This window comes from Zootoca vivipara, chromosome 12 (genome assembly GCF_963506605.1).
Source record: "Zootoca vivipara chromosome 12, rZooViv1.1, whole genome shotgun sequence".
Taxonomy (NCBI): Eukaryota; Metazoa; Chordata; class Lepidosauria; order Squamata; family Lacertidae; genus Zootoca; species Zootoca vivipara.
Genome location: NC_083287.1, coordinates 6,779,901 through 6,851,989, shown reverse-complemented (window position 1 = coordinate 6,851,989; position 72,089 = coordinate 6,779,901). Strand labels below are relative to the sequence as shown.

Below are 72,089 nucleotides of genomic sequence, written 5' to 3'. Positions count from 1 at the left end.
TTTTGTTTTCTAAACAGCTTAAGTACAGTACCGGTATGATGTTACTGTCTTATGCAAACCATATGCTATATACTACAAAGTAATTTAAAGTATGGTATATAGGATCTCTAAATACATTATCACCACGTTTAGATTCACAACTAAGGGATTACACAGTTTGTCCTATTCAACTGAAAAAGAGAGAGAGAGAAATAGATTTGCCAGTACTACACCACTACAACTACAACAAAACACCTCTTTTTCTATTTTAGACAATAAGTGTATGTGTGTGCCTCTCACGAAGATTGCATCATCGGGTCATAAACTATCAAAGCCTCTTTCTTTAGATAATTGAGGCAATGGGTGTATACTAATGCAACGCAGCAAACCCACTACAAAACAAGAGAGGTTGGGGATTTCTTCCCGTTGCAATTGTCTAGTACAAATTGTTTTGACATTTACATTAAAAAACAAACAAGCAAAGAATCACACTCTTTGGGGGTCAAAACGACCACACTAATCCATTTGGAAGCAGAACACACTGTCAGATTGTAAAAATGTCAGGCAAGCACCCATTAGGCCTGGATAACTAATGTGCCCACCAGGAGGATAACGTCATGGGTGACAATTAATGCCAGGAGCTAGCAGCCTTGGTTGTGCCAGCAGCACTAAAGACTGTGCATTCTTAATAAGACCTTTAAATCTGGATCCAATTTTGATGCTCAGCTATGATGCACTGCTGTTGTTGTTTTTAATTATGTCCCGTTTCATGTTTTAATATATGTATTTTATATATGCTGTGCATCTGATCCCAGGTGTGTTTATTCTGAAGTAAATCCCTCTGAGTTCAATGGGGCTTGCTCCCAAACAAGTGTATGCAGGAGTGCATTTTAAAAAGATTGCTAACCTGAATTTTTGAAATAATATAATATAAATAAAGCTGTGGTTAGCTGTGCATTTTTATTATGGTAATTCTGCAACTTCATGACTTGATTTCACATCCTTTCTGGAAGGCAATTTGTTTTGAGATCAGTGTACCCAGAGCACTAGCTGCTGTTTCTTAAGACTTTCACTGCGCTTTAGGAGGTATTCCTAACAGATCACACGAGATCCCTTGTCAGTGCTCAGGACAACAAAAGATGCTCAGGCCAACTACCTTAACAGTATAATATGTTGTTGTTGTTTAGTCGTTTAGTCGTGTCCGACTCTTCGTGACCCCATGGACCATAGCACAGTATAATATATATACAGTATAATATACAATCTGTGAAAGACTGTCAGGTCCAACAATATAGGCTCTTGAAGAAATCCTCAGAGAAACCTCAGAAGAAACAATGCCCCACATCGTAATTTCAAAATAAATTCATTTGTATATATTGTTAGAGGTTAAAATATAAAGCAAAGAGTCACATCTGGTGCATTGTAGAGAAGAGTCCCAAATTACATGCTGTGTTGTTCTGTTCTACAGATTCATACTTTTTGAACAATCCATACCTTTTGCACAGCAGCAAAGGGGTTACAGATGAGGGAACCCATATACATTATGTGCATTTGTTTTTTTTAAATAAAAAAGGCATTTCTACTTAAATAGTCTGAAATCAAGGTTATACAGTACTAGATTTATACTACAGTTAAGCTGGGGGGGGGTATTGATAGGCTTCTTTCAGTCCCTCCAAGTGTCCCTATTTTTCCAGGGACAGCCCCAGATTTTGAGAAAGTGTCCCAGTTTCTGATTTGATCCCAGAATGTACCCCTTTTCCTTAGGACGTCCCCATTTTCACCAGATAAATGTTGGAGCCAAGGAGATCAGTAACTCTACGACCTATAGAAGACATCTGAAAGCAGCACTGTATATCAAAACATGTTTTACTGTATTGTTTTTTCTATATGTTGGAGGCCGCCCAAAGTGGCAGGGGCCACCCACTCATATGGGTGGTATAGAAGTATTATTATCATTACTATTATGGAATAGGAGTTTTGTTGGAGAAATGTTGGAGAGTATGTTCCTTCTGGGAAGGACTAGCATATTGAAATCGCAGGGGATTGGTATGCATGGTGAAGCTGCCACAGATCATACATAAAAATTGCTTGCTCCTTGAATTTGACTTGAGATTTTTTTAAGCCCACCCTGTTTGTGTGATCTGAATCGTGCACGGGTTTGAGCGACTGCCGTAAGATTGCAAATTCCTTCCCACTACGAACCGCCGTTTGCGTTAGCCGGCGGCCGAAGCCGAAAGGGCCGCGAGGCAGATGCCTGTACGAGAATGCCTCGCCCGCCGTAGGCGAGGCGGCTCTTGCGCAGCAACTCCGACGGCCATCTTTGCTGCGGGCAAGTAGTTCCTTCAGCCTGAAGCCCTTGAAGCCCCATCCTCGTTCAGGATTGAAACAGAAGACCAACAATTGAAACATGAGGAGGGGCGGGGGGGAAGGACTTTACAAGCATATACTTGATGACATGATGGGGTGGGTGGGGAGAAAGGGGTGAATGCCCGTGACAAAAATGGCGGAAACGGAACCCCATCGACACCGAAGCGATTTGGGTGAGGAAGGGCGGGAGGACGGCGACGGCGGGCAGCATGAAAAACGGAGGGAGTAGAGGAGAAGGAATTCTCGCGAGATCTCACGCGAGGCCGGAAGAGGCTGCGGACGGGGAGCTGAGCGCAGTCCGCCCGCTCGTTCAGGCCTCCCCTCAGCCCTACGTGTGCGTAGGCGTCGTCGGGCTGCTTGGCGGCTACGCACCGGAGACGGCGTAGGGGGCTTTGGAGAATTGGTAGGGCGGCGGCAGCAGCATAGTAGTAGTAGTAGTAGCAGCAGCAGCACCGCCAGACGACGGACTGAGGGGGCGGGCAGCTCGCTCCGCGCCGCCGCGGCTGAGGGGGACGAACGCCAGCGAGAGCAGCAGCGCCGCCTCGGAGAGCAACCATGGGTGAGTCTCTAGCCCGGGCTCCTGAGGGAGCGGAGGGAAGAAGGGATGGCGGCACCGGGTGGTGCTGAGGGCGGGCGCCTGTGACAGTTGGAGGGGCGATGGCGGCGGCGGCGGGGTCTCCTGGCCCTCCCTGAGGCGCCCCCGCCTGCCTTTCTTCCGCAGCGGGGAGGAGGAGGAGGAGAAGCCGTGACATGGTGGCCGTGCCTCAAGCTTCCTGCTCGCCCTCTTGGCGGAGACGGGGAAGGTGACGCCTCGCCTCGCCTGAGCGCGTCCACACCGCCCGCCTCCCGCTCCCCCTCCGAAATCCGGTTCGTGGGCGTTTTATTTTGTTTTGTTTTTTAGGAGGGGGCCCCAAGCCCCGTGCAGCAGGGTGGGGGCGATGCCCCCTAGCCCCCAACTCCTCACGAACTCTCTCGTTTTTTAAATTTCTTTTTCAAATCTCTCTCCCTCTTTCCTCCCTTCTACGCCTGGAAGGCGCTTCTGGCTTAGCTCCCCCCCTTTTCCATTTATTTTTTACAATGCTTTCCACTCTAGCCTTATGCAGCGCTCTCTATCTTTCTCACCCTTGCAAGAAATGCTGGCTGCAACCTCATCGCGCGCTCTCTCTCTCACACACACACCATTTCCTGCGTCGTATTTTACAGCGTACAGTACTCCTTTTCTACTGCTCCCCACCCCGCGCTTTTCCTCTTATTCATTTTTTTTTAACGCAGTAAAACAAAAAACGCTTGGAGAAAGAGCTGCTTTCTCGTTCCTTGCATCATTATCCCCCCCTCGTCTCCCCAGTTTAGTCCCCAAATTTAGGATGGATGGAATTTGATGGGAGGAATCGTAGGAGCGCTGGAAATATGCATGAGCCGAGCTGGGAGGGACCGGAGAAAAAAGAAATCTCAGAACAGGAAAGAAGGAAGGGCAGGAATGAAGGTGTATTAGTCAGAAGTGAATGGGGCTGGACACAGTAATAGCCTGATGCTCCCGGTTTTTGTTAAATAAAAGCAGCTGCAGTGTTGAAAGATGCTTCTTTGGGAGGGAAGCACGTTTTTTTAAAGACGGAAAGCATGATTTTTGAGCCTGTTCTCTGGTCCCACCCTGAAAAAGCAGCTGCACATGAAGAAGCAGTGTGCATATATCATTATGTCCATGGGTATATGTGGCCATTTGAATCTGCTGAAAGTGTGGTAAACTAAGACCTCAGTACTGACACTCTTACTTGGGTGTAAGTTCCTTTGAATTCAACTGCTATACAACTTCTGTATAGATGTGATTAGGATTGAACGGGTGAAAATGTTTGCTTCATTTTGCCATCCTAAATATGGTTGTTTTTAAAGGAAAAGCAGCTGTGTATTGTAGGACTGAAAAATACTGTTTCCATATTCAAACAGTTGTTTCATGGTACAGCGACTAAGCACTTAATTTTCCTAAACCTAAAGGTGTAATATTTTTAGAGGTCTACATCTTTGCTTTAGACACATTTTTTACTGAGATTTCATCTTTGAGATATTTGTGGGGTATTTATAAATAGTTATATCCCAGACCTGTACTTTCAGTAGAAAAACACAATTATACCTTCACAAAATTGCTGCCGTTGATGCTATTTGTACAGGTGATGCTTGAGAGATTGTGTCTATCATATCAGCAGTTATGCTACTTCTAAGCACCTAAACAGAAGTGGAATGTGAAATTATGCTTGTTTGGAAGTATTACAGAGTTAAAAGGTGTTTACTCCAAAGTGGATAAGGATTGTACTCTGAAGTAACTAAAATTTGTACAGGGTTGTAGCATGTGCCTTTATGACAGAATTTTCCATGTAGGCCATGGGAATATAATTGGGGGCTGGGTGGGAGTGGAATGCTTTGAAGGCTATGCAGTTATGACGTGGTAAATTGCTTCATGTTTTCTTGTTATCTAACTGCATTTTGAGCTACTAAAAGTTAAGCTATGGGAAAGGATTCTCCATGATTGGCTTCAGAAAAACATAATTTCAAGAGTAACTTTCTGTTACCTGACTTTTAGGGTTGATCCTATCTGTAGAAATCACATTTCTTAGTTTGTAATAAATTTAGAGATGAGATGTTTTCAATGCCTGTTCTTTAGCTTGAAGCTTTGCCTTCAGTGTTGCAAAAGCTGAAAATGATTCTTAACTTTGTAGACTCAAGATCAGTTACAAAGCAGCTCATGTTAACTGCATGGTTTCTAACAAAGCAAGTTTCCCTGCTGAACTCAGTTAAAAATTAAAACGCAAGCATTGCTTATTATCAGTCAGCTCTGAAAAATAACTGTAGATATGCTTCATCATTTCAACAAGTTAGCAGGAAATATACAGACAGGAAAGCCCTGGGGAATGCCTTGGTATTCTGAAGAATTGGTCATTAATGGCATAGCATCACATCTGCTTTCACACGGCAGCTTTTAAAATCTGGCATACAACTTCATTTGTTCTCAGTTTTCAGTTTGTGTGCATACACTTTTTCTAGTTGGAAAAACATGCACAGATATTCCTTAGTGTTATATATACATTGGGCAGAGTGACCACAAAAAGCCTTATTGTAAAGGATCGCTAACTACAATGGCGTTGACCTAATATCTAGCATTCAAATGAGAACATTCCTCAGTTGTCCTGCTGATCCTGCCCTACTCAATCCATGCCAAGTCTGGTTAAACCAGACTTTGGTAATTTATTACTGGTTGTTCAGTTGGGTTACATTTTCAAATGTGAGTTAAGCTTGCAACTCACTTTCTTGTGGTTGCTGTACATATGATTGTCAGACCCTAAATTAATCCAGCTAAATCATGTGATTACTGGTAGCATCGTAAATGTGCATACCCATTATAGTGTAAAGACCGTCATGCAGTGGAGGATGGGATGTCCTTGAAAAGAAATTGAAATATTTGGTGGTTTTGGTGCACACTATGAGTTTAGGCATCAGGTGGTTTATTCCTGAGAACTTTGCTTAAAGAGAAGCAGTGCCTATTGAGCAGTGTGACCAGTGGTAATGGATGATGGGAGTTGTAGTTACAGCAAGATCTGGAGGGCGTCAGGTTAGGTACGCTGGAATAAATCAATATGAGGTAGACTACAACTCCCATCATCCATTACCACTGGTCACACTGCTCTAATACTAGTCAGAAATTGTTGACTTCCTGGAAATAATCTAAGATTCCCAGGAAGTCAACGATTTCTGACTAGTATTAGATTTCTAGAGGATCAGACCAAGTTCTAAGTTCCTTAAGATGTATATGCCTTTCAGAATATCTTTGCCAAGAAACACAGAAGATGAAAGTCACGCTGAAGTTGAATGGATGTGTTTAGTAGAGCTCTAAAATGTACTTTTAAGACCACATCCTCTTCTTTAGTTTACCCACAAAGCCAAATAACCCTAGGTTGTTTGAAAATGTCGTCCATTATGCTTGTGATATCTGTTCTTGAAAAAATTGTGTAAAGATGCTGCATGCTAATGTAACCTTGATGATAGCTTCTAAGTCACTGTGAATAACACTTGGACATAATCAAATAGTTGGTAACTTTCAGCCCCATTAGGGTTTATATTGTTTACTCCATGGCTCTGATCCAATTTTAACTCCTGTCTTGCTAGCACCATGGCTTAAACTTTTTTCCATGCAGGAAACCTTTATAACTGCATGCTCAGTTGTTCTAATTAAAACAGTATTTTCTACTTGTTGTTTGAATTTGATTATAGATTATTTCTGACCAGAAAATTTAATTGCCTAAAGTTGTGATGACATGAGATGATTGACATGTGGGTGGCCCTGTCAGCATGTCAAAGTTGGCCTGCAGGTTGAGGGAATATAAAGGACTGCCTACACTAGCTAAAAGAAATTCCTACTTTTGACTGATCCATATTGTACAAACTTGCTTGTCCTAAATATCTACTTGGATTTTCCTCAGTATTTTAGAGGAAGTGCTTGTTTTATCTAAGACTTCTGCTACAAAATTTCCTGACAGTTTAATCCCCTGTAGTTCAGTCCTTGCAAAAGTCCTTGTTGATATGAACAGAGTTGGACTCTCATCAGCTCCAGCCAGCATCATGGTTAGTGATCAGGAACAATGGAAGCTGTAGTCCAGCAACATCTGGAGTCATGAGGTTTATTGTTCGTGATCTAAAATCAGTATTATACTATGAGTCTAGGTGGTGTCTTGGAGTACAGGCTCAGGAGAGGCCAGAATTCTAGCATATGTGTTTAAAATTTCATTGCATGACAGGGTGGTGCCTGCTGCCTTGAAAGTGGTGGTGGTGCAACCACTCCTAAATAAACTGTCCCTGGACCCCTTGGACTGGAATACCTACTACATACCTATCACCCAGTTCTTGAGGAAGGTGGTTCCAGGGCAGCTGCAAGCATTCTTGGATGACCAAATTATGTAGATCCTTTCCAGTCTAGGTTCAGGCCTATCCATGGGGTTGAATCTTATTTGGTCGCTCTGATGGATGACATTTTCTGGTCATGCATGCACCTTTATCTTCAGCAAGTTTATTGAAAAGTCCTGCTGGATTCAGTGGGATTTGTTCCCTGACTAGTATAGTTAGGGTTGTAGTCATAGAAATCTAACATAACAAGAGTGCTGATTTTTTCTAATTCAATATAGTTTTTGTGTGTTTCCTATGCTTGTTGAATTGTATTTCTGATAGGTGTTGCACTGGTAAGTAATTTGCAAACAGAAGATCTGATCAGTGTATCAGAGCAGTAGGTAACTGAGTAGAACATAATTGCATGCCACTGCGTATCCCCCTGTCACCTTTGTTTAACTGACTGGCATTTCTGGCTAAACTCTATGGCCCTTTGTTGAATTGAACATTTAAAAATGTGTATTTGACCCTTTCCTGTAGCATTTTTATTGACTGATACTGCTATATATGTTGGAAATTTGTTTGTTTGATGTGCATTCGGGCAGCTCTTAAGATATCATCATAAGCAGATTTTGCTTGATGGTTGCTGCTAAGACCAAGGGCAGCCCCCCCCAAACTTCGGCCCTCCAGATGTTTTGGACTACAATTCCCATCTTCCCTGACCACTGGTCCTGTTAGCTAGGGATCATGGGAGTTGTAGGCCAAAACATCTGGAGGGCCGCAGTTTGGGGATGCCTGACCAAGGGAAAGGTTTTTGTCTGCTTAGATACAATTGGACACCATTTTGAATCAATTTGGTGAACTGAACCTTTAAAAACTGCACTGATTTCAACCACTGATTTTAAAACTGCATGTTGTTGTTGTTGTTGTTTCTTAAAACTCCTGAAGCACCAGGTACAAAGAAGATAATTATTTCATAATATTTAAACAAGACACAAGTACAGTGGTATCTCGGGTTAAGAACTTAATTCGTTCTGGAGGTCTGTTCTTAACCTGAAACTGTTCTTAACCTGAGGTACCACTTTAGCTAATGGGGCCTCCTGCTGCTGCCATGCCGCTGGAGCACAATTTCTGTTCACATCCTGAAGCAAAGTTCTTAATCATAGAATCATAGAGTTGGAAGAGACCACAAGGGCCATCTAGTCCAACCCCCTGCCAAGCAGGAAACACCATCAAAGCATTCCTGACAGATGGCTGTCAAGCCTCTGCTTAAAGACCTCCAAAGAAGGAGACTCCACCACACTCCCTGGTAGCAAATTCCACTTTCGAACAGCTCTTACTTCATGTTTAGGTGGAATCTTCTTTCTTGTAGCTTGAATCCATTGCTCCGTGTCTGCTTCTCTGGAGCAGCAGAAAACAACCTTTCACCCTCTTCTATATGACATCCTTTTATATATTTGAACATGGCTATCATATCACCCCTTAACCTTCTCTTCTTCAGGCTAAACATACCCAGCTCCCTAAGCCGTTCCTCATAAGGCATTGTTTCCAGGCCTTTGACCATTTTGGTTGCCCTCCTCTGGACACGTTCCAGCTTGTCAGTATCCTTCTTGAAATGTGGTGCCCAGAACTGGACACAGTATTCCAGGTGAGGTCTGACCAGAGCAGAATACACTGGTACTATTACTTCCCTTGATCTAGATGCTATACTCCTATTGATGCAGCCCGGAATTGCATTGGCTTTTTTAGCTGCTGCATCATACTGTTGACTCATGTCAAGTTTGTGGTCTACCAAGACTCCTAGATCCTTTTCACATGTACTGCTCTCAAGCCGGGTGTGTCACCCATCCTGTATTTGTGCCTTTCATTTTTTTTTTGCCCAAGTGTAGTACTTTACATTTCTCCCTGTTAAAATTCATCTTGTTTGCTTTGGCCCAGTTGTCTAATCTGTTCAGGTCATTTTGAAGTGTGATCCTGTCCTCTGGGGTATTAGCCACCCCTCCCAATTTGGTGTCATCTGCAAACTTGTTCAGGATGCCCTCAAGCCCATCATCCAAGTCATTGATAAAGATGTTGAATAAAACTGGGCCCAAGACAGAATCCGAGGTACTATTTGTGGGTTAGCGGAGTCTGTAACCTGAAGCATCTGTAGCCTGAAGCGTCTGTAGCCTGAGGTACCACTGTAAGTTATTAACCCGTAGTATACTTCCTATTTTTATTCATTTTTAAAATTCTAGTTTTGATGGCAAAACCTCCACTATTTTTGGCAGTCTCTCCAGTATCTCAAAGTCTCAAGTAGATTCCAGCATGAAGATCACATGGTAGTTAAAGCAGAATGAATAGTGAAATTGCTTTAATTAATTTTAACTCATTGGAACTTAAAATTGACAAAGATTTTATGCACTGTAGTTAGCTGGAATGACTTATTCTATCTATCTATCTATCTATCTATCTATCTATCTATCTATCTATCTATCTATCTATACACACACTAGCTGGCCCAGCCACGCGTTGCTGTGGCTCATCCCTGTGTTTCCCCCCACCCTGTCCCAATCCATGACATATCCCGTCTCCTCCCATCTCCCACCCCTGGCTCATCCCTGTGATTTCCTCCACCCTGTCCTGACCCATGACCTATCCCACCTCCTCCCCCCCACCCCCGGTTCATCCCTGTGATTCCCCCCACCCTGTCCCGACCCATGATTTATTCCATCCCCTCCTCCCCCCAACACCCTCCCAGGCGTGTCCCCACCTTCATTCAGCCTAGTCTGTAAAGGTGAGCCGAGGTGCTGTGGAGAGGGAAGGTTTTCTAGCTGCAATACCAGTGTAGCCGCCGCTAGAGGGTGCTGTTTTGCAACCTCTTTTGGCTTCTTTTTCCCAGCATGCACTTTTGGGTGAGTTGTGTGTTCTGAAACACAGGGTTTTGGGGGTTTTACCTTGCGCAGGTGTGACATTTGTCTATGCAAACGGTATATGCTTCTTCTCACAGTAGCATGGGACGTTGTGTGCAAATTTGAACGCTATCGGTATATATATATATATATAGAGAGAGAGAGAGAGAGAGAGAGAGAGAGAGAGAGAGAGAGAGATTTGCATACAGAAGTCACAATAAGCTTTATCTTGCAATGATGGCTGGAGGCAAAAGTTTGCTATTGGGAATGGGCAGACAGGTGTTAGGCCAGGCAGGTAGGCATGCACTGAGCTGGCCTTTCTTGTGGTTGCTGTGTGCAAAGCTTGCCTGGGAGCTGAATACCCGGTGCTGAAGGGAAGCCTTTCCACCTGGCAGGCCTGGCAGCACCCACTGCTCCTACTGCTGTCTCCCAAGGTAAGGTGCTGGCCTCACGTTCACCTTTGGCCAGTCTCTGTTAGGCCACTAAGGTTGGGGGCATCCCATTCCCATGCCCCTGTGGGGCAGTGTGAGGAGGCACCTCTCTTTGGGGTGGGGGGCAGCTCAGAGACTAGGGGCGGCGGCAGCGGCTGCCCAGAGAACTGCCCAGAGGAGAGGGGAGGGATAGAAGGCCGAGGGCACACTCCACAAAGGAAGGTTTTCCAAAAGGGTGAGAGGCTGCCAGCTCTGCAGGCAAGAGATGACATAACTGGGTTCCTTAGCCCCACAGGGGTGCCGCAGAAAGAATGTAGTGACCTAATGTCAGGGGATTGACAGCTGGGCAAACTACCACATTTGCCAAATGGAGAGGTCTGGTGGGTTTAGCCTACTAAGCTTCAGATTTTGCCATCTGAAAGATAAAGTGGAACTCTTCGCTTTTAAGTGGTGCTAACTGAAAAGAGATCGTGTTTATCTGCAGCTTTGCAATACGGTGTACAAGATCATTTCTCAGTTAAATACCGGATATTGACTTCATATCCATACCAGCCTCTCTGCACATGCATATATTGCAGAGGGCAGTCGTGGCATGTGCATTTAGTAGACATATTTTACAAGGCATGGGAACTTGGCTCTTTTCAGTTGGCTAGTTTTCTCTGATCTAGTTCACATAAACTGACATGGTAACATACACACAATATCTTAACAAGTTAAGTTGCTGGGCCCACTGATCTTATATATATATTTGCCACCCGTATGTCAAGTACTATGTTTAGCTCAGATCTCAAATTATGAATGCTTGTGAATCTACCAACCAAAAAGGGACAATTACTTCCCATCTAATGGGAAGAGTATCTATTTGCTCATGCTTCTGAGAAGTAGCAGGCACTGAATTCACAAGTAAATGGGCTTGCTCAGGTGTGTATATGAGTGTGATCTGAAGAAATGTCAAAATGTGTGCTGTATTTAAGCATAGAAATTGCATGTACCTCGGAAGTCGAACTGAATCCAGTCCGTAAGTCCGTTCGACTTCCAAAACATTCAGAAACTAAAGCGCAGCTTCTGATTGGCTGCAGGAAGCTCCTGCAGGCAATTGGAAGTCGCGGAAGCCCCGTCGGATGTTCGGCTTCCAAAAATAGTTTGCAAACCGGAACACTCACTCCCGAGTTTATGGTGTTTGGGAGTCAAAACGTTTGAGAACTACAGTAAGGTGTTAGAACAAGGTACGACTGTATAATTCTAGTAACTTTCTTAGCACAGCTTGATTTAATAGTGAGAAAAGGTTCTTTTAATGAGCAATATATCATGCATTTTAAGCAAGAGATAATAAACTGTGACCCTAGGATTAGTTGTAAATATATCTTAATGGTTATAGCAACCAGTAAACAGCTAGTTTTGCTTGGAAATGTCTGAAGTACAAATGGGACCCTATTCAGTGATGTGACTGGGTTTTTTTTTTTAAACACATGTTGGTAAAGGTAGAATACTTGTGGAGAAAAAAATGTATCGAAACCAATCCTAAGTACAATCAACAACCACTTCGCCCTGGCCCCCGCATGTGTTGCTGTAGGGTGTATAAGTGCATTACGTCCCACCCCTGCTTCACCCTTTTAGTGACGTGTCTTGTGATGTTTTCAGTTAGAAGAGGTCCATGTGCAGAGCAGCATGGCTACACTGGAGGCTCCTCCTGATCAGTGTTAGAAACTCAGCTGTGTAAGCTAATTGCCAAATGGCACCTTAAGCCTAGATTATGGTCACCACTCTGGAATACCTGTCATGGCAGCTGGGGGAAGGAAGACGTTCCCTAGCCAAACTCGTTTCCTGGATGGAGTGAACCAATAAAACTGTGTGTGCAGTTTTGCTGTCGATTATGCATACTAAAATACCCACAAACACACATACTAGTTCTCTGCCCATTGCTTTAAGGGAAAGTGAATTAGAAAACTACTTCTGACAAAGAAAATACGCTTTGAAGGTTTATATGACAGCAACTTAATAACTATAGTAATGTCTATTTCAAGTTGCTAAGCAACTTCAGCTTTGTTCTAGCACTTATGGTACCTTTCCTTCTTTTAGAACATCTGCTTAATGTGAAGTTGAGGGAAGGATGAATATAGAAAATTATTGGTCTCTTTTTTTATTAGAGCAGTTGTTAAAGGTCTTTGCTTCTGTATTTTGTACTGTTTTGCCTTCCACTAATGTTGCAAGTTCTCTGCCTCCGGTTTCTGCATAGATTTTCTTAATTGATTTGCATGTTGTGCAGTGGAAGAGCATAGACATTTATGGTTCATTGATGATTCAATGATCAGTTTGTGAGTTCATGTTTGTGAGACAACTTGGCCAGAGCAGAAATGATGTAAATTGCTTTAGCAAACTCAGCAAGTGAGATTTTGGAGATCCATAGAATCATCTAAAAATGTACACCATGCTAACAACATTAAATATGAACAAAGTACAACTTTATTCCTTCATTTTCCTGATTTAGTTTGATTTTGATATTAATAAAACTAGGGTAACTAGGAAATGCACACACAAATGAGCATGTTAATAGTTTTCAATGCCCCTTTAAAATTTAAATTTAAATAATGTATCAAGCTGTCATGTTGTAAAGTATTTAGTAATTTCCAAGTGAAGCTTTGAATCAATGTGGAAATGTTTCATTCCAACCAAGTGCACTCTGATTTTTTTTCCTGATGTAAACTAACTTAGTTTGAGTCCAACCATTGTAAATGAATATGGTAGATTAAATCTTGGTTGATTATAAATTTAAGAAAATAGAAAACTTTCCAGAAAACTCAAATCACTGTTCATATCCCTGTACCATCTAAATCGCATGAGTCATGCTGGGAGGAAGGGGATTAGGAGTTGAGGCTATAGTTGAGGCTATCACAAAGGAACTTGGCATATCTACACCATATGAGTTTCACTGGTCTCTGAAATCACCCATTGAGGCTTTATTTGCATGCCTGCTGGCGGGTTTGGTCAGGCTGCTGGGAACATGAAAACATGGCCTTTTCTGTTGTGGCTCCTCTCCTATTGAACACCCTCCTCTATATTTGACCCCATGCATTTTCAGTATGCCTTCAGTTAGATAGCCAGTTGGGGTTTAAATTGACTTTTTAAATTAATATGATAAGATTTTTTAAATGGCTAATTTGTATGTAGTTTTAATGACTGAGTTGATGATGATTTATTTTTATTGTCAATTGCTGTTTGCATGTCATGATAAAGCATAATCAGTGTGTACAAAAGGGTCCTGCTTTGCTCCCTCAGTGCTTCTGCTGTACTGTGCCTGGAGCAACAAGCAGTGACAGAGCGCGCCTCCCAGGGGCACGGCGCGCGTTCCCGGGGGTGTGGCGCGCCTCCCGGAGGGGCGTGACACACATTCCAGCGGCAGGGCATGCGTTTTGGGGGCGGGACGGGCGCCCCCAATGGCGCCCCTTGGAGCCCGCCGCTCGGAGCGGCCCGCCCCCACCGCCCCTATCTTCCTACACCCCTGGCAACAAGCCACAAGCCGTGTCCAAACCTGAACTCAAAGTTTCCCCCAAAGAAACTATCATCTTTAAGCCAACAACAAACCTTGGTTAGCACTTGGTTGTTTGGGGATAATTGGTTTGACACAGCAAGTCAAAGTTTGTGATTTGCTGCTCCCAGACTAGGTAGCAATGGGGAAGGACCTATGGTGGTGCATGCTGCTTGTTTGTGTTAAGACGTAATTCAACCTTCATTCTAGGTTGTGTTGATTTAGTCAGATAGTTACTTCAGATTGGAAGATCTCAACAGAAATCACAATAAGCCTTGTGAACAATTGAGGAAGGCCTTAGGACAGAGGTTGGCAACCTACGGCCCATGAGCTTCCTGGAACCAGCCCACGGCCGTTCCGTGGATTGGCGTGGGGATTCTGTGCTTTCTTTTCGTGGCACCATTTTTTCTCTTGCTGCGGGGACCGCTATTTCCGGTGCACTTCCAGGATGGAGGAGCGCCTATGTGCACATACTATTTCCGGCACTCTTCCGACCCGGAAGAGTACTGGAAATAGTTTGAGCAGGCGTCCGGCACACCAAGAGGTCTGCTGGGGAGTGGACCGGCCGGTCTCAAAAACATTGCTGACCCCTGCCTTAGGACTTTCAGAAGTAGACCGTTTTGTTGGTTGTCTAGGCAACCAACTGATCTGCTTTTTCAGGCACTTTGGGAAATGCTGGACTTGACTTTAGGCAAGATGACAACATTTTAGCTCTGCAAGCTAGGTTTCCTTATTTCCAGTTGTAGCAGCTAACTTTTTTACTTGCTGCTATTCGTTGCTCAAATGATAGAAATGTTAGTAACTTGGCAGGTGTTTCTTTTATAGTTTGGAAAATTGAAATACAATCATACCTTGGTTTAAGTACGCTTCGGTTTGAATACTTTCAGTTTAAGTACTCCGCGGACCCGTCTGGAACGGATTAATCCACTTTCCATTACTTTCAATGGGAAAGTTTGCTTCAGGTTAAGTACAGACTTCCAGAACCAATTACACTCATACTTCGGGTTAAGTACGCTTCAGGTTGAGAATTCCGCGGACCCGTCTAGAACAGATTAATCCATTTTCCATTACTTTCAATGGGAAAGTTCGCTTCAGGTTAAGTACGTTTCAGGCAGGGTGCATTTGATTTAAATCAAACTGATTTAAATCACGATTTAAATCACGATTTAAATCACTAGTCAGTAAGAAAACTGGAGGGTACGAAAAAATTTAAAAAATTGATTTTTATCCACCCTGGTTTCAGGTTAAGTACAGACTTCCGGAACCAATTGTGTACTTAAACCGAGGTACCACTGTAAAAATAATGTTCCACCTTCCTGGTATTAATTTGCTGCTGCTGCTGCTTCTGTATAATTTTCAAACTGGTGAAGACTTTATGACTATGGACCAGTTACATGTGCATAAACAGCATACTTCAGGTGCTGCACATATGGAGAAACTGAGAGTTCTGTAAACATAGGCTCTCTGTTGCTGAGGTGTACAGGCATTTTGTCCCCAGTGCACAGTTGAAGCACAGGCTTGGAGAGATGGATGGATATACATGCTCGCTCACTCATTCTAAAATGCATATGAAATGTGTTATTTCCTTAAGCTTGATGTAGACTTAAGTAGTGAGAGGGAATGGATAAATGTTGGTCCAACTACTGTACCTAGAAGATGCTTGGGGCATCCCTTTGAGCACTATATGTGGAGGTAGTGTGATGCAAACCAAGTAGCTGGCTAATATGGGGCCATTCAGCAGCAGCATATTTAAGAAGTTCTCCATTTGGGCTTTATTGTGGGAAAAGCTTGGCAGTCAAACACACAAGGGCTATGTGTAGGAGTCAATAGATGGAAAGGGTGGAATGAGTTGCCAGTAGAGGATGCAGTTTGACTAGCTTGTCAATTCAAGGGTTTACGCGACTGGTACAGGGTTATTATGTATATTCATCTTGCATCACATTTATGGTCTTCTTATAATGTGCAGGTTGTTCTCTCAATCTGTCTCCATGTTTAATTTTTAAGACATATTATGACTGCTATGGGATTCTTCATAATGCATATGTTTAAGGAACCACACTACGGTATTCAAATTGTACCTATTACATTGTATGTTACCATAATCAAACTAGTGAAACAAAGTACTAGAAAGCTCATAAGAATTTTCCAGTGACTAGCATACAGAATAATCTGGAACATCACAGAAAGCTATGATAGCTGTAACATTGACTATTTGTCTTTGCCCTGCAGCTGTTTGATCTTACCAATCCCTTAATTGCTTTTTATTATTTATTAAAAACACTGCTCATATTGGGGCACTGTACAACAATATAAATATGCATCAGGGTGGATAAAAATCAATGATTTTTTTTAAAAAAATTAAAAATTGGATTTTTATTTAAATTAGTTTTTTTAAATTTAAATTGGATTTTTAAAATAAAATGCTTTTGGAGGAAAAATCTTTCTAAAGATAGTTTTCTATTTAAGTGACATTATATTCCAAAGGCTATTCATCAGGAAATAAGGATTTGGTTTAAGTTTTTCTTGTGTGCTAAAACTCAATCTAAGTTGTTGGTGTTTTTTATTGTTTAAACACATCAGTTAACAAACATAGATCCATATGCTATAATGTTATTGTTTTCGTTAAATAAATTGTTTAAATTGTTATGAAGGAAATGGTTATTTTTCTCCTTCCAATCAAGTACAGTACAGCAGAAAAGGTATCAAAATATAAACAGTTAACTTCTTAAACCTCACCATAATTTCAGTTATCTGCCTATGTATTTCTAATAGTATAACCAAATCAGTATTTTTTGATATAACTGTAAAAACTACTCTGAAAATTTAATATTCTAAAAATGAAACCTTCCTCTGGTTGTGAATATGAAGATTATACCAGCAAGAACAAGTATTTCCGCAAAAAAGAAAAAACAAGATTTAAATCAAGTCATACTGACTAGTGATTTAAATCAAGTCTGACTGACTAGTGATTTAAATCGTGATTTAAATCGATTTGATTTAAATCAAATCCACCCTGAAATGCATGCCAAAACATTAGAATACAGGAAGAAAAGTAGGGCAGAATTAAAATTATAACACACTGAGATAAAGCACTAGTGACCAGTTGGATAGCTTAGTTGGTTAGAGTGTGGTGTTGCTAACACCAAGGTTACAGGTTTGATCCCCATACGGGACAGCTGCATATTCCTGCATTGCAGGGGGTTGGACTAGATGATCCTCAGCATCCTTTCCAACTCTATAATTCTTTGATTAAATGAAGACTAGGGAGCACAATGTGTTTTAAAAGACACTTACACATCATTAATGTGGATAGTCTCAGAAGTTCTTGGGGAAGGTAGTTGAAGTTTAATAGAAAATACCCTCCCTCTCGTGGTCGCTAGTTGTACTTCCATAGGCTGCAACATGACCCGGAGAGCTTATAATAGTAGTGATTGTGTAAATCTGTAGGAACAAAAGCACCATTTCAGGTATCCTTGTCTGAAGTTGTTTTATGTTTATCTTACATAAATTGTTGACTTGTGATTGGATGTCATCCAAGGATTCCCCCTTAAGGTCTGGTGCCACAGAGTACCTGCAAACTTTTTTCACTGGGTGAGTCCTAGGAAGAAAAATGGCACAAATAATATTTTTATCATAATATAATTACTGATTTGGCATTTGTGATGACTGCATGCCATTAAAAACCTTCACTGGAGGTTTTTTAACAAGTTGGTTGGCCGTCAGAGATTATTTAACTGATTTCTGCATTGCAGGGAGATGGAATAGATAATCCTTTGAGTATTTTCCAACTCTACAATTCTATAATTTTCTTGTTTGCAACCCTCTTGCAACAGATCTAGAACTGTTCACAAATGCATATTTTGTACTAGTAGTTTAGGTACCAGATAATGAACTAAAAAAAAAAGTATAGCTAACTGTGTGGTCTGAACAATTGTAAGTAACTCTTCTTTTCCTCTCTTTCTTCTTTATGAAAATCTGCACCTGCCTGATATTGCTGAACTGCTGGAATTCATCACCTACTATGACTTTTGGCTGTGTCTTGTCTATATCTGGATGGTTGGAATGATGGAAACACATTGTTTACAAAGTAGCTGTAAGTATCTTGATTTTTCAAGCAACTGTGTGCAGCCCATTCTCCTTCATATATGCCAGGGTCAGCAAACTTTTTCAGCAGGGGGCCGGGTCCACTGTCCTTCAGACCTTGTGGGGGGCGGGACTATATTTTGGAAAAAAAATATGAATGAATTCCTATACCCCACAAATAACCTAGAGATGCATTTTAAATAAAAGGATACATTCTACTCATGTAAAAACATGCTGATTCCCGGACCGTCCAGGGACCGGATTTAGAAGGTGATTGGGCCGGATCCGGGCCTTAGTTTGGGGACCCCTGATATATGCCTTTGTTACAGGGGATCCAAATGGATTTTCCCAAGGTAGCTATTCTGTGTAAAGGTACTGCCTTTCTCCAGCACTCAGACAACATATCTGTCTATTAGGAAACCTTACTTTTCTACTTTCCTACCCCTTCAGTTTGTCTGTTACTATGATGCTATGTAGAACAGCTACTGGGCACCTATTGGCTAATATCAATGACGTTACTCTTCAGGAGTGACATTACTTTACCCACACCTATTATTTTTAATTGTACTTTAAAAAAAAAACTTGAGGGAGGTGATAATGTCATCTTAAGTGCTCATTGGGACTAAAATTTCCCCAAAAATATTCCATTTCTGAAAATGTATTTTTCATAAAACTTAATATATGGGCATGATAACATTAGATAGTTGCAAAGTTGCAGTTATCTTGAAGCCTTCTTCATTTGTTCCATCAACAAAGGAAGATAGAATTACAGAGCCCCCCCCCAACCACTGTGCTTCTGCTGCCCCTGCCCTTCACCTCAACATTTATAGAGGGTTTGTACCTAAAGTTAGGAACTTGGGTACAACTGTGGTGGCTAATACATGCATAGTATTCTAGATATCATTATCTAGATACCATTTTGTTCAGTATGTGGAAGTTGAGGGCAGAGTCGGTGGGTACAATCCTGCTCCCCCTCCCCACGTTATGTGGACAGATCAAGATAAATACTAAGACCAAGGAAATGTCATATTCGATTATATCTAATAATAATCACTTCGGGTGTAGTACGCTTAATACCTTAATAGTTTTTAAGGCACTTTATTTTTTCCTAATTGAATCTTTCAGTTCAAATATATTTTGGCTGCTGGAAACTTTTGTAAAATTAACACAATTTATTTCTTTGGTTTTCATTTACTAATGTAAGTCGAGTTAGCATCTCGTTATATTTAGGACATTGGAATTACCTTATGTACTTGCTTATCTGTTAGAGCTTCTTGCTGTGAGTGGCCTGCCAGTGAGGCTAAAACCCCATTACTGCTGTTCATTCCATCACATACTCCTGTGCTTCTTTTTAAAGTTTTCCTCTGGCCTTTGAATTTTGCACAGTCCTCAAAAAATTGAGAGAGAAAAATCTTTTCCCTCCCCTTTCAAGAAGGAGAGCAGGATATTTCCTTTTCAGAAATTTTAATCCTGCTTTCTGTTAAATGGGGATGAGAAGTTTTATTGCTGCTGCCAGCAGGATCATAGGTGACGAGGTATAGTTATGTATTGTGTGAAAAAGCTGATCCAATTGACAACTCCTGCTTTTTGTATTAAAAAAATAATCTTGAGCTGACATTGTAAAGGCTTTCTGGAGAACAAAATGCTTAAGGAAATGTTAGCAAACAGATCTTTGTTAACTTCTGAATTCTATTTCTTCAATCTAAAATAACAGTTAAGCGGATAGTAGGAAGCCATAACTATGCTGCTCCACCCACTGTTTTTAAACCACACAGCTGAGACTCTCCTAGTTCTTCCTAAAATGAGAGCTGGCTCGCAGCAAGCAGTTGTAGCCAATCACCTGGCCCTGGGCAACTGCTAGGCTTTTCTGAAGCATTTGCCAGAGCCAATCAAATGACGGAGCCACAATTTTTTTACAGATGGCTGAAGTTCTGTGCCTATTGCAGATGATAGAATGAGCGGTATCTGAAAATATGCATTCCCAGCAGGGAATTACCTTCCAAGTCATTGCTGTTTGCTTCTGGGGGGTCAGTCAGAATGTTCATGCCATGAACAGAAGTGTCATGAGTCCTGAATGCCCTTGCATTGTGTATTCAGATGTTCAAAAATTATGTGATTGACTAAAAATATTTTCAGGGGGTAGGAAGGGGTGTGTCTACAAGCTGAGGTGCTGAGAAGGCACTATCTTTTGGTAATTAACATGTAAAATAAGCACTTCTACGGTTGTCCATAATCAGTATGAAATTATAATTGTCCTAGACGATAATCTGATTTTATATTTTTTTATCTTAGCAACAGAAGAACCTTGAAGGATATGTGGGGTTTGCAAATCTCCCCAATCAAGTTTATAGAAAGTCAGTGAAGAGAGGGTTTGAATTCACACTCATGGTTGTAGGTAAGTTGTACTTTAGCATGTGTCAAATGGTGACTGCCTTCTTTATTAAAAAATAGTAGATAATGTACATATTAACAAATTGCCTGTGTCATACTTTAAATTCCACTTTGGACGTCAATTGTTTTGAGTACGCAAAGAAAGAAAGTTTAAATGTGGTTGCAGTGTGTATTGCAGGGTTTGAAAATGCTTGCCCTGCTCTTGGCAAGTGGCACGAGGCATTCAGGTTGTGATGATTTCAATAAACAAGGTTTAGATTTTTGTGGAAGGGAGAAGTTGAGTTGAAAAGCTTTGAAGAGACATTTACTTGAATCTTTAAACTGTAATGCTTATTTATTTATTACCTGCTCTTCACCCTCAGGTCTCATTAAAACATAATATTAAAAAGAGTTTGAAACAACTTACGATCATAAAATTAAGATGGGTTCTGTAAATTTACACCTCAAATGCCAAAGGCCTGGGTAAAGGGGTGCATCTTTAGCATTCTCTGGAAGCTGTACAATGAAGGTGGCAGGTGCTCTGCGGGGAGGGAGTTCCATAGCTTAGTGGCTGCCACTAAGAATGCCCTCTCCCAGGCCGCTGTTGAGCCTCTGAGGGTGGAGGAACTACCAAGATGTCCCCTGCTGATCCCAGTTTTCAAGAGGGTCTATAAGGAAGGAGGTGGTCTTTCAGATATTTGGAGCCTGAGTTGTTTAGGGGTTTAAACACCCAACATGAACACTTCAATTGGGCCTGGAAATGATGTGGCAAGCAGTGCAGTTGTTTTAAAACGGGTTCTATGAGATGTTAGTGGAACCCCGGGAAATAATCTGGCTGCTGCATTTTGGACCAACTGATGTTTCCAAGTCATCTTCAAGGGCATCCCAACATAGAGCACATTGCACTAATCCAATCTGGAAGCTATCAGAGCATGCAAAGGAAGGGAAAACATTGTTTCTTTTTGGTTTGGTTCATGTGTCACACTGACTAAGCCAAACCAGTTTGTGGCAAATCTAGAGAGAGCTTAACCACAAGCCTGGGTTTGGATAAAGGTTGGCTTAGCTCAGCATGGGGTGGCATCAGACAGAACAAAAAAGAAACCAGGTGGTTGCAAGCTCCTCTCTGGGAGCCCACTAAGCTACAAGAATCTTGTCGGCTCCAAATGCCCTGCCCTACCCACCTCTCAAAATTGCTTATATGGGGTTTCCACATACCTGACAACCAGCTTCAAAGCCTTTTGCTGTTTGCAGAGGTATTTAAGGCAGCCCCCACCCCCTTAGAGTCTCTGGAGGCTGAAACAGGAGCATGAGTGCTATATTAAAGCCTTTCCCAAAAGCGCTCTTTAAAGCAGCTCTATACTTCTCTTTTAAGCAGAGTGGGTGCTTGAGACGAGGCATTACCCACTAACTCATTAAAAGTGCAGGGCTGCTTTTAATTTCACTTTTGATGAGTGGGGATTAAATCCTGTTGCCTTGGCTGCACAATCCTGTTCTTGATGGGCAACCCTTGTGGGTTGAAGTGGACCCACTGGCGATTTGCAGACCACAGGTTTCCCACCCCTATACTAGGCCATAATTTGGCTTAGTAGGACATGTGAACCTGGCCAATAACGGCTCTGTATTCATTTCAAGTATACAATATTACAATTTATATGGGTGGTGTAGGTTGTCACTTACTACCTGACAGCAGGCATTCAATGCCGTAGAGCAGGCATGTCAAACCTGCGGCCCTCCAGATGTTTTGGCCTACAACTCCCATGATCCCTAGCTAGCAGGACCAGTGGTTGGGGAAGATGGGAATTGTACTCCAAAACATCTGGAGGGCCGCAGGTTTGACATGCCTGCCGTAGAGGGTATTAAAACCTCAAAATGACATGGCCGAAGGTTGTTTCATGAACAAACATCATGGAGGACTTTGCTCAAGTGCTTTTCATCAAGGCATTGAAATAGACAACCCCGTTTTTCCAAAGTGGTGAATAAATGGCAAAATTGCAACTTTTCATTGCGCATAATCTTGCTGTGAATTTCAATTACAAGAGTTTGGTGTTAAAACTACTTTAAACCCACTTTTCTTCTGTTTGTGAATAAGTTCCCTAATCTGACTGGCTGTTGTCCATGCATAAAATATGCATGAAATGTTGATTGTAGATTTGCCAAGAATTTTTTCATCTGTGCCAGTTGTTGTCCTGCTCTCATTATTAGTTGCCTAGATGGCTGCATTTAGTTTCTGTAAAAATTGTTAATTTACATTCATTCAGAAGCTGGAGTAGTTTTACTTGGATCGTTTTCTTCAGGCTTTTCTGGTTAGGGGTGTGAACTTCCTGCATTTCAATTTCTCAAACTAAAGCAGAGAAAGGATTGTGATTGAGGCAAAGGTCAGCTAAAATGTCTGTGTGCAAAAGAACTGTAGTAGAGCCAAATAACTTGTTCAGATATTTTTATCTAGAAAAGCTGCATATTATCACTCTCTGTAGTTGTAGAACTGCATTCTTCAGTTTGTTAATAAATGTACTTCCAGTTATTTGAAATACGTAATGTTGGTGGCTTTTTAACATTGATTTTAAACATTAAAGCTGGTCAGTTCCATACATTGTTTGGCGCTTTAACTTAATTATTTCTTTATCATCACTTTTTTATTGAGCAATTTAGGCTCTCTTATGCACATAGTACATGTATGGCATAAGCTTATCTAATAGTGTACATTTTAAAAAGTTTAGTGCTGTGGTTCTCAGTTTTGGGGTGGGCACTTGCAGTGTTTCAGATATTCCAAGGAAGGATTGAATCCTGATTCAAATGGATTATATTCCTCTTGTTTCCTGCCCTCACTTTCTCAAACACTTGGCTGAATTGGAGCACGCATTACTGGGAACACTGTTCTCACTATCCCATCATCCCAATATATCTTAGGAAAAACTTTTGCTTTGTTCTAATGGGGTTGGGATTTTTTAGCTGACCTAGAGGGAATGCACTGGAAGTTACTGAGAAGAGAATGGAGCAGGTGTCGGTAGATGAATGATGGTGTTTCTTGGGAGCTGTCGGATGAGAAGATGTAGGCATAATATATTAGTAAATCAATTGCTCCCTCTACTTATGCAAAGTGCCATGCAGAAACGCATTCCCCATGTAATGCATGACTTGCTGAGTGGGATCTCTCTGCCTTTTGGTTACTCACCCCACAGTGATGTGTGAAATTGCCTCCCCCCCCAAAAAAAAACCCTGCTCTTGTTTAAACTCTGTAGTCAGAAGTTTTCAGTGTGATATATGGGACTGTCTTGTCTACTTTGAATTTATTTAAGCTGACATTGTCACTCAAACTGGAGGAATGTAGACTTGCAAATGATTGCAAGCAGAACTAGTTCCCAACCTGGCTATTGAAAACCATTGGCAACTCCCCACTCACACACGAATGTGCACACGTGCCATTTTTTGCTCTGAAAGTGGGTAGGGACCCCCGGAATGGGCTGGAATGGGGGAATCCCCACTCCTGTGCATCCTGGTGACATTCACAGTTGTTGGGAATGGAACCCAAGTGTAAGTGGCTGTTCCCCTGTAATTAGATTTTTTAAATAGTGTTTTCTTTAGAGATGTCAGGATGTTAAAATTGCCTCAGACAGGTGGTTATTGTGCCTCTGCCTTAAAAGAAAAATCACAGTATTTCATACTATTGTTCATATAGAAATGAAACTTTGCCAAGGGATAGTTATTTATGGGAATGTCCTGGAGTGCTTCCTACTTATTCTTGGACAGTTTCTTAGATGATGATAATTTAGTGAGCTTCCACTCTTCACATGTTTCTGTGATTCTCTTGTTTGTGGAAGTCTGCAGGATTACCGTAAGTCCTGTTCTGCTCCTTCCTACCCCATCCCTTCTTCAGGGTTTGCTGCGAGGAAGAATGGTGCAGGTTTTCCAGTGGAGTAAGGTAAAGGGACCCCTGACCATTAGGTCCAGTTGCGGCGCTCATCTCGCTTTACTGGCTGAGGGAGCCGGCGTACAGCTTCCAGGTCATGTGGCCAGCATGACCAAGCCGCTTCTGGCGAACCAGAGCACTGCACGGAAATGCCATTTACCTTCCCACCGGAAGGTAATAGATACCTATTTATCTACTTGCACATTGATGTGCTTTCGAACTGCTAGGTTGGCAGGAGCAGGGACCGAGCAACGGGAGCTCACCCCGTCACGGGGATTCGAACCGCCAACCTTCTGATTGGCAAGCCCTAGGCTCTGTGGTTTAACTCACAGCGCCACCCGTGTTAGCTGGGGTTATACATGATGGAAGGACAAATCTGTAGGACAGTTGTAAATGAACATTAAAGTCATTAATACAACTTGAGATTCATAGGGAATGACAATTTTCTGAAGTTAACCTATTTCTGAAGAAGTGTGCAGGTGCACAAAAGCTCATACCAATAACAAACTTAGTTGGTCTCTAAGGTGCTACTGGAAGTATTTTTTTTATTTTGTTTCTATTTCAGCTAAGTTAATGGTTTCCTTGTGGTGTGCAAGTGAATTGTGAAATAGTTATGTTGCATTGTTGTAACTGGCAGCCAATTGAATTGCTATTCTTGTTTTAAAAAACAAACAAAACATTCATCACTTTACCAAATGCAATGGAGAGAAATTAGACAGTTGGCTCTTACTTATTTCATTAAAATATATACACCACTTGATTGTAAAAGAAAACAACCCCTCAAAGCGTTTTACAAAAACATAAAACAATAAAACTGAGAAACATTCACATTTCTACTTTAAAAAATACAAAAGTTAAAATACTAAAATTAAAATTGCCTCAACTTTCTAAGCATCTGGGTAAAGGTAAAGGGACCCCTGACCATTAGGTCCAGTTGTGGACGACTTGGGGGTTGCGGTGCTCATCTTGCTTTACTGGCCCGAGGGAGCTGGCGTACAGCTTCTGGGTCATGTGCCCAGCATGACAAAGCCGCTTCTGGCGAACCAGAGCAGTGTACGGAAACTCCGTTTACCTTCCCGCCGGAAGGTACTTGCACTTTGATGAGCTTTCAAACTGCTAGGTTGGCAGGAGCTGGGACCGAGCAACGGGAGCTCACCCCGTCGCAGGGATTCCACCGACCTTCTGATCGGCAAGCCCTAAGCTCTGTGGTTTAACCCACAGCGCCACCCGCGTCTTGTCTAAACAAGAATGTTTTAGCTGGCACCGAATAGTACAGTGAAGGCAATTGCTTGATCTCAAGAGGCAGAGAGTTCTAAGATTCAGGTGCTGCCACAAGTTCACAATTTAATTCTTACAAATGTAGAAACAGTTGAGTGGGCATGTGGCGTAGGGTGATCTTGTAGGTAAACTGGTCCCAAGTTGTTAAGGGTTTTATATGCTAATACTAACAATCTGAATGTGGCAACCAGTCCTGATCGCTGAACAAAGGTGTTATACACTGACATGGCCTCGCTCCTGTCCCCACTTGCTAGTACTGTTAACCAGTTGTATTTTATATAAAGCATATGCAACAAATGTGATAAACAGTTCAGTACTATAACTTGTGCAAAATTTTGGATTTTGTGACTGTAAACGGTCCAGTCATGCGATAGATATCAAAAAACAGAGCTGAAATCTAGCTTGATAGAACTCACTCAAATACAGGGAGCAAACATTTTAGGTGTATCCAATTGACATGTGGGTCCTTTTGGACTCGTAATTAGGCAGAATGTGGGTCAGAACGTGCTTATATGTGCTCTGCTGATGTGCGGGGGCCGGGAATGGAACCACTGCATGAAATGGTCGCTGCCTGTACTGTCTCAAATACAGCTGCACTCTTTCAGCTATATGTTGTAAGTCTAACTTCATATGATTTGCTTTCTAATAAGTTTCAATCCAAATTCTAATTAATTCATAAAATGTTCTTTTAAAATGGTGGCTAATCTAATACAAGTGTACATTTTTCTCTAACAGGCAGTGGGAAATTATATAGTGTCCACAAAAGCATAGGCTTGTTCAAAGAGTAATTCCGTAATTGCAGTGCAAGTCATCTTCCTCCATAATTAAAGAAATTTACCAATCTAAAAACAAACTATGTTAACCAGTGTATATATAACACTTAAAACCTACATCAAATTTTTATATAGCAGCAACTGTGTTTACACTGGCCAACAAATTACAAGTGTGAACTGCTTTTGAGGATTTGCACTTGCAGCTTCAAAATATTTTTTTTTAGCTGCAAACACACTGTTAAGGTATGGTTGCTATTCTACATGAGTCGTACAAAATCAAATCAAGCTGTCTAACCAGTTTAGTGGAACAGTTCCAGTGAGCAGCAACAGAAGAGACTACTGAAAAAAATCGCTGCTTTCCCCAGGTGGAAAAAGTTCTGGGAATAGCCTGGATCATACTTGCAATTAGTATACTGTTGGAAGACATTCATGGATAGGTTCCTGAAAGGGACAGGGGATGGGTATCTTCACAGCTGGAGAAGTGTTTCAGGCTTTGCTTGACTTGAGACTGACACTGATCTTTTGGCTTCTTATATACATTCTGACTGCATCCAGTACGCAAGTAAACATGAATTTAATTTAAGGGACAGTAGTTGCTAGTTTAAGGTATGATACCTGGAATATTAGTAAACTTTTTATATACAGCTTGCATTGGATAACTTGAAACTTTACTTTCTCAAACAAGACACAGGGTGTCTGTTGTGGGGGAGGAAGGGAAAGGAGATTGTTAGCCGCTTTGAGAATCCTTCGGGTAGTGATAAAGCGGGATATCAAATCCAAACTCTTCTCTTCTTCTTCTGCTGACTCAGCAGATTTAGGCAGCTTGCAGTACACAGGAAAGCCAGTAAAAGATGTTTGTAGAATTGCTACATAAATAGTGCTGACTGGTTCATATCTAACTCAAATTCCAAAAAGAATGTTGCTTTTGTTTTTATTCCCTTACTATAGCCTAGCAAACTGTGCACGGTAGGTAACCTGGTTGCCAGAGCAGTTGAGGCTTCATGGGCCTATGACTTTAACCTCTCCAATGATCCATCTGAGGCTTTAAGTTTTATATCTGAAAACAAATAGATTTGGACCGCTACCTCCGTGATCAAAGCCATAAAAGGATGACTTGTACAGAAATTGCCCAGTCAAAATGTCAAGTTAGTGACTTCTTCAGGTCAGTGCAGATTGCTGTTTGCCGCAACTTCTAATGTCTTAGAAGAATCTAGGGCAGGAAGGCCATACCTCTCAACAAGATGCATTTTTTCTTTCAGACTTGGTTTCATTTACTTAGTTTGCTAATACCTGGCAATACATCTCCATCTCAATCAGCATGACCCCCTTCTTTGCTAGGAGTGCTGAATGCAAAGGCCAGCCTCTTGAATGGAGTCTGTGCACGAACGAACGCCGCACACACACACACTCTATTAGAAATGCAACGTATTTTAGAGAAGAGATATATTGTTCCTAACCTTGAGGGTTTTTTTTATAATATTTTTATTGGTTTTATAATAACAAAAACATAAAACATAAAAAAGATACATTCTGTATTCTTATTTCTTAACTCTACAGACTTCCTCACATCACCCTTTTGAGCTCATTTTTTTGCTATTTAAATTTTGCAGTTTCCAAATATCTTAATTTAACATCATACCTCATATTTTATACCTTAATTCTTAATTCTTACACATTTATCTTTACAAAAAATCTTCTTAATTTCTCTCCTATAATATCATAATTCTCTTAACTTTTATACAATTTCAAAACCATTATTCCCTACCCAAAAATATCCATACCTCCTTTTCTATATCTTCTTCTTTAATTCCGTCTTTAAACTAGTTCATCCCCCCTTCCCCTTGGAATCGGTGTCTCCAGAAATTTCAGCTAGCTCCTTAAAAACTTTCCAGGTTCAGACCGTCATTATCCACTCAATTAAAATAAATCAATATTCCACCTTCACCCCACTCCTACTCTGTCCCAATCCATCCCTTGCTCAGCCCGCTTCTCCCCCTGCTGCACTCCCAACTTTTTATCTTCAATCTCCTTTTCTTTCTGGCCCCAACCTACATCCTCCCCCCCCCCTCAATGGGATGGCAACCTTTCTGATTTTCCCTTTTTTGGGGGACTTTCGAATCAAATCCAATCCCTGTTCCTCCCCTCCCACCGGTGGAACAGTGATCTTCTTCTTCTTCTTCTTCTTCTTCTTCTTCTTCTTCTTCTTCTTCTTCTTCTTCTTCTTCTTCTTCTTCCTTATATTTTTCACAGTTTAAATCTCCTGGTTCAAAATTCAGTTCTGTTGGTTCAGCAGTCTTCTCCTCCAAGATTAATGTTTTCCCATTAGAGTTGAGCATTTCCTCTTTAATTTCCAAAAAAAATTCCAGAATCAAATCCCACTGTATATTTTCTTCCTCCGAATCCAGAACCCTCTCCTCCATCTTGTTGTTGTTCTCCAATTCCATAAGTGTGACAGCCAGAAATGGTATTATTATTGTCTTTGTTTTTTTGTTTTCGAAGCTTAAAAAAGGATAAAGTCCCATCCAAACTGGTTCCAACTTCTATTTCTTTAATCTTCCTCCTAATGTTCAATTTTAAAGTCTATGCTGAGCAGTCTTCGAATTCAATACTAGGTAGCCTGTCAGTAGCTCACAGTTTCTCGGTCTCCGATAGGCAGACACATTCCTTTCTATTGTGACGACATAATGGCGGCCATCCGGTCCTTCCTTTGACCCGACTCCAATTTCCAGGGGGGTTTCCTCTTATCAGAACACAGTCCTTTGCAGAGATCTAAGCACAGTTCAACTCTCCCCCTTACTCTGCTTCAGGGAAGGATTTTAAAGCCAATTTTTGGCCAATTCATTACTCCACTGCGTCCTCCAGTACTCAAATGGGGAGACCGACTTCCCTTTTAAGTCTCATCCCATAACCAATTACAAAGTCCAATTCATAAATTTTTCACTTAGTCCAAATCTCTTCTTTTTAAAGGGAAGAATCCACCGCTTACAGGCTGTCGGCTCGGAGCTTCGCTCCGTGGAGGTAGCGATTGTGCTCAAAATGGCTCCCGCGACTGCAACTCCGCTGGCTCTCAGGGCTCCAAGGAGCTTACCGGGCAGCAGAGGAATCGCTCCGGGGCACTGCCGAGCAATCTGCGCCCCCGGAATGCTCGATCCAGGGTTTTTGGGGGGTGTCTCGTCGCCCCCGTGGAATCCTCCACGCAGCCAGAAACCTTGGAGCTCGAGGTTTCTGCGCCGCTCAGTCCGTGCGGCAGACCGGAAGTGCTAACCTTGAGGTTTTGTTGTTCTTCTGACTGGCACACAAAATACTGGTTCTGCTACGCTCCTACTGTGTATTTAAATCAGGAGTCACCTGATTTTTGAACCCACGGACACATTTATAAACTGGAAGAGTATTGTGGGCACCAAATGTGTTCTCCCTTCCCCAGCTGTAACCTCCCTGTAATCACCCGACAACATCAAAACCAGGCTTGAAAAATGCCTTCTATTGATTATAGCTTGATAGCAATAGGCAAGAAGGAATTTTATGCATATGAGTGGGTCAGCTAGAGGAGGAGACACAGAGGCTCTATCCCTGCTGTGTGCCAAGTTTAGAAACGGCTGCCCTCCTTCTGACAGCCGCTAACTAGTTAAAACATTTTTACATGCTGGCAACATTTATTGACTTATTTACAAGGCAAGTCATCCTCTTCCTGTTGATTGGAATTTTAAGACTAGGTGGATCTGGAATTTGATTTTCAGATGACGTCTGGAACTCATGGATCTTGTTAAAGATAAAATTCAAAAATCTCCCTTCCCTTGCTTCAAAAGATGAGAAAGAAGCAAGAGCCTTTACATCAGTTATCCACAAAGGCATGCACCATAGATGCCATAGCAACTGCCCTAGCTTGAGAGGCTGAGGTAGTTCATAAAATTTCCTATTGTAAACATGCAGGAAGCTGGGCAGATTGTTTGGGGGGTGGGTGGTGGGTGGGAGGGACCGATTATCACTGCTAATCAGAGCCAGTAGGGATTCTACATTATAAACAAAGGGAAAGTGAGCAGGAAAGTTTGTTACCACATCATTATCAGTATCATCGTGGAATTGGATATTGCAACTGGCTAACAGAAAATAAACATGGGCTACGAAGCCCAGCCCCAAACTAGAGGACCTCTGTTTATAAAGAAACAATAAGACTGCAGTCCTAATCCCACTTATCTGGAAGTAAGCCCCATTGAATTCAATAGGACTTTTGAGCAGATATGGTTAGGGTTCCACTGTAATGTATGAGCTAGCTGCAATAAACCCTTATTAGCATAGAAATGTCACTTATGTTTGGAAAGGTTGTTATAGGCTTATTGGTTGTTTTGTTTTTAAATGATAACACAATGTTTCCCTTTCAGCTACATCAAGCTGGATGTTGCCTTCGACTGTTTTCCACTGCATTCAATTTTTTTTCCTGTGAGCTGTTTATAGGCCAGTAAGCATTTATGTGATCATTCTAACTATATGATCATTCTAATTGCATTAATATTAACTTTTTTTTCTTAAATAGGTGAATCTGGATTGGGGAAATCAACACTAATCAACTCGTTATTCCTGACAGACCTGTATTCTTCAGAGTATCCAGGACCTTCACATAGAATTAAAAAGACTGTGCAGGTTTGCATGGAAAAATATATATTATATTTTTTATTCTAATACAGTGGTACCTCGGTTTTTGAATGTAATCCGTTCCGGAAGACCGTTTGAGTTCTGAAATGTTCGAAAACCGAAAACTCAGGTAGGCCTCAAGATCTTGCACTCAGTGGAAGCCGCGTGGGATGTTCGACTTCCAAGGCATGTTTGAAAACCAAAGCATTTTTACTTCCGGGTTTACAGCGTTCGAAAACCAAAATGTTCGTCAACGGAGAAGTTCAAAAACCAAGGTACCACTGTATATGTTGGTCTGCAAATGGAGGCTACTGTTAGGATACTAGAAGCATGTTGACTAGTAGCATGAGTAATATATATGCATATATATTACTGCAATTGCATCTTAGCTGTGAAGTAATTGTTCCAACATATCTGAAGAGTACCTTCTGATAACATTATTCAATCATTTGTGATTACTGACGGCTTAGACTGCAATCTGAATGCTGCTTACCTTTGAGTAACACCCACTGAATTCATTAGGACTGTCTTCTGAAAAGATGTTGCCAGAATTGTGTTGTTAGCTGATAGGGGAATTGGTTTTCGGTGTCTGCTCGGACGTGATTTTCGGTGCCGCAGAAGTGAGTCCCCGTGCTGTGCTGCACCAATTTAGCACAGTGTGTGAGCGGGTGGCATAGCTGCCAAGTCTCCCGTTTTTTTGCGGGAAACCCCCGGATTTTAATCCGTTTCCCGCTGTTATCCCAAATAGAAAAAAATCCCGGAAATCCCCCGGAATTCCTACCTGCCAGGGAGGCTCCATTTGGGTGCCGCTCTGCCCATGTCTGGGCACCAGAAATAGGGCAGAGCGGCACCTTAGGTTGCTGACCCCTGATCTCTTTAGTCTTTCCTCACTTTCATTACCCTTGATACTGCTATGAAATATTGCTAATATTTTATAATAAGGAAATGGGGATAGGGGAGAATGTGGGATGCAACATATTGTTAAGTGTATTTGAAAAAGCTGGTAAGTCTAAACATTAGAAACGCTGTATGTTGATCTTGTTTGCCTTTGAAAGAAAACAAGTCCCAATTCTTTCTGTTGCTGCTTCATTAATTCCCAGGCAATAAGTAGATATTAAATTTAAGAAAAGAAACATTTTGAAGTACATTTGAAACTGCATGAAGTATTTTTTAAAGCTGATGCAACTTACATAAAAATAAGCCTTTATTCTTCTCTGTAAATTGGTTTTTGCTTTCCTATGGGTTTTAAGACTACAGTATTCAAATTCCTGGGTGTGTTTAGAACTGGCTTCATAGCAGGGAACTGAACATGAACCTAATCATATCCTGTGAAATAGACATTTGAAACTTATTTTTGAAAGGGGGGGCACCAGAGAACGTGTCTTCCTTTAGGAAATGGGTGATCAAGCAAGAGAGCTTTAATATTCCACAGTCTGGCATAATATTGTTAACTTGAACTTGATCTGTGTGACCTGCTTAAGTGCTGTGCATGGGAAAATAGCCATTTGGAATGGACTTGCTAAGGAAAGTTTTACATTCCAGGATTGGAGCTAATTTATTTTCCCTGAACCCTTTGAGAATACTGGTACTTCTAAAACTAGATAGGATTCATTCGAGCTCTTAAAAGAGATTGACACTAGTTTACAGCTGTTTTCTGGATTCCTTCCAGTTGAGGCTGTTTTCTGAGAATTTGACCATGTATGGATACACACATTCCTTAAAATTAATAAAGAAAAAAAATAAACTTACTAAGAGGAATGAAATGGTGATGAACTCTAGTTTGAAGATTAAATTGGATAATATGTTTAGAATAATGACTAATATTTCAGAAGCACAATTTCTAATTTAGAAACCATCGAATTAATCTTCTAGAAATGTATAGAGAAATCTCTGTAAATTCTATAGGAGGGGAGTTGGGCTTCGCCTATTGACAAGCTTTCCTTCCAATCCAGGGCTAAAACAGGGTGGGGAGCTTCTTGAGACAGCTCTTGCTTTCTAGTTCATGGGAAGAAAACTTCACACTCTCCAGTAATTTTAGGGGAGATACAGTGAAGTCTTAAAACCGTTATTTTCTCCCCCCCCCCCCCAAACTGGCTTTACTCTTTTGTTAGAGAACATCTGAAAGGGCTTGGTCATTTTGTTTGGGGGCCTTCCCAATTAATCAGTTTCATCCTTCACATAGTAATTTTTAAAATAAGAAAATGTGTACTTCCTGTGCTTTATCTTAGTGTTTCATCCCCTTTCTCCAGTCATAGCTGTGTTCTGTTATGTGTGCCTTAGTGGATTCTTCTTTTGGGCGTATGTGTATTGTGTAATTCTTGTATGAGTACACCAAGCATTGCACACATGCACAGAGCCAGTGCAGCAACACACATTACGCAGCACATAGAACGAGGCATCTTCATAGTAGCCGTGGTGGCTGCAGAGGTGCTGACCGTAGCAGAAGCATGAGTGACCAGACTGGTTCACGCATAGTCAGGCTAATCTGCTCTGCTCATGGTGGTGGGAGGAGGAAGCATGTTCAACTGTCAGGAAGCTATTTGAAGAGACAGTAGGCACTGGCAGCAGCTTGTCAGGGGTCTTTCCTTTTGGGAGAAGAGGGGAGCAGGGAGCACAGCCTGCTGCTGGACGTTGACACCCCTAAGGAGGATGTATCTGATATCCTCAGTGTGAAGAGGAGGAGGTTCTCTAAGGCTGCTGTCCCCCAAGTAGCCAAGCACTGCGGCCCGTTAGAAGTAGTAGCAGACACACCTTCTACCAGTGTCACCAGACACCAGCTCTGGTGCCTCCACTCCTCCTCTGGTTACCCCCAGAATGCTGGAATCTCTTTGTCTCTGCCCTGAGCAAGATTGATTGGTGCTTCTTTTACATACAGGAGCAGGCTGCTGGCAATGTAATTTGCTGCTTCTTTACTGACTCCTGAGCAAAGAACTCAGAGTAAATACAGCAGTGCTGCATTTGGGCAACTTGAGGACCTATTTTTATGTTTAAAATGAACATTTGCACCCGTATAAATGTAATATAGGATTCAGAGGCAAAAGGATGTGATGAGATAATAGAAATAAAACCACACAGGTCCAGGAAAGCAAGCACTCCCTTCATTCCACTCTTTATATTTTACAGCAAAACACAACTAAACCAGTTAGGCAATCTTGATAAACACCAGCCACAAAAATGCTCTGAAGATGTGCAATTTCACATTCCTTCCTTGGGCCAGTCAACTGAAGATAGGCAGCCATTTTATATCTCCTTCCATAAGGGGACTTTGAGCTCAGAATCGACGCCCCCTGCTGGCTGTGGGCCCAGAACATTTTTACCCTCATTCCATTCCTCTTGGCAGCCATGATTGGTCCATACAGTTTCAAGCATACCTTCTCACAAACATATCTTGCTCCCTTTTTAAAATAAAAACTGGGAATCTCAGGAAAATGGATCTGAGACAGTTCCATAAACTGAATTTGCTCTCCCTCCCTCCTTCTGTATTTTTCAACTCAGCAGGAGCTCCATAAAAATGCTTTCCAATTAACAGAAATAAAAACAAACTCTGAATAGAATAAATTAATATGAATGTACTGTACTTGGAAGGTGGTGCTCATTCATCAGTTTCTAACTTAAAAGAAGTACCATTTTCATATGCTTAAGATATGATTTCCCCCCATATATCTAATTTGTAATTCTATTTTTAATTTTCAGGTTGAGCAGTCTAAAGTTCTAATTAAAGAAGGTGGTGTTCAGCTGCTACTAACAATAGTTGACACACCAGGATTTGGTGATGCTGTGGATAATAGCAATTGGTAAGCATGTTCCAATATTAAGAGTGGTGGCTACTAATTTAGAACAACAGTAATTTCATTACAACTGGTCAGGAACACACCCTTGGTTACTTTAAGTATTCTTCTTTAAATACTATCTTAAACAGTAAACTCTCAGTCTGCTGCCACATGTTGTGCATCAGGACTAGTAATGGCAGATAGCTAGCTTTAATTATTATTTTTATGAATTACCCCACAGCCTTGTCAATAACCTTGTGCTCATTTGCACCACTGGCCCTGTGTTTGTAGCCAGAGAAATACTGTGCAAGCTCTCCCTCCTGACTTTTAAAGGGCCACTCTTTAAAGCAAGGTGGGAGCCTGTGCCCAATAGTGTTGTACTCCCAACTCCCCTCAAGCCCAATTACAATGGCTAATGGTTGGGAATGTTGAGATTTGCAGTCTAACAACACCTGTAGGACCATAGGTTTCCCACAGCCCTACCTTAAAGCCTGAGTCTGGTGGAAATGAGAGATAATGGTCTGCTGCTGCTGTAAGAACCGCTCTGCATTCTAGCAGCAGCAAATGTAAGAAGGAGAGGGGAAAGACAACACACGAGATGGTGGCAGAAGGAGAAAACAGAGAATAAAGGGCACAGGGAGTACACCTCTCCTTAGGCACTTAGGCTGCAGTTCTACTTCTACTTGGGAGTAAGCCTCATTAATTTCAGTAGGACTTCTACTCTACATGCGGTTGGTATCGTAAAGTTAGCCATGTACTTGGGAGCAAGTGGTTACAGTCGACTTGCAACTTAAGCACATTTAACTTGTTTGCGTTTAGCTTCACACACTTGGAATTTTTTTTAATAAAAAAAAGATTAGAAATGGGGTATGCATTCAAGGAAAAGGACCTTGGCAATCCTAATCACCACTGCATTTGGAGTTTGGAGGTGCAGAGAGTGTGTGTTTTGACTATACGTGATTTTGGCTTTTTGCCCTATCCCTGCTATCCCTGCATAACTTGAGAGTTGCCTGTGGTAAACCACCCAACGGGAAAATCATATGGCTGTTATAATACCACTTCCTATTTACTGAAAATAAGTACAAACCAGGTGATTGCAAACACCTTAATGTGAAGTATTAAAATTAAAAGAAGCAGTTATATGTTTGTGATCAGTACATCATCAACAGGTTAATTAATATACAGGTTAGTTAATATTAAGCTAAACAATTTGCTGTGATGCTACTGATGTTACAAGTCAATGATGGTTCTTAAAAAATGTGCATTTGCATATTCTAGCTGGCAGCCGGTTATCGACTACATTGACAGCAAGTTTGAAGACTATCTTAATGCAGAATCACGTGTGAACAGACGCCAAATGCCAGACAACAGGGTGCAGTGTTGCTTATACTTCATTGCTCCATCAGGACACGGGTCAGTAGGAAATGTAGCTTGGGGTGTGTTTTTCTGACATTCAGTATCAGCCTCTATGTTAATGATCTGGCTAGATTGCTTGGGAAACTGGATGCATGCCTACCTGCCGTAGGAAATAGAAGGGTCAGGATTATTCTGTATGCAGATGATATGGTTATATTATTTCAGAAAAAGCAGATTGATGTGCTAGCTAACATCTGGAACAACCTAGCATTAATTTGACCAAAATTAAATCCATTGAATTTGTTAGGGGTTCTCCCATGTTTAACCTGCCGATTTCTAATATCCCGTTCAACAGTCTACGTTGTTTTGTTGTTTAGGGGTCCTTTTTACAGCGTCATTGGCATGCTATTATCTATCTTTAAAGCATAGGAGCCATCCTTATGCCTTCCAGATGATGTTAAACACCTACACCCATTAGATGGGAGTTGTCGTCCAGCAACATCTGGAAGACACCAGGCTTGCTATAAGGGTTGCATTCATTTTTTCAGCACAGATGTAATGGTTGTTCCAGGGGCCACCCAAATAGCACTAGGTTCAGCTTTCCTTGTTTGTCTCGGTATGCTCAGATCATTGTAGTTTTTAATTTCAGCACTTGCAGCTTAAAGTAATAGCTTCAGATACAAAATCTAAAATACACTATGATCCTGGATAAAGTTGCTGGCATGGAGCTGACCTAGGTCACTGGTTCTTGAACACATTCCTAGTCCATAGTGCCTGCCAACCTTCTTTTCTCAGCTCCATGTGGATTCAGCTTCATTCAGTTTCTTCCATCCAGTCCCCATATTAGATAGAGCCAGATACAGGGACAGCGTGGCTTGCAGCATCAGCCTCAAGAAGGCAAGAGCTGGATGAAAGAAAGGAAGTGGCTCACTGAAAGCTGCCTTTTTTGAAGCCTGTTAATTGTCATTTAATAGATGCTTACTAAAAAGGTTACTAGATAATGGCTTAATAAACTGCATAATATAAATAAGTCTATTTTAAAATTAATCTGCTTTCTTAACATTATGATGATGTGATTAAATTTAATAAAGAAAATAAATTACTTGTTTTGGCAATTTATAGATGGTTTTGATTCCTCTTTGAATTATGTTGTACTATTTCTCCAGTTAAATGGGAGCTTCCCTTCTGAATAGCAAACCCCTCCTTAGAAATTTGCGTCAGTCTCAGTATTTGAACAAGCTTTGCTTCCTTTATCCAAATTAACTTGATGGGGACGGTGTCAGTTTTCCTGACCTTACTACTGGGATTGCGATTTGTCTTTGGTCCCAGGTTAGTGCTTAATCAGTTGGGTGAGATAGGAAACATCCAAGTCAGAAATGTAGTATCAGTATTATACAATCCTCTCTATTTCAAAGCTAGTTTTCAGTGTTAAACTCTGATAAGTTTGCAAGTGTAATGCTTGAAAAAATGCTTGGCTTATTCCTCTATGACACATATCATTGCAGCTATTAAATAGGAAAATGAATTTGGCATTTGGTTATACAATTTTTTGTAGTGTAGGTGTTCAGAAGGGACTTTCTTAGCTGAGAGCCATATTTTGCTGAATCACTACTTTTTTTTAAAGACTCAAGCCTTTGGATATCGAGTTTATGAAACGCCTGCATGAAAAAGTGAATATCATTCCACTTATTGCCAAAGCAGACACGCTCACACCTGAAGAATGTCAACAGTTTAAAAAACAGGTGAATAGAAACTTTTACTATGAAAAAAACTGAACTAAATATTAAATAGAGGTGTGTGTGGGTGTATGTATACTTACTATGTTTCACAGTGTTAAGAATTTAATCCTCAAATTGATGTCTAGCATCTCAGCAAGATAAGTATTTTGGAAGTGGTAAGCTAACTTTTTTCCAGAAGTAAAAAAAACATGAATACAGCTCCTGACACGGGAAAATGTGTTCACTGATCAATGAAAATGATAGTTCTTTCCATTTTTGTTAAAAGTGAATGTTCTTAATTACCAGGTAGAATAAATATGACAATCTCCATCTAAAACATGTTTGCTTTTTTGCCAGGCCTGTGCAGGGTTTTAGGGATTTGTCAGTACGTTTTTTGTTTTGTTTTTGTTACACAGTAATACTTAATCACTGCTGTAAAGTTTACATTTAAAAGGTGGATGTGGAATGTAATTGTGGTTTGAAAATGATACATTGAACTTCCTTGTGGTTTCTTATTGCCAGATTGTAACTACCTGTAAGGCAGGTTGGAGACCTTAAGCATAGTTAAGTCAAATCTGTAAAAGTAATGCATCTCTCAAGAGATGGCAGGGTATTCATAATGTATGGCAAATGTTTGTTGAATACATAAATTGTTCCGACTACGGCAGGCATCCACCCAATGCTCATGGGAAATTGTAGCATGATATTTTAGAGTAATCAAGTGAAACATTGTTACATAGCCTGGCAAAAGTCTGTAATTGTATTGGGACCAGCTGTTTGTCATTGTAGCAGTTGTGTTCTCAAAATGTTTCTTCTGTACCATGAAAAATAAATAAAAAGATTATAAAAAGAATAAAAATGAGAAGGCAGCATACAGAAATATGGTATGGTGGCTTACTACTGTAGAGTGAGAGGATATTTCAGCTCTTGTAGAAAGCTTCTAAATCCTATGAAATGCATTTGGCTAACATAGATAATAAACAATTCACGAGTGCAATTGGGACTTGAAGCAAAATACTGCAGTAGAAATGTTCCTGATCAAAGCTTCAGTCCCATTGGGACAGGAGCCATGTAAAGCTGTTCAGGGCTTTAGAAGAAGGGCAGAGTTTCAGGCAAGTGTAATGGGACACCTCATCACCCCCACCCCACCCCAACATTCCTCTGTTGTGCTATATAGTGCTAGAAGACTTTGGTTTGCTGCTGGCATCTAGCCCTGAAGCTGAGCATTCTAATGCCATAGTGTGTCCTTTCTCTTTGACTTCATCTTTGAAATATCCTTGTCTTCTAAATATCCAAGCATGCATCTTCCAACACACTTCACCTCTCCTCATCCACACGATGCTAACTTTAAACTGTTGGGGGCTTGCCTAGGCCAGTTACCCCTCTGCTCTGCCCTGCCCTCCCTTTTATTTTTATTTCCCCAACCAGCAGCATAACACTCCACATCTCTTGTGTCTCCATGCCTCATGCCTCTTGAGCTCAAATATAGGTGCATTCAATGAATGTGTACAGTATACCCAACTTACGATTAGGAAATAAGAACAATGGAGAAATCCAAGGATTCTGGCATAACTTTAGTAGACAGAAACATGTCCTTCTCATCCCTGCCAAGCTAATACCACAGACCGGAGTTCCCATATTTGGTGTTCAATGTGAATCAGCAAATTTGATTTTCAGAAAATTGGATGAATTATTTTTAGTATTTCTTACAGGTTAATTTGCCACATACCTTTCATATATCCAGGAACCTCACAGGTCCTTTGTCAGGCAGGTTGTTTTGTTTATTTGAGGGGTTTTTAAAGTAACTTGCAAATCTATGTATGCTTCATAAGCATGCCAAAAACATTGCTTCTGTTCTCTGTTAATATTTTTTTCAGATAATGAAAGAAATTCAAGAGCACAAAATTAAAATATACGAATTCCCAGAGACAGATGATGAAGAAGAAAATAAGCTGGTTAAAAAGATAAAGGTACAAAAATTTAGAAATGTGTATAACACAGGCATCCCCAAACTGCGGCCCTCCAGATGTTTTGGCCTACAACTCCCATGATCCCTAGCTAACAGGACCAGTGGTCAGGGATGATGGGAATTGTAGTCCAAAACATCTGGAGGGCCGAAGTTTGGGGATGCCTGGTATAACATCTCATCTTGAACTTTATACTTTGAACACAGAATTACTCTATTGAAGGCATTGGGGGAACCCTTGCATGCAACCCCGCCCCCCCAAAAGTGCCTGAACATACCAGACATTGCTGTGTAACAACACTGGCTTTGTAGGGAAGTACGGTATGTTTTTGCTTAAATTTATAGATAATCTGCAGTTTGCCATTTGCCCAAACCTGGACAAACTGGCTAACTTCAACTACGGTTAGTCATTTTCTATGCTTCTATCAGCACTTGGAAATCTTAATATGTTTCTCAGAAGGTTTCTAACATCTCAGTTTTTCTCTTCCTCGTTTATTTTACAACCTTGTTCTCCTTTTGTTTGCTGGTGTGTGCTTGTGGCTTACCTAGGGCAGTTGTGGTAAATTCTTTCAGACTTTCTGTTGTATGATACATGGGGGATGCCTTGTGGGGGCTATTCTAATGTGAAGAGGCATAGCTCAATGGTATCACACCTGTCTGAAATCCTGAAAAGACACTTCCAGCCAGCATAGAAAATACTAAGCTGGGTGGTTTTACTTGGTATGAGACAGCTTGCTCTGTAGAATTACAAAAGCATAATAATGGGGAAAGTATCTCAGATAGAAACGTAGAGAAAGATTTCTGCTTGAAACATTGCAAAGATGATGCCACTTGGAAAATACTAGGATCAATGGAACAATGGCAATCTATTTTCTGTTTGGTTTTTAGCAAATGGAGGGAACTAAACCTGAGCCCTTTGCATGAAAAATATGTACCATTGAGCTATGGCCTTTCCCATATAATGTTTCAAAAGTCCCTTTTGTTTATATCCAACTGGGATATTTCATGTATTCACAGGAGTAAAACTATGTACTTACACCCCCAAAATATACTTTCTGTCCTCCAGGACCGTTTACCTCTTGCTGTAGTAGGTAGCAATACTATCATTGAAGTCAACGGCAAGAGGGTTAGAGGAAGGCAATATCCTTGGGGTGTTGCAGAAGGTAAGTGCACAAAAGGCCATGTGTGTGTGAACTTCCCTGTAATACCAAAAAACATTAATAGCGTTGTGATTTGATTATATTCTGCTTTTCCAGTAGTACACTCAAGCCAGCCAACAATTTAACGTTATTACAGTAGCTTTTGTGGTTTTTTATTTGAGCATATGATAACATATAGTGACATTGTAATACAGTAGTGCAACATCAAATAGCTAGAATGGCTTCCCTTTCTACTGTTTTTCCTTCAAAGTTAGTAGCAATGGTGGTAAATAGAGGGTCGACTTCCATAGTGTCCCTTCACCCCATCTGCTACTGGCAGATGTCTGTTTCCTGCATTTAAAAAATGTGACTTTTCCCCCTACAGTTGAAAATGGTGAACACTGTGACTTCACAATTCTAAGAAATATGTTGATAAGGTAAGCAACTAATGTGCAGCACTGGTTTTTGGAATCGTTTTCCTTCCTTCCTTCCAAGTTCTGTTGTGGTTCTTCCATCTATTGGGAGGCCTTCCACATTGGAAGATTAGCTAAGTAGGCCCATTCCTTTCGTGAATTCTATTGGAAAAGAAACTGGTATATTGTAATACTTTTTCTTTTTAACCAAAAGTCATCTGAGTAAACGATGAACTTTTAAAATAAATATATATATGCATGTACTCAGTGGCCACTTTTAGTGTGTACAATTGCAGGATTTTTTCAGGTCAGGAAGAAATATTAAAAACTTAATATTTCCTGATATAGCTTTGAATATCTTTGGCTACATTTTCATAACAAAGCAAGCAAAGGAAAATCTCTTTTAATTTGTGAAAGTCAGCTGTTGGATATTTTGGAATTGATACATCAGTTGGTGGGATATGTAGGCACTTTTTTGGAGGCTAGAGTTTTAACAAGAAGGTGCGAGATGCAGAAACCACAGTCTGATCCTGAGTATACTTACATAAAAGCAAGTTCCATTGAATTAGATAGGGATTTATTGAATTTAATGTGTGTTAGGATCAGGCTGTAAATTTGGGAAATACTTGTACATCAGACATTTTGGGGAGGGATTATGCTAAGAGGCATAATTTGGGTCCACAAATCTATTAAGTACATATGCAAAATATTACTGTATCTTCCCTATTGGGTATTGTAAGGGGAAGGGAATATAGGGACCCCCCTCCCCTCATCAGAAGCAGCTCTTCCACAAGCAGCGATAGCAGCGAGTCCATTCAGGAAGGGGAAAGAAAGGACCAGGGCTCTGGCAGCAAGGGAGAGCCCCTGCTACACAGGAAAGAGGAAGAGGGGGGGGGAAAGGGGGGAGAAGGAAAACATGGAGCGTAGACCCTTTTCCCCTCCAGTTCCGGAATTACGCAGGAGAAGGAGGGGAAAGAGATTTGCTGTCCCGAGACTCTTATGTTGGAGGAGGTCCAGGGGCGGTCCAGTGCCGGGTTCTGCTTCAGACTAAGCAGACATGCTTTTACACACAAGTTTCACTGTAAATAGATTGCACCAATAAAGACTGTTTAAAGACAAACATGTGGAACGCCGTTACTCTAGTCGCAAGAATCCCCTGACAGGTATATTATATATTTATAGAATTCTCTAAACATAAAGTTGTTTGCATATTTCTTTAAGAACAATAAATCACTTTTACATTTCAAATATTGTATTTATCAGCTATTATTCAGTAAAGGAAAGTGACTGATAAGTTGTTCTTTTTCTTAAATAGAACTCACATGCAGGACCTGAAAGACGTCACTAATAATGTCCATTATGAGAACTACAGAAGCAGAAAATTGGCGGCTGTTACATACAATGGAGTTGACAACAATAAAAACAAAGGGCAGCTAACAAAGTAAGTGGTAGTAAAAGTAGTGATATGGTTTTTCCCACATATTCATGGAAAATTTGTTTTGGATCACATATTTAGCCAGTCAAATCCTTAAAGGATCATACATCACCAAAGTAATAGTTACAACTTACTTACTATTATTTATTACAGTTGTTTGTTTAGATCTCACAATTTACAAGAAACATTAACCTACCTTTTACTTTAAATTACAAGTGCCTTTTCCTATATGGATCATTCCAGCCAGTGAGAAAAAAGAGTGGGGCCTCCTGGGTCTTCATATGCCCATTTTGTGGTAAGCAGGGAGAGGAATTTATTTGTTGTCGTGCCCATCCTATGGAACCTCCTCCCTTCAGATTTAACCAGCAAGACCAGTAGTGTGCTTCCAAGCACTTGTTGAAAAATTATGTATTTACTCAGGCCTTTGGGGTGCAATTAGTCTGATTTGCTGCACTTCAAGTCATTAAGGATGCTGTGGAATTTATTACTTATTGTATTGATTTTAATTTATTTATTTTATTAAATTTATGTACCGCCCTTCATCCAAGATAAAAATACAGGATAGATGCACAAAATATCTTCTCTGGCAGTCAATGGCCATCATATTTTTAAAAGGTGGGTGGGCAGAAGTTTTTAGTTTTTGTAATATCAGCAGGAGTAGAAAGTTGTTGTTCGGTCAGCTGAGCTGGTGCTTGATGGTTGAGGGAGGATTATCAACAGAGTACATTTTCTTCATAGGAAACATAATAGTCCTTGGTCGCACCATAGGTTCAAGTACGCTTGGCTGACGTGAAGCTTTTAGTGTAGCGTCCAGCCTGAATTTGGCAGCTGAGGCAGTTTTATTTGCCTGGTGGGCATGTCAGACAATTATGGGAGCGTTTGCATGTCGATTTTATATAATTGAACAGCTACATTATTCGATATATGGGTACATAGTACTGCCATTAACTGACTTCCAATCTATACTGTATTGCCATCAGCAGGGTTCCATCTGGTTCCCATTGCTATTCATTATCTGTAAGAAGAATCTATATGTCCTTGCTATTGCCTCACTTGCAAATTAAATTGTGTCCTCTTCTCTGGTATATAAACACATTTTCATGGTTAAAGTTTCTGAAAGGTAGAAGGAATTTTATATTACACAGTTCATGGTGCAGAAGAGTACAGTTAGAATGAAATATGCTTAAAGGTGCACAGAAAGTATTTATGGACTTGTACTTTTCTGATGGGGAATAACTGAATATGTATTATATTCATACAATAAACAGTGTGTGCTTCATAGATTTATTTTTGTAGGTTATATATTTCTATATAACCCAGTATAATCCAATTGGGGCATTAGGTAATTAATGTAACACAGTAGTTTTATTGCAGAGACTATTTCTAGTAACTAAACTTACAAAAGGGTAGTGGTTTTTCTACGATTCAGATCTGATACTTACATTAAGAAGGTGCTGACTGGAGAAATAAGTTCAGCAATATCTGGCTCCCATATACATGCAGACTGAAGATGATGAGAGATGCAGAAGTAATTGCAGTTGTTACCTATTGACAATCTCAAGTTTTGTCCCCCAACCATTAAGTTCAGCGAACTTTCATGTTTGCTCAAAAGTTAACTTTGGCTTTCTCTCTGGCACATGTCTGTCTCCTGTGCTTTGTGCTCCCTCAAGTAGGTTTGCAGGATAGCCAGCCGAGGAGTTTTCCTTCTTGGAGCTGTCAAACAAAACAAGCCCATGCAGTTTCTGCATACACAGTGTCAGGAAAGTGGGGGAATTAATTGAAGCTTTTTCTTCATTCCACTTTTGGAAAAAAGTACTCAAATTTATTGGTTCCTGAATCTTATGAGGGTACTAACTTCTCTTTTAGGAGTTATTTTAAAGTAACATTAGTCAATTTTTGGAAGGTTAATTGCTTTTCAGACAAATTGTATCAGACAGTTGGCTTCAGGATTTTCAGTTTGAAGTCATAGATCAGGCATCCCCAAACTTCCGGCCCTCCAGATGTTTTGGACTACAATTCCCATCATCCCTGACCACTGGTCCTGTTAGCTAGGATCATGGGAGTTGTAGGCCAAAACATCTGGAAGGCCGCAGTTTGGGGATGCCTGTCATAGATGGTACAACCCTCACCACCCATTTTTGCTAACTTCTCTCACTGCATAATGGATGTATATTTTTACTGCAAGAAAATTTATTTGTTCTTCATAATATGCTCCCTCATATTCATTTTCAAATTGTTAGGCCAGTAGAATAGAATTACAGCGAATGGAATGGGTTGGAGGGTTAAATGCACGTCCAGGATACTTGAGGGCAGTTTCCTGAATAATCCCAAAAACATACTTTTTGAAACTAAGGGTTTATTGTAATTTTATAACGTAGAATGACATTAATTAAAAATATAAGAAAAATGGAATAAATGAACAAGTAAAATTACATGAAAGTATAATACCATAAGGAACATATTAGTTCACAGTAAAAAATAAATAAATCATATTCTCAGGTCTTCTTTCACACATACAAGTCACAAGTATGTTGTTGCTTTTTATCAGTTTGTACAATTCTGAAATTGCAATGGTTTCTTCATCAATAAAGATGACCAGTAAGACCATTAAAGGGTCTGGCATTAGTCCTGTGCCCAAATACAAACTTAAACATTTTTGAGAGTTAACATTTCTGTGCCATTCAGAAGTTGGGAGTCAGATTCTCAAGTATATTTTGGTCTGCAGTATATTTTTTGAAACATAAATCATAGTGTAAATTACATCTGTGCACAATCCACGCTGCTTCACTATGAACAAACTCTTAATTGTATTTCACATTTCTCCCAGGAAGTTGGAACCTCCCAAGCATGTTGCATTGTTGTTGTTTTTAGATCATACTTAAATTGGTTTGAAAAGTGAAAGTTTCTGAAGTCCATCTGGCTTCATTGGAAGAGGATGCGACGCTGAGGCTTGCAGCAGCTCATTCTCAGAATAAGAAAGCATTGTTTACACAGGATGGGGAACATATAGCCCTCCAGATGTTGCTGGACTCTCGAGTAGGAAGATGCACAGGGAGAATCATCCCTGTGCTCTGCTCTACACTTCGTTGCAGCGCTCAGGAAAATGACTTCCTATTCTGGACCAGGAAGCCTTTACCATGCTTTCTGCTTGATCAGCATCTTCACATGTTAACAAGGTTGTAGTTGAATAGTTCTCAGCTATCGTAAATAATAATTTCAGGGAAATTGTCCCTTTCCTGGTGTGTTGCTTTTCCCCCTTCATTCCTTTGATCAGTATGCTAACGAAGCAAAGCATTTGGTTTGACAGCATGAGGCTGCTTCCCATGGTCCTTAAAATATTCAGAGTGCTTCAAAGGGGAAAATGGTTGCATACATTGTGAAATTTCTGAAAATAATGTCATAGTGGTGATACCATAAAGCCCAAACTGTTTGTTGCATTGTTTAGCTGTCTAGGCTGGGCTTCCAGTTCTGCAGTGTGAAGCAAGCCAGGTAACCATGTTGTGCATTTTGGGGGCCAATTTAAAGTGCTGGTTTTAGCGTTTAAAGCCTTTGGGTCTGAGTTAAATGAAAGACTACCAGCCTGCCCGCACATGATAATCAGGGGCAGAGGTTTTCCTTGTTTGCCCATCACCAAAATCAGCCAAGTTGTCAGGCATGGTGTTCCCACACTACAGATTTTCAGAAAGTCCTGACAAACCACTTTTTCACAATGCTTTCCCCATGAGGAATATTCCATCTTGCTACTGTTCTTCTTTTGGCTGCTGAATCTGTTAATACTGCTTTGGTTCTAAATCAGTTGCTGAGTTGCAAGGATTTATTATTATTATTATTCTGCTTTTTAAAATGTGGTTACAGTGAACGTTTTGGATTTTATTTTATTACTGTTGGATTTCTATTTGTGTGCAAGCCTCATTTAGAGAGAGTTTGGCTCCTAAAGCCAGCCTATAAATATTTTCTAATAAAACTAAATATCAAAGGGTGATCTTCAGGTATTAAAAGCTAGGAAGAACAATTATGTAATCCTGCTAAGATAACTACTTACAGTGATGCAATCTAATAAATACTCTGTACGCAGTCAGGAACTCAGTATAACTAATGTTAAAGTTCAGCAAAATGCAGCTACTGTGTAGGTCATTCCTCATTTAATTTCTGCCCTCCCTTAAAGTCTAGCAGCTGTAGGAGACATTAGACAGGACCCACAAGCTTTCATTTGCTTGGCTTTTGCTGCAACTTCAGATGACTCTTCTGCTAGGGAAGTAGTCATATTTCTGATACTGTACAATGGTGCTGGCAAGCTGTTTGCTGTTGTTTCTTGTATCTTACGATCACAAAGACTCTGTCCTTGTGCATGCTGTGGAGAATGGGATCTCTCTTCTGAGGTAGCAGAAGGGGGTGGAGTTTCTTCATAGCTCTACACAACTTGAATCTCCTAACCATTAAAATTTAGAGAGCAACAATGAGGATATGAGCCATGATTTGAGAAACATGCAGGTCCTGCTTTCTGAACACAATGCATTTCCAAGAGATAATTGGTTAGGTGAGCATTCGGGTATCAAACTGATGATTTTAATTATTTCCTATGTGAACATTTCCATGATTTGTCCCTCCCTGCTTTCTTCCTGAAATTGCTGCAGCCAATTGGCAAAAGCCAAACAAAAGAGAAAACTGATTTGTCCCATCTTCCCCCATCCCTCATTTGCCCAATCTCTCCCCCTCTGCCAACCAGCAAAACACAAGCACCTAAGGAAGTGGGGAAAACTCTTGACTGTTCAGCTACCTGAATCAGCCATTTGTGTAGCTAGGTTTGGGTATAATTATTTGTGTTCAGATAACTGAGATTTAGGATAACAAGCATTCAAATAGCGGGAGCTGCATGTATAAATTCTTGAAAATGCATTTGAGCTTTTTTTAGTCAGTGTTGTTCCAATGCAACAAATAATTCTCATCCTGGTGTCAAAGTTAAATTGCTACTGTATATAGTTTGCCAACTCCTCCTTGCACACACATCTTGTTTTGTATCTAGCTGTGACAGTAGTGCATCAGTGTAACAGCACCTACCTAAAACAGTCCTATCCGGCTTCTGCAGCTGGAACAGAAAATAGGAAATTACTTTTTAACTGAAGACTTCTTGGTTTGTTCAGTTGCAAGGGGCTTCATTTTGTTAAGCCAAGATATGATCATACAAATAGGGACATTGTTTGAATAGATTATATGGTTTCCACCATGTTCTGGTTGAGCTATTGGGGGGGGGGGTCAAAAGATTTTTTTTTTCCTTTCAGAAATTCCTGAGTAGCTATGATACAGGGCCAGCTCTAAGACAAGCCTGGGGCGCCAGGGGGCGCCGCGCGGCTGTGCCCGCTGCAGCGGCGCTGCGCCCGCCCGCTGCGGTGAGAAACGGGGGGGGTGCTGGAGTGATCATCGCATCACGGCGCCCGGGTGCCTGACATGCTTAAGACGGCCCTGCTTTGATATTAGAACTTAGAAGTAATCTGTGAAATAGTTTGAATGGTTTATAAACCTGGAAGAATCTTTGAAATACTGTACAAGGCAGAGTGTAGAGTGACTCTTACAGTTCCCATTTTATCATCTGATCTTAATTATAGTAAATATTTTCCAGAGAAGCCTTTTGAGACCTCTGCTGGCGAGTTAAATGGTGCTGTTGACCATTTTGAATATGCATACTAGCAGCAATAGGCCTTGAGACAGTTGTGAATTGGTGTTTATTTTGAGAAGTTAAGCAAATGTCACTAAAATATTTAAGTTTTCATCTAAAGAGCATGCATTATTCCTTGCACACAAACACAGGTAAAAAGCTTTGCACATCAGGTCTGCATTAATTGTGTAGAGCACTTGAACTAACAGACTATTGAAAACAAAAAAACTTAACTAGCTTTAACTAACAACCTGTCACTTTACAAACCAAAGTAGCTTCAAATCCATAATGAATTTGCTTTTTAATTATTGCTTTTTATTTTTGTGGTTTTATTTGAGCATGCTAAGCTTCTGTATTTTTTGTTTTTTAGATTTGACACAGTTGAAGGCATGTAAGTGGTCATTTAAATTTTTCAAAAGACTTAAGACAAGGCTTAAAACAAAAAAAAAGGCTTTTAATGTTGAGTGTAATTTTCAAAACTTTTTATTTTCAGCGATTGCATTTGTTTTGCTTTTAAAGTTTTATTATAAAATTCCCTAACATAAATATTTTTAGTGGCATCTACTGTGAGAGCACATTTATTCACAGAGAGAGCAGAAGACCATTTTAGCAGTTAATTGGATATGAAATCCTCATAATTTGCTTCTTTTCAGCACAGTGATTGATTGTACGTGAAATGATCCTCAAGAACTTGTTAGCTTCATTTCTTCCCTCTGAAGCTGCAGTTGGTTACCACGGCATTTGAAAGTGCCAAAATTATCAAATCAGAGTACTGATAAAGAAGGCAAAAATGTAGATATATCATATCAGTAGCTTGCAGACGCTCAGATTTCATTCTTTTCAGATGTTGTGTCCCAGAAAGAATAGTCAAAATGACATGAATGTCAGCTAGGCATATGCACCCATTCCCCTCACCATGGAGAGGAAGTAGTGATTGATGGATTGGGTGGTATTGCATTCTGTTTGAACATAGCATGCCCCTAGCTGTCTGCCTTTAACCCCTCCTTTTCCAGGGAACAAATTGGCTCTGAGAGATTCCACGTTCAAGCATGGGCAGCCTAGTTCATTTCCATCTTCCGTAGCATTAAAGAGCCAGGGACTCTCACTAGGTCAAGAGTCCTCTCTGGAATATAACACTCAAATAGGTGTTGTGTGTCTGTTTGAGTAGTTCTTGAGGTTTGCTCTCATTTTTGAACGGGGGAAGGGGGGATTATGCATATTTAAATGCACTGGAAACATCTATATTCAGTGTGTGCATTTGAAAACAGCATTTATTTGGACAAATACGTAAACATGCAACCTTGCAATAAAATTTCATTTATTGAAATCCTTTTTTGCTTTTAGTGATGATAATAGGCATCCTGACAATTTTCCATGGAGAGGGCTTGTTTCTGTATTAAAATAAGTTAACCACAGTAGCTGCATTGAAAATAGATTACACCATGTATTCTCTCTCTCCATGTGCGAATTCTTCACAGCAGGGCTGGTTTTAATTCGTTCTTTAATTTTCTTGTCCCTTTGATCATTGGATAAAAGTACAAAATCTTTCAAATAAACATTGGGTGTGGCTTAACTTATATTACAGCAGAACCTCAGACATATGAACTCATGGAGGCTGCTTCCATGAAATGATCATTTGCTTTTAGGTTCTCCTAACTTCACATTGTCTTCCTTTCTAGCTTTTTTTGTAACCCTTAAGCTCAGTCCGTCATTCATCATCCTTCGTAAACTTGGTTTGAATTCACTTGCTGCTTCTTTCTAGCTCCTTGAAGTTGATTCCTTATATACTGTATATTCCTGCGAATAGGACTACTTTTTAAGCCAGGAAAATCTTCTCAAAAGTCGGGGGTCGTCTTATACGCCGGTATATTTCTTATACGGCGAGTATATCCCAAACTCTATATTTTAACTGGGAAAGTTGGGGGTCGTCTTATACGCCGGAATATACGGTATATATTGACCAGATGAAGAATTTAAGGACTCTTACAGTAGAGTGGCCACTACAAAATTGCTCAAGAAGACATTCCCCATCGGTTTCTTAGCATCCAGGCTGATGTGGAATTACTGAGAAACCGGTGCTTCCTATTGCGACATCCGCAGCAAAAAGAAGAGCTGTCTCAGTATGGCTGAAGAAATGCCAAACCAGGCATCCTTTAGCTACAAGGGATGAATCCCCCCTGTCACGCCTTAGCTGTTTAAATGGAATCATACTGTCTAGGGTTCCGCTGTAATCTCATTCATATATAATTCTAGGTGGTTGAGTGAAGGCTGGATTTGATTATGTTGTTTGCTACTTGTCCACTTACACAGTTTGCCCCCACATTTCATGTTGCATGAATGTCCTGCCTAGTAATGATAAACGTGTATTTGGTGCACTTGGCCTGGTGGGCACATCACCCTTTTCCTCCTCAGGTAATAGATGTGACTAGATCATAGCATGTTCTGATTGGAACTTGGAGTGGATTCATTAGCAAGAGTAAGAAATGAAATGTGTTGAATATGGGTCAGTAACATGCCACAGATTTGTTTATTAAACATACAATTAGAGCTATGAGAAGGTCCTCGAAAGGCCTAAGTACACTTCAGCCCATCCGCACATAATGTACTGCTTCTACAACATCAGAACGAAGTGTTTGGAAACCCTTTCAAAATACCTCATAGAGTAATTTATTTTACCATGAGCCTGGAGCCAAAGAATTGTCCATCTGTGTTCAAATCAACAAGAATCATGTGCTCTCTCATCACGACTTTTTACTTCTTTGTGATGGTCCCCTTAAAGCCGTCCTCTCACAATGCAGCAGACCATAAAGTCCTCCACTGGCACAATTCCCCTTTGAGAGTCAAGTCCTTAGACGAGTCCTTAGAAAAGAACAAAATGAGCAAAAAAAGAAGAAGATATTTTCCAAAAGTTTGGAGTGGACTAATTCCATTAGCTCTAAATGACCCATTAACAAATCCCAAGTAGTTTTCAAGATGGAACCTTTTAATGTGAAATGATTCTCAAAGGCAAATTGTAAAATAAAAATGCTATATAAGTATGTAACGATCTCTTGATCACTGTTAAATCCTTTAGGGCTGAAGTCTACTCAGGACCAGTGTGAGCCCCACTGAACTCTGTGCAAGGGGCAAGGGAAAATAATTTTAAGAGGCATGAGAGTGTTGGGAAAGGGGAATAAGGGGAATATAGTGGGGGAATGGAAGGAGGGGAATCTTTTTGAATAATGTATTCAGGAAAGAAGTGAGGGAAGACCAACAGATCCCTATGTTATGGCACTAAGTGTGGAGAACAAGTGCACAGGATAGGCCTCGGGCACTGAGGAGAGCTGACTGGCACTAGGGCGGGCTATGGTGTTATAAACCCCGTCTCTAAAATGGATATGTATTTTCTAAAAAGAAAAAATATTCTACATATGTAATTCCTTCATCATATAAGGCATATCTTGTGCGATATGACCTGTGACTTGTGGCTTGGCTCACTTTCTTGTGGCTTCTGAATGTAGGTGATTTGCTGCTGCTTTTATTGTAGCCCGCACAGTTATAGCTTGGTCAGAGTTACGTTGCTGCCATGTGGATAGGATTGTTTAGGACTGTGAATCCGTGTTTTGCAAACTGCATGCCTGGAACCACCAGTAGGCCTCGAACCCCTTTCAGGTGCACCTCAGCTTTGCAGTCTGCCCAGGACATTCTCATTTCCCAACCCAGCCTGCCCCCAACCGCGGTGCCATCAGCTGCTCCTGGTGGTCCCATCATGCATGATGCAAACAGGAATGCAGCAGTTAGAAGTGAGGCTGTGATTGAAAGGAAAGAAGAAGCAGACGAGAAGAAAGGCACCCGGGGCCACTGCTCTGCCCTTTTGTCCTCTCTCCTTCCTTTCTACCTGCGCGCATGTACACCACACACACACACACTTTTATATCCTATCCCAATGCTCCTTCCAAGCCAGGGAGCCTCTCCTGACCAATTTGAAATTTGCATTGGAAATTGGGCAACTGGTGTGTGCGGATAGCCTTGTCCTGGCTCTCTTTATAGAAGAGAATTTTAAAATCCGCAGCCAGACAATGAGTGTGGTTCCAGGAAAATAGTGAGCATTCCAAAGAAGCATTTATGCAGTGCGAAATTCAAGCCATGCAAAAAGTTATATGGTTAGCTGGTATGAAAACAGCTAACTATATATATATATATAGTAAAGAACATGGTTCAGGCTGCCCTCCCAGTTCTGAGGATTTTCTGCCGCTCTGTGTAGGCTTCTAAATGACTCTAAGCCACAAAGTATGTGTTCACAAACACAAAAAGTAAATGCACCATGGGTTTTCAGTGTTGTGTGCCATGCATATAAATTACAAAGTTCTTTTTAAGTGGCGTTTCCGTGTGCTGCTCTGGTTCACCAGAAGCTGCTTTGTCATGCTGGCCACAACCTGGAAGCTGTACGCCGGCTCCCTCGGCCAATAACGCGAGATGAGCGCCGCAACCCCAGTCGGTCACGACTGGACCTAATTGTCAGGGGTCCCTTTACCTTTACCTGTAATGCATGTGTATTAAAATACAGCCCAGCAGAAATTCTGGAGCCCCATAAAGGAACATTTCTGGATGTAGCCCTGTTTCAACATAACATACTCGAGTTATTCCTACTTGAAATATATTGTTGTCCAAGGTTGTCCATTGCATGTGCACCTGATCAGTGGTGTTAAATCTCACTACCTCTGTGTGGTTTTTTCCTTCTTCACAAAGTGCTATTTCTAAGAAATTGTACCATTGCAGGTGAAGCACAGACCCCAGCCACATGGTTTCATCCTCTTTGTTAGACTAGATGTTCACAATAATTTGTAAACTTGAAACAAATGTGACGAGGAAGCACTTGATCACTCTCATTTATTCGTTGGCACTACTTCACTTTCCAAAAGTAGCTTGCTTCCTGTCTCTGTGTGTATCTATTGGCTCTTCACGGAACTTGTATTTCCAAATGAAAATTGAATAACCAAGCACCTGTTTCATTTATGGCAGGAGCCCTCTGGCGCAAATGGAAGAAGAGCGGAGAGAACATGTGGCGAAGATGAAGAAAATGGAAATGGAAATGGAGCAAGTCTTTGAGATGAAGGTCAAAGAAAAAGTTCAGAAACTGAAGGACTCTGAAGCAGAGGTACATATTACTGTGGCAGTATGTACTGGATAAAGCAAACATTAGAATATTTATTACAGGACAATATTTATTTAGCACTGTGAGTCAATAGAAAATCAGCTGTAAGTGGATTCCCGGGGAAATCAGATGAGCTCAAGTGGAATATATATGTGGGTGATCGATAAATCCCTATTCTTGTGTGCCCAACAACTGTAAATGCACATCATGTCCCATGACTTTTCACATTGTGGAGTTCTTGGCCGTGATTTTACCATTTGGCAATATTTTTATTTTATTTTTACACTGATATGACTTGAGCTGAATGTACCTTTTTAACTCATGTTATGTATCAAATAGTGATCTTCTGTGAAGCCAAGAGAAATTCAGATCCATAACTTTCAAGAATGCAGGATTGTTGTGATTGCTTAAGCTGGGATTTTAAAAAAAATCCTAAATTAAGATCTATTGTAATATCATATTGAAAAGTAACAGCCAGTACATAGTGTAGAGTTCAGCCATGGTTTGACGCTTGGTCTTACACACCACAGCAGCTTTTTCTTCCTGTTTGGATAGGTAGGGAAATTATTCAGTAGGGGGAAACTTGCTTTAAAAGTCAAACTAGATCACAAAGGAGAAGGGGTGAGAATAATAGCATTTAACATTAAAATGCCTGTTAAAAATAAAATAAATACGGGGCTGGATCCAGATTGTCAGTTGCATTTGGGTCCTCCTGAAATCAAAGTTGAAATGTTAGTCATTGCTCACGTTCCATTGAGTTCAGTGGTGATTAAGTGCACGTAATGTGGTCTGGGTCCAATCCAATGTGCTCATTTATTGTCTGTTTTTTACTTACAACATTACTGATCTCTTTGTCATTTTCTGACGGACCCCTTGAACGCAGATGAGAAACTTTACCATCTTTTGCATTCTTGTTCCTTAGCTCCAGCGGCGTCATGAGCAGATGAAAAAGAACTTGGAGGCACAGCACAAGGAATTAGAGGAAAAACGCCGCCAGTTCGAGGATGAAAAGGCAAACTGGGAAGCTCAGCAACGTATTTTGGAACAACAGAATTCTTCGAGGTGCGTTGGAGTCGTAACTGCAGTCCTTTCTGAAAGTGTTCTGATTTTAGGTCCTACCAGTTTCCCCCATCGCAGGAGTTGATACCCTCTCCCTGCACAACCCCTGCAGAGATAACACATCCAAGTAATGGCTTACCTGTGTTTAGTCCTGTGGGTTGCATCCCAGTGGTATCCCTCTGCTGACGGAAGACACATGGATATAGCAGAGGCTCCAGTCAGTAGAAAATGAGGCTATTTTCACCATTTTGCCTTTTTCCTCTCAGCCAACCCCCACATCCTATGTTGTTTCTAAGGGCTCCTGAAACAGGGCATCATATTGGCCATATCAATATCACCAGAAGCAGCCCCTTAGAAATGTTTAAGCTGCTTGGTTGAAGGAGAATAATAAAAAAATATTTCAGTAGCACCTTAAAGACCAACTAAGTTTTTATTTTGGTATGAGCTTTCGTGTGCATGCACACTTCTTCAGATACACTTGAAACAGAAGTGTCAAGTGTATATATATACACAGAGGGTGGTGGGTGGGAATGGGTGATGGGCTGATGGGAGTGGTAAACCTGTAGATGGCTGTTAACGACTGCTGATGACTGCAATTAGTCCTGGGGGGGGGAAGCAAGGGCTGAGGCGCTAAATAAAGCTTGATCATGCATAATGAGATAAGAATCCGATGTCTTTATTCATCCCAGGTGGCTCCATAGTTTTAAGCTTGGTAATGAGTTCCAATTCAGCAACTTCTCTTTCCAGTCTGTTCTTGAAATTTCTCTGTAATATAACTGCTGCTTTGAGATCTTGTATAGAATGTCCTGGGAGATTGAAGTGTTCTCCTACTGGTTTCTCTGTCTTATGGTTCCTGATGTCAGATTTATGTCCATTTATCCTTTGGCGTAGGGTTTGGCCTGTTTGTCCAATATAGAGAGCCAACAGTGCCCTTCAGCTCTCTATATTGGACAAACAGGCCAAACCCTGTTTGGCCTGTTTGTCCAATATAGACAAACAGGCCAAACATGGCTTAAAACCATGGAGCCACCTGGGATGAATAAAGACATCGGATTCTTATCTCATTATGCATGATCAAGCTTTCTTTAGCGCCTCAGCCCTTGCTTTTTCCCCCCAGGACTAATTGCAGTCATCAGCAGTAATTAACAGCTATCTACAGGTTTACCACTCCCATCAGCCCATCACCCATTCCCACCCACCCCCACCACCCTCTGTATATATATAAGGGTCTGACACTTCTGTTTCAAGTGTATCTGAAGAAGTGTGCATGCACACGAAAGCTCATACCAAAATAAAAACTTAGTTGGTCTTTAAGGTGCTACTGAAAGAATTTTTTATTTTGCTTCGACTCAGACCAACACGGCTACCTACCTGTAACTAGAACTATGGTTGGAGGGGAAAATCCCCCTCGGCCCATTCCCATTTCCATGCCACTTTTCGTTCTGTCCAGTCTGCCTGGAATTGCCACTCCTCTGTTGTCGAACCACTTCTCGCAATTCCTTCCTTAGGACTGACAACCCTGCTTATAGCAGTACTTCCTAAACCACTCCCACCAGCTCATTTTTTTGCTTCACCACCACCATCTGGCTCTGTGCTATCACAGGAAGCTCCCACTTCAGATTTAACTACGCTATCTCTGCTCATTTTGGTAAAATGCCATCTTATATGCATGTGACGTATTATATCTGTCCTTGCTATGAACTGCTCCACATGTACAGTTATCCTGGAAAATATCCATGGTAAACATACTTCGCAGATGTATATCTCAGCCTGGAAAAGATGGAGAGTTTGGAGAGAAGAGGGAGAAGTGTTGCTCCTTCCTACGTCCTCTTTCCACTAGTTTTCCAGGCTAAGATTGCTGCCCTCCCAATAGAAGACAAGAGTGACCAGGAGGGAGAAAAAATGTGAGGAAAGGAAAAGGAGAAGAAAATGAACCTAATTGGTGGAAGTGGGGGTGGATTGAGGACAGGCAACCAGTTGGAGAGAGGAAAGGAATGGTTTGTGTATTCCTCCCCTTTGCTCCTCTCTGGGTCAGTTGGCGCTCAGTTCCCTCTTCTTTGAGGGCCTTTGCTTTCTTACCCCCTCTTCTTTTTGTTTCATATTCACTTAGGGACTGTGCCCTTTTCCTTTTCTCTGGGGTCTGCAGGTCCGTGTTTTGTTTGCGTGTTTTCTCCCCTTCAGCACCCAGAAACACACAAACACAATGTAAATGAGTGAGGGCCACTTTCAATATAAAGGTAAAGGGGCCCCTGACCATCAGGTCCAGTCGTGTCCGACTGGGGTTGCTGTGCTCATCTTGCTCTATAGGCCGAGGGAGCCGGCGTTTGTCCGCAGACAGCTTCCGGGTCATGTGGCCAGCATGACAAAGCTGCTTCTGGCGAACCAGAGCAGTGCACGGAAACGCCGTTTACCTTCCCGCCGGAGCGGTCCCTATTTATCTACTTGCACTTTGATGTGCTTTCGAACTGCTAGGTTGGCAGGAGCTGGGACCGAGCAACAGGAGCTCACCCCGTTGCAGGGATTCGAACCGCCGACCTTCTGATCAGCAAGCCCTAGACTCTGTGGTTTAACCCACAGCGCCACCTGGGTCCCTTCACTTTCAACAATACACCTTCAAAGGCAGTCATTTTGTGACTGGCTGAGCCCCCCTGCTTGATGGCAATTTTATGTGAATGCCCACAGAAATTTTGGGAACCCCTCCTCTGTTTGCTCAATTCTCTGAAGAATGCTGTAATTACAGTAATGCGCTGCACTTAAACAAGCAAAAATATCACATGTAAATATAACTGAATAATTATTTTTCCTTTTCTTCTTTTACAGAACTTTGGAAAAGAACAAGAAGAAAGGGAAGATATTTTAAATATACTTATGACCACCAGTTATGTATTAGTTGCCAATATTCCAGCCTGGACATGTGTGTGTTGGATCTGTTTCACCAATCTTGCACCAGTTGTGTCCACATCTTTGGATTTAACAGCATGACAAAAAAATATTATTATTTTTTGGTTAATTTTGAGGGCACTTGAGATGCCTTGATTTATTTAGGGTGTTGTATACTTAGGAAAACAAACCAGCTCTAAGTTACCCCTTTAAAAGAAAAAAGGAAAAAAAAATAAGTCATTTTACTGCAAAATAACATTTTACTGTTGTACAATCATGTTCTGGTGGTTTGATTTTTGTTTACAGGATATTCCAGTATACAAGGACTTGGGAAAGTTTTCCATAAGGATACATTGCCATAATATAATACGAACTATGCTTCTATTATAAAAAAAATCCATTCAGTGCAGCATATATAATAATGTAATTTAGTCTAACAGTTGACCCTATTTTTGACACTTCCGTTGTTTGAAAATACACATGGAAAAACAAAACTTATAGGCTTATGGGGCACCTAAAAGCTTTTTTTTAAAAAACTTTTTTTTGGATTCTTTAAATATATGCTATTCTCATTTAGTAACTACTCTAGCCAGAATAATTTCATTACTGCTTCATTTTTGTAATAACATATAATTTAGATATTTTTCCATATATTGGCCCTGCTAAATAGAATGTAGTTTCTTTCATATGGTAGGAACCAGTTGATAAAACCTTTCCTTTAACTCCCTTTTTACATTTTATGGTAAGTAGCAGGAAAATGCATTTATAGGTCATTTCTAGGAAAAAAATGTGGAGTTAACTACCAACCTGTTTCTACCTGTGTGCAGTCTGTCTTCTACTAGAAAAGAGAATCATGGCCTCTTGAAAGAAAAGTCACAATTTTACATTTAGCTGTATTCATATACTGCATTTCTGTATTTTTGTTTGTATTGTAAAAAGTCACATAATAAACAATGTTGTGATGTAACATACTCAAGTCTGGATTATCTTTTCCTTGGATAATAGAATTTATGACATTTCCCTTTTTCCGTTGCTTTTAAAAGTAAAACTTTGTCTGCCTTTACAACTAATCATTTACCTGAGCTGACTTTGCCTGGACTTCTTCAAAATATTCATGAACATTTAGCAAGATGAAACTTGGTTTTGCATATTTATTTAACACACTCTAACAAACATTCCGCTTTTCAATTTGATATCAGTTACAAACGGATTTGCCTTGCAAACACTCGCGTGATTAGGAAGAAATGCATGCAGGCGTTGTTGTGGTTGTGTTTGAGTGTGTGTTTCATGACATGTTGGTTTCGGATACATTTTTCAACATGCCATAGGAGCAGGAACATAGACTTGTTATTAAAAATGGTTTCAGCAAAACTATTAGGATGTATTTGTACTTTACCAGCCAATGAAAATGAATATTTCTGAGAATGGTTCCAACTGAGAGAAAGATGGTAATAGCAAGGTGGTAACTTGAAAAGTGCATTCTTAATAGCAGAGTCTAGCAGCAGGCTGAAATGATGAGACAGGTGTTGTTTTTTAAAAAATACTGGATGTATTTTTTTTACCCACTACTAACCCGAAAATTTCATTGATCTAACCCAGGGCATCCCCAAACTGTGGCCCTCCAGATGTTTTGGCCTACAACTCCCATGATCCCCAGCTAACAAGACCAGTGGTCGGGGAAGATGGGAATTGCAGTCCAAAACATCTGGAGGGCCGAGGTTTGGGGATGCCTGATCTAACCTATGCTAGGATGGTGCACACCAGCTTATAGTGAACAGGCAGTGTGCATCTTTATGCTGCTGAACATGCTCCACTTTCCTCCATCCTGCCTGGAGCTGGAAGCACACAAACCATGAGTCATGGCTTGGCATTATGTTAGAACCAGGGCTTGCGGTTGGAGTGGGAGAGAAACCCTCACCACATGTTCAAGTTCATTTTGGTGGCCTAATTCGGCCCTCTGGTTGGTTTAATCCGGCCCCTGTGGCAGTTTAATTCCTGGGGTAAAATCCTAAAAAAACTGCAACAACTTCAATCCTAAAAAAGCTCAAAAACTTTGGGGTAAAGGTAAACGACTATGGGGTTGCGCGTGTTGGGCAATACGCACCAACCGAGTGGCAACAGCGGCAGGGTCGACGAAATAACAAAGTCGTCTTCAGTATCTTTGCTTGCTTTTATTTACAATCATATACAACACACTCCTCTACTCCATTCCTCTATATCTCACACTACATCACCACCACACCCATGAATCATTTGGGTAGCTTAAATACAGAATTCAAAATAGTCAATTACCCAATCACATTACAGTAAGCAAACTCTACCTTCAATTATTCAAATTATCAAAAGGTGTGTTAATATTCAGATCAAGGTTACAAACACACATCTCTGTGTAGCACCATTGACCACATCAGTCTTAAAGGAAAAACCTAACAGCGCGCTCATCTCACACTATAGCTGAGGGAGCAAGCATTTGCTCACAGACAGCTTCCGGGTCGTGGCCAGCATGACTAAGCCGTTTCTGGCGAACCTATTTATCTACTTGCACTTTGACGTGCTTTTGAACTGCTAGGTTGGCAGGAGCAGGGACCAACAGCAGGAGCTCACCCCATCGCGGGGATTCAAACCGCTGACCTTCTGATCGGCAAGCCCTAGGCTCGGTGGTTTAGACCACAGCGCCACCCGCGTCCCTAAACTTAAGATTAGTCATTGGATTTAAAAACCTCTTGGAGCTAAAATATGTTGCATTTCTGGTTGTATGGGGAGACCCCAGTTAGCTTCTGCCTCTGCAGGCCCTGGAGCTTCTCTGGAGGGTTTCCTGGTCTACTGAATCCCATTTTTCGTGGAAGACCAGGGAGCCCGTATCTGAAGAAATGGCTTTTCTCACTTCCTTCAGTGTGAAATCAAACTGGTACTACAAGCTGGAGCATTACCTCAGTTTAAACACAAGGTGGCAGTGTTCTCTGCGTCCTGAGATGCCTGGCAGTGTGGTTTCAATCCTGTAGAAACCTACTTCCAGCAGAGGAAATAACTGCTTAAATCTTCTGTGCGCTCTCTCAAATGCCTACAGAAGTGCACAAACTGCTTCCTATTAGCTGTGCCCTAAACTTCCAGATAAATAACTAAATGAATAAATAAATACAGAAGGACTTATTGTCACCTTGCAGGCAGAGGGGAGGGGAGTGCTTGTTAATGTTTGGGACGGAATGGGGATTGCCTTCATTTACAATCTAACCCTTTTCTCTACTCTGAATAAATTTGGGTTAGTAATGAATCCATGGCTCTTTGGGAACAATAGGCAGCTTCAGAAAAGCAGCCTTTGTAGCCTACTAATGTCTGAGCTGTGCTTAAGTTCTGGTTGCCAATTCCTTGCAGCCAGCTCTCTTTCCTTTCCTTCCTTCCTTTTATGCTTCAAATATCAAGGCATCACATAAGAGCAGAATCTGGCGAGGTTCTGTTAGTGCTGGAAAAATGCAACCTGTGCCGTTGATGATAAAGATAATGCGGCCACTCTGCCCTAATGTCATATATGCACCATGCGGATTTCTTTTACTATGCTAATAAACTTTTTTGAGTATAGATACTGCAAAAGACAGACTGTTATAAGGGTGAGGCTAAATTTGAGTTAAGGAATCTGAAACCTGGCTAGAATCCAAAACAAACAAACAAACAGCTTTGTAGCATGTTCCGTGAGCCCAAATGAACTTTAGACTTGTCTCGAAAAGCTGCTTCGGATGTCGCATGGCATACTACTTTAGGAACAGAGAATTTCAAAAGCAATATAGTGTGCATAAGAGCAGCTCTTCAAAGTCAAGAATTTCACTGTGCTCGTGCAAATTAATTCCTTGTGTAAGCCTAAAGAGCTCAAAATCCTAGATGAACATTTTTCGGAGCCAGAATGTAAATGTGAGGATTAAACACCTGCAGAGAGCCTTTTTCTGCACAGAGTAAATGTGTCTTTCTAGATATACACACAAACAGCTGGAATTGCAGCTCCTAGCTTCTAGGCAGCTTGAAACCCTCGTGGTTTGAACACATCACCCAACCATAGCGCTGTTTTGCCAAGGATGCTATTTCCTGTTGCAGTAAACCTTAGCTTGCGCTTAGCATCTTGTTGCTGGGGGTCTGTGTGGCACCTTCCATTCAGCTGACAATAAAAGACATTGGAGTTCCTGTCCTGTCTCCCACTGCTCTGAATTCCTAAGTCTTGTTTAGTCCAGTGCCCTAACCTTGGCCATTGGATTCATCCCAGCTGCCGATGAGGTGATTCCACAGCAGCCAATGAGACTACGGTGCCCCTCCTCAGAGTTAGCCCATTTGGAGCAAACTTGGTGTGACTCCCAGAGTTCCTATTGCAGCCAGCTTGGCAGCATCGAAGTCTGTCGGTGGCTTTTTATATGTTTTGTATGGATATAGAACAGACGGGGCCTTGGTAACAACAGGAGGTTCAAATGAAAGGCAAAACTTACTTTAAAGTGAAATCAAGCGCCCCCCCCCATTTTAGTCTCTCAGGGAGAGTGTGACTGTGGAACTGCCCAAGGCATTCAAGAGTTTTCTAGCTAAAGTCCATGGTTGAATGGGTGGATATGTCCAGTTATGATCTATCTACATATAATGCATCCGCATACCTGCCAAGTCCCTGCCTGAGAAATAAGGGACTGGACCGGAAGTAGCAGACCGGAAGTAGCACTGCTGCCATTTTGGAACTGGGCGGAGCATGCTCAGAAGCGACTTTTGATGCTGCTCTGCCCTGTTCCAAAATGGCCGCCGCACCAGAAGTCATGCTGCAGACATTTTGGAACTGGGCAGAGCAGCATCAAAAGTCGCTTCTGAGCATGCTCCGCCCAGTTCCAAAATGGCCGCCGCACCAGAATAAACTGGGGGGAAACAAAAAAAAATCTGTTTTTTCGGCTGGGAACAGCTGGAAAAACGGGGGTTTCCCGGGGAATACGGGAGACTTGGCAGCTATGTGCATCTGTAGGGCAGAAATGCCACCCTAAGGGCCTTTTCTGTTGTTGCACCCCAATTTTGGAATTGGCTCCTCGGGGAGATTTGCCTGGCACCATCTTTCTGTTTGGTACCATTTTTATTTTGTTTGCATGTGCTGCGTTTAAAACAAAAAACAAAACCTTCTGCTGCTGCCGTTGGAATCTCTCTGTATTGAGAGACAATGGAGTGCGTCTCCGGGGGTGAAGTCAAACAGCTGTGTTAGCATCACCAAAGTGACCTCCCCAGGACGCAAGCCTGGGCAGTGTGTCTGGAAGTCCTGGGCTGCCCAGACGACAAGACCTCCCTCTCAGCTTTGCTGATGTGGTCCAAAGGGAAGCAGAGAAAGACATTCAGGCCCAGCTTGGCTGCAGGAAGAAGGCACAGAAGTTCTGCTGTATGCAATCTGTTTACACCTAGGGAAGGTGCTTATGAGATTTTCTGCCTCAGGTGCCCAAATAACTTGGTGAGCCTTGACTTCTGTCTGTGTGTGTTTGGATGTGCTGCTCCTTCTCAGGCAGTAAAAATGTCTTGGACCAGCCCAAGGACTTCTGAACACGATCGTAGAAGCTGGGAAGGTTCATAAGGGAACAGGTGGTTTAGTTCCTCTGGTCCCAAGCCATTTTAAGTTTCAAGTGAATATTTCAACAGCATTCTTTGACTACTCCCAGGGAAGGCAAATCCATTCTGAAGGAAATCAGCCCTGAGTGCTCACTGGAAGGACAGATCGTGAAGCTGAGGCTCCAAGACTTTGGCCACCTCATGAGAAGAGAAGAATCCCTGGAAAAGACCCTGATGTTGGGAAAGATGGAGGGCACAAGGAGAAGGGGACGACAGAGGACGAGATGGTTGGACAGTGTTCTCGAAGCTATGAACATGAGTCTGAGCAAACTACGGGAGGCAGTGGAAGACAGGAGTGCCTGGTGTGCTCTGGTCCATGGGGTCACAAAGAGTCAGACACAACTAAACGACTAAACAACAACAACAAGGGAAGGCAAAGGTGGAATTTTAATTTCTAAAAAAGTAAGGTGCAATGGTGCAGTCTCCTGCTTTAATACAAAGAATTAAGAGGCACCATGGTGTGAGAGTGAGTTATTCATTCAGTCTGTTCTCTGAGGTATCCTTTATTATTCTCATCTTTATTTTAATAAAAGAAAAAGGGAGGGGCATGGTTAAACAGAGCAGAGGATGCTGCTTGGTTAAAGGGAGAAGAGGTGGGGGTAATGTTACAAGACCTGCTAAAAGGCTACAGCACTGATAGATAGATAGATAGATAGATAGATAGATAGATAGATAGATAGATAGATGATAGATAGATAGATAGATAGATAGATAGATAGATGATAGATAGATAGATAGATAGATAGATAGATAGATGATAGATAGATGATAGATAGATAGATAGATAGATAGATAGATAGATAGATAGATAGATAGATAGATAGATAGATAGATAGATAGATAGATGATAGATAGATGAATGAAAGAGGCTGAGCTGGCTGAAGAAACCTGCATTGAAAGATTGGAGATGAATATGAGGAAAGGAGAGGGAGAAATACTTTGGGAACCAACTCCAGAATTCTGTGTACTAGCTGTAACCCAGAAGGATGTTCAAAAGGACCAGAGACATAGCAAAGGAGATCTCGAGACAAACCCGCTCTCCAATTGTATGGCTTGGCTTCCTCTTGCTGGGTCACTGCAACGCTGGCTTCAGTTAACCATCTAAATAAACTAGGAGCCTTCGGTTGGACAGTGTTTCACTCAACTTTAGCCTCACGCAAACTGTCTTTTCAGGCCCTGCAGCATTCCCGGACAGCAATATAATAATATGTAATTAACGCAGCATATTTTAGCTGCTAGTAACACAACTGGGAGGTTTGAATCCTGCAGAACACCATAAACTTGTCAGGTTTTTTTAAAATAATAATAATAATAATAATAATCCACTGTATGCTTGTTTAGAAATAAATCTCTGTGCACTTAACACAACTTCCAATGGTGTAACTTGCAAGTACCCAAACCATTTCATCAATGAAATATGACTTGCATATCCTAACATATGACTGTTAGGAACAGAAATATAAATGGGTATAATTTGCATAGAATCATAGAGTTGGAAGACACCACAAGGGCCATCCAGCCAAGCAGGAAACACCATCAAAGCATTCTTGACATATGGCTGTCAAGCCTCTGCTTAAAGTCCTCCAAAGAAGGAGACTCCACCACACTCCTTGGCAGCATATTCCACTGTCGAACAGCTCTTACTGTCAGGAAGTTCTTCCTAATGTTTAGGTGGAATCTTCTTTCTTGTAGTTTGAATCCATTGCTCCATGTCCGCTTCTCTCTATGCAAGAATTATTGCCTTCTCTCTATGCAAGAATTATTCATTTTTCTTCTTCCTTTTCAGACACAAATGGTGACACAAAGGTCACTAGGGCTCCCTATTGCCATAATGACTAGTTGTGTGGATGCCTTGACATGTCATAGATGAGAGATGCGGTGGTTTGCTATGTCACAAAAATCTGTTCTGAGTCAAATGACTGGATAGCCATGTTCTCCTCCTGGTTCTTTAATGTCAAAGCATTCATACGACAAATCAGCAAACCAAAAGCATATTTCTCCAAGATAATATAACTGCTTAAGTGTCTGCTTCGGTAATACGGATCTAGACACACAATTCCCACACCGTTTAATACTTTAATTAAAGGGAATTTGTGCAACAGTCTTACAAGAGCATCTTGGAAACCCCGTAATAATACCTCCAGAGTGGATAATCTAGAATTGATTCAACCTCAGCAGTGAGGTCACTGTGTGGCTATTAAATGTTAGCAAACAGAGCTATTCTTTTGGATTAACTCTTTCCAAAGAGACATCAGTCAAGAGTCAAAGCAATGAACTATTTTCAGGGAAGACTTTAAAATGGCAAACGAAGGGCTTTCAAAATAAAAAAATTCCTTCCAGCAGCACCTTAAAGACCAACTAAGTTTTTATTTTGGTATGAGCTTTCGTGTGCATGCACACTTCTTCAGATATCTTCAGCTAGGGCTAAATACTGTATATTCTCTATCTCTTGTCGTTGCCAACCTGACACCTGTGGGCTCCGTTGTGCCCTTGAGAATGTCCCCTGGTGCCAGCGAAGCCTCTGATTCCTCATCCCCAACCTTTTCATTCTGAAATGGAGAGAGTAAGGTCCCATGATTGTCAACCCACAGGACCATTTTTCTTTCTTGAAAAGTAAACTGAGCTCTTTCATCTCTCTGCCTTTGCCAGAGGCATAGCAAGCCCAGGTGGTACCCGGTGCGATTTTTTTTGGGTCAAACCCCTCCCCTCCCCACACACATCGACAGCTTGGTGTAGACTTGGGAGTCACGGGCGGGCTCCGAATGTCACCCCCTCAGCCATGACACCTGGGGTGGTCCGCCCCTCTTCCTACACCTCTGCGCCCCCGCCCCCATGACTCCCAAGTACCCTGAGCCATCGGGAGAAGGGGGGAGCTATGCTGCTTTGCCGGGGTGCTGGCAAAGCTCCACAGCTCATCCTCTCAGGAGCCACGGCTCCCATCGGTCCCCCTCCCTCCCTCCCTGGCTCACTGTAAAGCAGCAAAGTGGGAGCTGTTTACAGTGGTGTGCGGCGACAAGAAGGGTTATTTGCATTGTCATGTGCCTGGCGGCCGCCAATAAACCACACTGACCCGCCGGAAAGGAAACCGGCCGGGTTACGACGCGGGGCGAGCGCAGCTCTCAACAGCCACCACCACGAGAGGGTGGTTTTAGACAAACTTAAAGAAGCTGGCTGGATGAGCTCAACCTGAAACTTGCTGAGCAAAGGATTGTGCTGGCAGAGAAATCAGCGGCTTGTGAAGCCTTATTACAGGAGATTGCAACCAACACAGCAATTGGCAAGTGTTTCTTACAGTCATAATTATATAGTCAATATAGGGCGGCACAGAGTAAATTTTTTAAACTTTTTTAATGGTGGTGTGCCTCGTGATTTTTTTTCATGGAAGAAGTGTGCCTTGGCCCAAAAAAGGTTGAGAAACACTGCTCTACGGGACCGCCTCTCCTGGTATGCCCCGCGGAGGACCTTAATGTCCACAAACAACAATACTCTGGAGATCCCGAGCCATAAGGTGGCTAGATTGGCCTCTATTAGAGCCAGGGCCTTTTCAGTATTGGCCCCAACTTGGTGGAACGCTCTTTCACAGGAGACCAGGGCCCTGCGGGATTTGTCATCTTTCCGCAGGGCCTGCAAGACAGAGCTGTTCCGCCTGGCCTTTGGGTTGGACTTAGTCTGACCCCTGTGTTTTCCTCCCTCATGGCTTGGATTTATGGACTACTTAAAATCAGGCTGCATTTTAAATTTTAATACTGTATTTTAATCTGTATTTTAATTAATTGCTTTTTATGTTTTATTGTAATTTTATTGGTGTGAGCCGCCCTGAGCCCGGTTTTGACTGGGGAGGGCAGGGTATAAATAAAAATTTATTATTATTATTATTAGTAATAGTAGTATTAGTAGTATCATTATTATTAGTCCACCAAGCACCACAATCCTATCACTAACCATGCTAACTTCTTTTAAAAAAAAACAAAAAAACTTCTGATCTCAAACTGTGTTGGCTGCTACGATCACTGAGAAATAACCACCTGAGAGTACCTTTTAGGCTTCACCTTTGTTCAGCTGATGAAATACTGACTCAAACATTACATCACTTTGGCAGCCTGTAGCACAGGGCATCAATTCAAGTCCACCTAGAGACGGTAGGCAGATACTGTATGTCATGTGCAGAGTTAGCCTGAGGTTTCGGCACAGGGGAATGCTTATTGTGGACATTGTGCATGTAACTTCATAGGAGACTGTGGCAAAACAGCCTGGTCAGGATACATTTTTATAAAATGTCTCCAGTCTGCCCTTTTCCATGGTTTTTGATTAATAATAATAATAATAATAATAATAATAATAATAATAATAATTTGGCATCACAGAGTCTCACTGACCACACTTGCTGTTCTAAGAACTCTGTTGTTTTGTAACCCCTTTTGGCAAACAGGAGGCAGCTTTTGTGCAGCCTGAACTTTGCGCTTGTTAAGTGATTTTTGCCGCTCTCTCTCTCTCCAAAGGGTCACTTCTCCAAAGCTGTCAGAGCAAAGATCCACAGCATGCGATTCGATTTCCCTGTTGGTTCTTCACTCGGGTATTGGATGGCTACTTATGATGTCAGATGGCCCCAGCTCCACACTATTTGTTTTGCAAGCCAATGAACCCGGCATCAGTTGAAACTCCTCTCTACATCTTCACTAGGCCCCCTAACAGGATTCCATACATTCCCAAAAATACATTCCTCTTTGTCCTATAGATGCTGCTCCATGAAAAGTTCTGTATCCTGGGTTGACAGGAAGAATAAGAGACCAGAAGGAACAAAGGTATCAGGAAGAATGGGGAAAATTTGTGGAATATCTAAAGGAATATTGTTAAAATACGTAAACACTAGTAGGAATGTTTTGAAAATACAACATAAAAAGCATATACTCGTTGTCATTAATACAAGTATGGAAATATTTGAGGTGAATGACAGATAATAAAAGATAAAGCGCAGAATATGGAGGATGGTAAATAAAACCAGGAGAAAAGAAAAGAGGAAGTCCAGTTCGAGAGAACAAGCTTAGATGACAAGACTATATAAGAGGAAGAGAGGAGATGTAAATAAGAACCGACACATGGTTATGTTTGTAAGATAATTTTTACTTTATTTTATTTTTTGTGAAACAAAGTGCAATTGGCATGTAATACAAAATGTATGACAGTTTATTTGCATGTAAGTGTTACAAAATATTTGAATGATAAATGGAAACAAAAAATGAACTCTAAAAAAAAAAGTTCTGTATCCTGCACAACTGTGACAGCTAGGTGTTCAAGATGAACTCTTTCTCTTTTTCCTTCCGCTCTTTTCATATTAATTTGTATACCGCCTTTCTATATTGCTGCACTAAAAGTGCTTTACAAGCCATGGAAACAACGAAATAACTAGCAAAAGTCCCACATCCTATAACAATCTGATCCAATGCCAATAAGTCCTGATATATAATATGACTTTGAGATAAACAAGTTACCGTATATCAAATAATGTTCAATAATGCATTTAGAATAATAGCCTGGATAGCCCAGTTGGGATATGTTGCTCTTGTTTAGTCGTTTAGTCGTGTCCGACTCTTCGTGATCCCATGGACCAGAGCATGCCAGGCACTCCTGTCTTCCTGTCTTGGGATATAATCTCACGTAAAATTCACTCTCAAAATAATAATGAAACAAAAATTCACTCTCTACAATTACAGTGCCGGGAAATAAATAATTAGATTCAAACCTGGAAATGATAGGAGGAGGCTCACGAGGAGATCCTTCCCAGAGCCCAAAGAGGATGTCAGTGACGGTGGCGGAAGCCCCACAGCATAGCTGCCAAGTACCCCGTTTCCCCCGGGAAACCCCCGTTTTTACTTACCTTTTCCCGGTGGTCCCCCGTATCACTTCGTCTCCCGTTTTTCTCCGTTATTTTCTCCTGCTGGCGGCCATCCCCCCCCCCGATTTGCCCTTCTATGGGCACAAAAATGGCCGTTGCTGGCTTCAAAAGTCGCATCTACGCATGACCGGAAGTGCGTAGATGTGACTTCCGGTGTCGGCGGCGGCCATTTTTGGTGTCCATGGAAGGGCAAAGCAACACCGGAAGTTACGTCGACGCAACCTCCGGTGTCACACGGCTGCCGGTCCCGGATTCTGCAGTCCGGGACTTGGAAGGTAAGCCCCACAGAGACTGGAGGCACAGAGGGGCTTTGTTTAGGCTGCTCAGCCTCCCCGCCTAACAGCTGATGTGCACAGAGTAGGGAAGCAGCACCAGCCACATTTCTGAACATCCTCCAGCCTCCAGCCACCCCCAGAGCTTCGATTCTTGGTGTGTATATTTTTGGATACAGTATTTTTTGGGCTGGATTGGAGAGAGAGCAGCAGAGAGGGTGTTTAAAGAGTGTTTAGAGGGGGCTCCCCACTTATGCAATCTTTGCTTCTGTGTGCGGGGCCCCGGAAGACAACCCCCGCATAAGTGGGGGGAATGCCTGTACAGTAAATAACAGAGAGGTCACCATACATAAAATGCAACGAAACCACGTAAAAAGATTGAATTGAGCAAAGAAGTCACATATACAATTAACAAATGCAGAAACGTAACTGGTCCACAGATCCAGTATCTAATCCACAAGATTATTTTTGGCTGTGTACAAATAGATTCCTGGAAGAAGCTGGAACCATCCACAAGCTCCAGCCGTTACCACCTCTTCCTCTTGTCCAAGGGATCTGGACTGAGCTTTGTATTTGCATTATAGGTGCCATCTGTGATAGCAGTTCCAGGCAGTGGTAGTCCCTGAGACAGTTTACACCAGTTCAGGTTAGGAAGGATAACTCCTATTTTTAGTTACAGGTAGGTAGCCGTGTTGGTCTGAGTCGAAACAAAATAAAAAAATTCCTTCAGTAGCACCTTAAAGACCAACTAAGTTTTTATTTTGGTATGAGCTTTCGTGTGCATGCACACTTCATCAGATACACTGAAACAGAAGCCACCAGACCCTTATGTATATTCAGAGGGTGGGGGTGGAGGTGATGGGAATGGGTGATGGGCTGATAGGAGTGGTAAACCTGTTGATGACTGTTAACGACTGTTAATGACTGCAATTGGTTTTGCGGGGGGGAGCAAGGGCTGAGGTGCTAAGGAAAGCTTGATCATGTATAATGAGATAAGAATCCTATGTCTTTGTTCATGGAGACATGGAGCCACCTGGAATGAACAAAGACATAGGATTCTTATCTTCCTGGATAGTCAATGGAATCCAAGCCTAATTATTTGTTGGAAGTACTGGGATTCCCCCCCCCCCTAAAACAAACAAACAACTAGCTGTTGTTTGGAAGCCAATGTGAAGCCACAATGGGTTGAAAGCCATTCATTCATTAATAAAATTGATGACCCACGTCATCCCAAAGGAAAATTGGAAGCTACCTTATGTTGAGCCAGACCATTAGTCCCCCTAGCTCAGGGAGGTGGTCAGATGCAAAGGAGGATCAAACTCCTGCACCTTTAATAATTGTGCAGAAGAGAGAAATTCAACTTAGCATGCAAGTGGCCGCCGAGACCACATAACACTGGTCCTAAGAGACCTACATTGGCTCCCAGTACATTTCCGAGCACAATTCAAAGTGTTGGTGCTGACCTTTAAAGCCCTAAATGGCCTCGGTCCTGTATACCTGAAGGAGCGTCTCCACCCCCATCGTTTAGCCCGGACACTGAGATCCAGCGCCGAGGGCCTTCTGGTGGTTCCCTCACTGCGAGAAGCAAAGCTACAGGGAACCAGGCAGAGGGCCTTCTCGGTAGTGGCGCCCGCCCTGTGGAACGCCCTCCCATCGGAGGTCAAGGAGATAAACAACTACCAGACATTTAGAAAACGCCCAAAGGCAGCCCTGTTTATGGAATTTTTTAATCTAAGATGTTTTAATGTATTTTGGTATTTGCTGGAAGCCGCCCAGAGTGGTGGGGGAAACCCAGCAAGATGGGCGGGGTATAACTAAATAATAATAATAATAATAATAATAATAATAATAATAATAATAGCCTTGAACATGCTGAAATACCCCCAAGGTATTTTGCATCGAGTCATCCTCTGTGATTATTGTGTTTTGGGTTTACCTTGCCATCCGGTTGGCATTGCAAAAGGGAATTAGCTTAGTTGAATCTTAAATCGAACAGAAAGACATCAGAGCAGGGCTGGGGGGGGAACCTTTGGCCTTCCAGTATTACTGAACTACAACTCCCAGCATCCCCGGCCATTAGCCGTACTTGCTGGGGCTGATGAGGGTTGTAGTTAAACAACATGGGGTGGGGCCAATGTTACACAATGCTCGGTCTGCTTCATTTATTGTTTAAAACGGTCAATGCCCTGTCCTTCAAGGGGGGAAAAGAAAGGCAAACTTCCAACACCATTTAAAACAGCTAATCATAATAATTCCATGCAAATACAATAAAAGTAGCACTGAGTGTAATAAGTAGCGCAACCAAATGAAAAACAACAAAGCCAGTGGACCTGATGGGTTAGGGATAGGGTTAGGGTTATGTTTAGCCTGGAGAAGAGAAGGTTAAGGGGTGATATGATAGCCATGTTCAAATATATAAAAGGATGTCATATAGAAGAGGGTGAAAGGTTGTTTTCTGCTGCTCCAGAGAAGCGGACACGGAGCAATGGATTCAAACTAGAAGAAAGAAGATTCCACCTAAACATTAGGAAGCACTTCCTGACAGTAAGAGCTGTTCGGCAGTGGAATTTGCTGCCAAGGAGTGTGGTGGAGTCTCTTTCTTTGGAGGTCTTTAAGCAGAGGCTTGACAGGCATATGTCAGGAATGCTTTGATGGTGTTTCCTGCTTGGCAGGGGGTTGGACTGGATGGCCCTTGTG

The 72,089-nt window shown here is 41.4% G+C and overlaps 1 protein-coding gene across 1 annotated transcript; it reads left to right on the top strand.

The window, feature by feature from the left end:
• Positions 1 to 18,126: 18,126 nt before the first annotated feature.
• Positions 18,127 to 58,594, top strand: SEPTIN7 (septin 7; the record flags this gene model as incomplete). The annotated part of the gene is made up of 14 exons (XM_035128885.2): positions 18,127 to 18,153; positions 20,436 to 20,538; positions 31,003 to 31,109; positions 34,794 to 34,894; positions 36,149 to 36,283; positions 37,851 to 37,968; positions 39,822 to 39,914; positions 40,977 to 41,073; positions 41,435 to 41,486; positions 42,778 to 42,903; positions 48,921 to 48,941; positions 53,552 to 53,687; positions 54,607 to 54,746; positions 57,564 to 58,594. Coding segments are annotated over 14 exons (1,296 nt in total), but the record flags the coding sequence as incomplete, so codon positions are not given.
• Between the last annotated feature and the right edge of the window lie 13,495 nt (positions 58,595 to 72,089).